The 69,775-nt window shown below is 37.3% G+C and overlaps 2 protein-coding genes across 3 annotated transcripts; both read left to right on the top strand.

Annotated features, from left to right (window-relative positions):
• Window positions 1-2,913: 2,913 nt before the first annotated feature.
• On the top strand, window positions 2,914-5,632 carry nkx3-2 (NK3 homeobox 2). Its single transcript, XM_041048212.1, has 2 exons — window positions 2,914-3,532; window positions 4,283-5,632. Exons 1-2 carry the CDS (start codon window positions 3,160-3,162, stop codon window positions 4,705-4,707), a joined length of 798 nt encoding a protein of 265 aa, XP_040904146.1. The 5' UTR covers window positions 2,914-3,159; the 3' UTR covers window positions 4,708-5,632.
• A 6,589-nt stretch (window positions 5,633-12,221) lies between these two features.
• On the top strand, window positions 12,222-41,631 carry rab28 (RAB28, member RAS oncogene family). 2 transcript variants are annotated; one of them, XM_041048923.1, is made up of 7 exons: window positions 12,222-12,637; window positions 18,131-18,227; window positions 21,123-21,211; window positions 23,187-23,316; window positions 34,754-34,857; window positions 34,969-35,046; window positions 39,895-41,631. In XM_041048923.1, exons 1-7 carry the CDS (start codon window positions 12,563-12,565, stop codon window positions 39,985-39,987), a joined length of 666 nt encoding a protein of 221 aa, XP_040904857.1. In that variant the 5' UTR covers window positions 12,222-12,562; the 3' UTR covers window positions 39,988-41,631. The 2 variants fall into 2 exon arrangements, with proteins under 2 accessions (XP_040904857.1, XP_040904858.1); XM_041048924.1 differs by lacking the exon at window positions 39,895-41,631 and adding an exon at window positions 37,380-37,931.
• The last annotated feature ends 28,144 nt before the right edge of the window (window positions 41,632-69,775 follow it).

The following is a 69,775-nucleotide window of genomic DNA, read 5'->3' as shown; positions in this document are numbered from 1 at the left end:
AGACGGTGTCAGTGGTTTGCGCTTTTCCCTTTTCCAGTTGTGTTTTCATTGCTTGCGGTGACACAGACGTTTATCCCCGCAAGGTCACATCCAGCCCTGAGACAATGCCACATAATTACATTAAGCAGCATTTGATTCGTTTCCACAGAGCAGGACCATGCTGTTAAACCGAGTTAGAGGTTTGATATGATTTACACAAGTTTTGTTTTAAAGAAACATCAGACTTGCAGCGGAAACGAAGCTCTGCAGCTGGAGCACTGAGCGCTGTGCTGTTGACCAAGTTTGATGTTGAATATTTTAAAATGCAGTTTTCTCTGGAGCTGAGTTATTTAGTAGTGAAATGCCCTTGTTTCTTATAAGGTCACGGTGGAGAATAGAAGCTCTTTCATGCAGAGTGCCCAAGTTCAATGTGCTTATTACTGAGCTGACCCTAAAGGTATGAGATGTCAAGAAGTCAAGATGAAGAGGTATTTTCAGTGGCCACTAGATGGTATAATATATGCACGCAACGGGCTTGGACAAGGTGACAGCAGCACTGATAAATTCTCTTCCCAAATCAGCAGGAAGAATATTATGACAGGACGTGTAGCCTGTTTTATTTTCTGTATTATTCACAGGAGTTGGGCGACATGTAGCCTACTGAAGAGCCGAGCGTATATTTAAAGTTTTATAGCTACAACAGCTGTTTTCAGGACGTTTTTTTTTTTTCGAAGGATCGAGTGGCATTTATTTCACGGCTCAATATTTAAAACGCACGGTGACTAAAAATTTTAAATGCTTTTCTTTGAAATAGAATTTACCAATAAATGTCCAGCCGGCGTCTGCGAACACTAGGATAAAGACAAAGCTTGAGAGATTTATTTTGTTAATTTTATATTTCCAAACTTATTTTAAGTTTAAGGTCAGTAAAGACATTTTCATCATGGCTCTAAAAAATAATCTGCTCTGCGCGCAACCGTCTGCAGATGATTCACAAAATAAACCGAGACCCAAAAGGTTCATCTTCATTTCACCGGCGGCCTTCAGGCTTTCTGACAAATCAAAGTAAGGACAGATTATTTGCTGACATCAGATTTTTGGGAATACAAAATTACAGTATAATAATAATAATAATAATAATAATAATAATAATAATAATAATAATAATAATAATAATAATAATAATAAATGCTTGATTATTTTATTCTTTATTTTATTACACAAAAGTTATACGTTTATTGATGCAGCAACAGAGTCGTCAAGCCAACGTCATTAATTTAATTAATGACAGACTAACAGGCTGTTTCATTCCATTTCACACTTGTAATGAACTAATCTTAAGCCTTCAGGCCTGTTTATTAAACCTGGTTAAATTGATGAAGGTAAATAAACCAGATATAACCCCGCCAGAGAAATGTCTAATTTCAAAAAAATTTAAATGAAAACTTGATATTAGCCTGCAGGATATTATACACTGTGAAGATATGCAGGCATCAGTTGTGCCTTCACATTCCCTTTTTAAGCAGAGGAAAATCTAATTGTTTCGCTTACAAAACCATCATTTTGAGACGTATTTTAATGTTGAGTAAGTTGCAGAAAAGATGTGAGATCTGCTTTGTGGGCAGGCGACACATGAAAAACGGCAGAGGTCACGATCCGGATCTGCGGCGACAGATGTTTGTCCACTTAAACCCTGAGACAGAGCAGAGCGCCACTTCATATTTAATAAAACTGTTAATTAATACTCATGGCTTCTGTGAAGAGCTGCATAAACAAATAGGTTCAACATCAGGATAAAGAAAACAAACAAGCTGCAAACAGGCTACAAAAAAAGTCCAGTCAGAATTTATTCTAATATGAAAATTAACTTTTTTTAAAAAGTCAAATATTCCACTGGTGGAAAGATTATTTCAGTTGCTTCCCGTGTCTCTTCTTTTTTAGAAATACGCGTCAGTGTTTATGGGACGTTGCACAAGCTCACTGGTCCTGAAACAGTTCTATAAACAGCCTGCAGCTTATTATCAGATATTTTTCCTCGTTTATTGAAACGCTGTTTTACACTGCATGGACTCAGAAGCAGGTCAACTTACTTGTTTTAACTCATATTTATACAAAACAAGAATGTGGTTTGCGCACACGCTGAGGCCTACCTGGTCATGGCGATTCATGATGCAGGCTGCCAAGGAAAGGACAAGAAGGAGCGCTTCGCTGAGTTTACAGATTTAATATAACACAGATTGAGTGAATCGGTAGCAGTCTGACCCGCGCTGGTCAGCGTCCGGAGTGTTATCAAAGAAAAACAAGTCACATTGCGCGTCAGGCACCGGACTCCCACCGGACCTGTTCGGAGGAGGAAGGGTTAAGTTTTAAATAGATGACACATCTTCCAAATTTATTGTCCTGGTGTTGCATTCAGGGGATACTGGGAAATGGGAAATGCAACTTTGCCTTTTCTTATTTTTGACTGGTGTTGCTGCTGATATCTGCTTTCATGTGATCTCGGACTTTTACGCACGACGCGTTACTTTTTTCTGACAGCAGGAATTTTGAACTGTAAGGGCGTAGAAAATTCTGCACTTCAGCTCAATGAATCCTAAAATGTTTGAAGATTAAGCAAACAAAATCAGCAATCAATTTCTGTTACCACGAGCCACGCAGAGATACCGTCTGTTCTCCTGTTTTGGATGATGTTTCAGCTGAAGTACGTGCGTGTTGCTGAAAACTTCATGTCACTTTTGCCTCCTGTGAAAAACGTCGACCAAACTTTTCTTCAACTTTTTTGAAAGCAGCATGACGTCGTTTACAGTGGCCAATCGTGAAACAGCTTTCCTCTTCTCCGGGCCAATAGGAAGCGACGAGGAGTGCCTGTCAGTCACAGGTGAGGGTGGATGGTAAAAAAAAATTGGGTGAAAAGGGCCTGAGACTGGAGCGAGCCCGGGCTGATGGCAGAGCTATGCGGAGGAGCAGCATCGCGCTTGCGGATGTAGCAGAAACTTTCCACGGCTTCTCCCGCGGGGATGCGACCAGGAACCAACACAGGAGGGAAAAAGTTAAGCGGCAGCAGTGCTCCACGGAGGGAGTAGCTTAAAATGTGGATGAACTGACATTAACTCCACTATTCGGGTCGGTTAATTTCTCAACTTGAAGATCGAGCAAACTTTTTTTTTTGCTTTTGTGAAAATGGCCGTTCGTGGCAACTCGCTCATGCCTTTCTCAATCCAAGCCATCCTGAACAAAAAGGACGACAGCCGACACTTGCCAGATTTGGACATGTGCTTCTCCAAGACGACGTGCTGGAAAATATTTGGGGAGATGAACGGCGGGTCGAGGAGAGATGATGGGGAGGCTTGTGAGCCCACGGACCAGAAAAGCTACGACTCAGACTCGGGACTCAGCGACGACAACGACAGCAAAGCTCCTGCCGTGTGCAAGTCGGAGAAGGACGAAGACCCTGCGTCGGATGTGCCGGAGGAAAGTCTGCAGGAGGAGACGGACCACGAGTCTGCAGCTGCGGAAAACGCGAAGAGTGACAGTGAGCCAAATAATGCCACCGGTGAGTAGAACGGAAAGACTAATATGCAACTGTACACAAAGCAAACCCAACAAAGCTCTGTGATTTGACTCAAACAGTAACAACTCATTAAAAGTCTCAATTAAAAAGCCTCGTATCCTTTTAACACTGATGTTTGAAACTGCTGTTAAACTTGTGTGGAATCATAACGAGTGCTGTGATTGTGTTATTGTAGGATATCAGGCCTGTTTGCAAAACTCCCCCACGTCCTGCTAACTTTTACGCACTAACTGCCCACCTTTTACGCACGATTATTAGTGAATACCCTGGGTCATCGTTACACTGTCACTATACCACTAGTGTTTATGGGAATTTATTGGAGTCGTTGCGGTTGTAAGTTCATTTGTGCTTCACTGGCTCGATTTAGCTTTGAACGTAAGATATAAACTCATAAACACACGTGTGATTGGAGAGAGTTTTACAAAATAATCTATGATCCTTGGGCCTGAATGAAACTCAGGATCTGACATTTTTCACATTTCATTCAAAAACAACATCCAGCGACCTAAGAAAAAGTAAACGCAGTTTATTTATAACAAGGAGCTAAAACAGAAAAGCAAAACACCCCCCACATGTGTACACACTCTTTAAATTTTTATTCTTTTTATTCAAATAATTCACATCCCAAAGCATCCGTCATCTAATCGACAGATGTGATTCCAGCTGTATCAGAATAACAGACAAATACAGGAATTCACTTGCATGGTCCATCTGCGTGTTTCTCTCTCCCAGACTCCAGCACCCTGGACGAGAAGAGCCTGGATCAGCCCAAACAGCGGAAAAAGCGCTCCAGGGCCGCCTTCTCCCACGCGCAGGTCTTCGAGCTGGAGCGCCGCTTCAACCACCAGCGGTACCTCTCCGGGCCGGAGCGGGCAGACCTGGCGGCCTCCCTGAAGCTCACAGAGACTCAGGTCAAGATCTGGTTCCAGAACCGCCGGTACAAGACGAAACGCCGCCAGATGGCTGCCGACTTGATGGCGTCAACCCCGGCAGCCAAGAAAGTGGCAGTGAAAGTTTTGGTGAGGGACGACCAGAGACAGTACAGCCCGGGAGAGATCCTGCGGCCCCCGCTGCTCTCCCTGCAGCCGTCCTACTATTATCCCTACGCCTACTGCCTGCCTGCATGGACACTCTCTGCATGTGCGGGGAATCAGTGAGAGCTCAGTGACTGTATTTATTCATTTTTTGTTTTATTATTTTTGCTCCCAGGAAATCAAACTGACTAAACCTTTTTTTTCTGACAAGAGGAGGAGACCTGAGGGGAATCTGCTCAGCGTCTCTGATTGAACTGCCTCATCGTGTTGTCCAGACCAGACCAAGGGTACCCAAACTTTTTCATGTTTTTTTTTTTCACATCCTCAGATACTTAAAAAACGACTCCTCCTTTTTAGTAAGAGCCTGTCCCGAGGAATCCCGCTAAAGAAGACATTTCCAATGATTTAGGGTAAGATATGATAACTGTCTGAACTGTGGGGGAGCGGGGAGACTGGACCTGCTTATAAAAAATCAGTATATTAACCTCTGAGGAGTTACACAGTAATAACATTAAAGTATTCCTCTCTTTACTCGGGAGCCCCTCAAGGACCTCTGTAGACCCCTCGGACCCCACTTTGGGATCTGGAGGCCTAAATAGACTGAAAATGTCACCTTATGTTGGTTTTTATTTTACATGCGCCTTCCTACCTCTGCAGTGATTGGAAATAGGCATATTCCATTGACTTTTCAAATAACTGTCTCTGTTACAGGTTGTGTGTGTTTTTTTTTCTTGCTGTGTTTGTAAAGGTAAGATATTTCAGCACTTTTGAGCATATACGTTACATTATTTCAGTGTAAAATGCATTATAGTGTGTGGGCATGTACAGTGTCAGACTGAGAAGAGGCGGTTTGTTGTGTAATTGGCCTGAAAGTGATCATGTGGCAGGAGAGCAGGCTAAAACAGACCAACTCCTAAATGAAATATACATGTGTTATTTGTGTTAAACGACTGTTTAGATCGAAGAAGCATTAAAACATATCAGGCATTACTCCCACTTGGATGCAATTTTATTTTAAGGTTTTTTTTTTTTATTACGAAGTGTAATATTGGGCCATAGATAGATATATTTTAATAACACCAATAAACAGTAGTTTTATCAATAATTATAACAAACTGAACACATTCTCATATTTTACACCGATCTGGTTTACAAATGAACTTTTATTTGACCACTTAGTGGCTGATTATTGTAATAACCTTACTTATTCTTGACATTATAGCCTGTACCCTGGGTAGTTACAGGTTCAAATCGATAACAAACCCTGTATGTCGCGTCTGTTTTTTCTGACCAAAATTTCCCTCACTTTAAACAGCTTGAAACTGACCAACAGATATTAGACTCAGGTGGCTTGTAAATACCGTAATTATCATTTTATCGTTGGCAGAATTGATTTATGACAGTTTTTCTGTGTTTCCTGAACACGCAGCTGATAAAACGGGAATAAGGAAACAAGCTATATTGGCTATATTGGCCAAAGCTATATTGGCCGATAAACACAAACGGATAAAATTATTTCTATTCTAATCTTTTCCTGCGCAGTGTCATTAGGAAAACGTATTATTTTGCTGAAATTGTATGAACTTGTAGATGTCATCTGGGCCACCATGACTTCCTTCCAAAACACACCTGTCAAACAATGATGAATAGCTCTGTGATTCCCGTACAGGGCAAACTGACAGCTACCTTTAGGGCTGCATGTCAACACAAGGAGAGGAGTATTCCGGGGTTAAGGAGGCCCGTGTCACTGCGCCTAAATTTAAGTGAAAGAAGGAAAAAAGAGGGACCTCACTTTGGGTTGTTTGCAGATAGCAAACAGGACCTTTATTGAAACATGAAAATACCTTAAGTTTGTCTTTTTAATTTTAACTCTAATACTGGAGGTGAAGTATTACGGGACTAGTATTAGCTGTTACTCTGTCTCCAGTAGCAGGCTGAGTGTTAAGTCGAGGTCAGTAGGGAGCTGCCTCACACCAGCCATCCATCTCCGGCCTTATAAAACACATACATCGCTTGCAGACACTTACGCAGTCTGTGGGATACTGTAAATCAGGAACAGGGGGTGTGTAGTTGAGTGTCTAACAGCTTTAAGACTGACAGATCTGCGCGAAGAGGCCGAAAAAATCTTCGTGATTCGTGATTTCTTAGACACAGTTACAGATTATTTCAGAACAAATGTCATTTTAATGAGCTGATACATTGACCCTGAACGCACCAGTGACCCCGAGTCACATAGGTGTCATTTACTGGGACACAAATGTTGTAATTCAGAGCTGACAGCACTGCGTAAAGCCACTGAGCTTTTACGCACTGACGGTTTTGCGCAGGTATTCGCACCAACACCTGGGTATATGTAGGGTTTTGGCTGATCAGTGTCCCATCTTCTTTAACCGTATATGGTAAAAACAGTCCTCCTACATACGAACGGCGCCTACATGTCCTAAAATCTGATCTCCTTGATGCAGGTACATACGCCACCTGAGGCCATCTCCACCGGCCATGATGCTCCTTATTGGCTGCTCTGGAGCTTAAAGGACACAGAGGGATACCGAGGAGTGGACCGTCCCACATAACTTCCTTTCATACCTGCATGTGAAGATATCTGATATAGAGGGACATATCGCGGCTGTTTTTCCTTTCAACCCGCGATCGTTGAAATGCAAACACCCCCATCGGTGTGCATTAACCCCATTCCAGTGTCTCCCCGTTATTTTTTCTCATAGTTTACGTTTATTGCGTGTGAAACATACTTATCGTATTTCGTAATTAGTCTGTGACCGTATCAAATATGTTAATTGAGTTTCCTCCTGAAAAGAAATGAACATTTAATGGGAGATGTCCCCAGAATAAGTATTTCATTTGCACCCTATTAACACAACCACGCCCACACATACAGGGAGTTTTAACAGAAAAGTTGCGTCTATTTTTTAATCTCTTGGTCTTTCAGTCTCAGGAGCAATTGGGATTTTTCAAAAGCCGGAAAAAGAAAATCTGGAGTTGTAATAGCTGAACTTTGACTTTAACCAACAGAAATCCAAACAAGCCGTATTTGTGGTTCTCTTGTTGTAATTATTGTGTTATTTTCGTAAACGAAATCTGGCCTAAACTGATCTTCGCCACCTCGTGAGTCAGGGACAATTCAGCCGCTCGCTCTTGACTTTTGTTCTGAGCCATAATTATTTTCATTTGCAGAGACTCTCCAGTTGTTGTTTTATATCAAGTTACAGTTTTGATGATAGAAAATTGGCATTTAATAGGCATTATCTGACACGTTACACAGAGCCGAAAATGTGAACTGGGCTTCATTTTGCTCGACTTAAATGAACTAAAGACTGTTTAGAATTATGGTTCAAATCTTGGACTGAACATGAACAGCGACTGCTCAGTGCCGGGCTCCTCTTTTATCACATAACAGGCTGGATTTGCCTACAGTACCGTAGGAATTAAAGCTTTGCCACCAGATTTCACTGAAGAAAAAAACATCCACATAACAAATCTAATCTCTTATGTAGAATACATTTGGGTTTAAGGGGCTACAAATCAACTTGTCCAGCGATTTCTGAATTAGATTTTGTTGAAACTTTTTTATTGCCATGATCCGCCCATGAAACAAGTGAAACTGTAAACAAGTGACACGATCAGCTCACACGGCCTTTTTATTTGTTGGCTTCTAATAAATACCATATTTTAAGAATCAACTACAGCTTCATCTACTTTAAAATCATTTTTTAGTAGCCTAAACCAAGAACAGAATATTTCAGACCATATGATCCGTGTAGGCCTAACGATTGATCGGCCTGACTGTGTGTAACATACAAAACAACAAATCAAATAAGATTTAAAGTTATAAATAGAAATACACAAATAACCAAAGGTTATCTGGCACATGTCGTGTCCATATGTCTATTTACGTTATTTTGCACAACAATTTACAAATAAATATTTACACGTGGAATGATGCTCTAATTTTTTGTCGCCTATTAATGTACATATACCAAACCTGTATGATTTTTATTGTTTAATGTTAATCATCAGTATTTCAAGGACTAAAGTTCTGCAAACTGAAAAACAAAACCTGTATCATAAAAAAAAATCTCAGTTCAACGACCATGCCACGGTCTCAAATATCATTTTTTTTACCATAAAAAAATGATCACAAGCAACACAGATTACATACATTAAACAATCACGGAAATCCCAATGTTTAAAATAATTTTTTTCTCAGTTTCGGCGGATTTTCGTGGAGCAGTTGAGCTTTAATACAGAATACAGTTATGACAAAGTAACACTTTTGTGAATTCATGCATTTGTGTTGAACCCATTTAACTGTACAGCTTTCAGATTCCTTGTTGCTGAAGAGATCAAATAAAATTGATAGTGCTGCAAGATAAATTTACACGGACTGAGCTGATCACAGCCACAGAATAAATCAGTGACAACAATTTCGCCTTCGCCTTCTCCGTCCTAATCGTCCCCACAATAACCTTTTTAAAAACAATTAGACTTCCGGTTGGGAAGCTGTCAATCACACCCTCATAAGCATTTTGCAGTATACCGACCTGACACTCGCTGCCACCTGCTTCAGAGTGGCCCAGGTGCAAATTCCTCTTCGTCCCCCATGTTAAAGCAACATCCTTCCCTTGCAGTGAAAAGCAAGCGTGAAAGACGAGCGCCGTGATTCCACCTCTGATTTGTGAAACACCACAGGTCAGTTTCTGTGGGAATAATGACAAAACATAACCTATAAAATGAAAACTTAGATTAGTGACAAAGACCTAACACCAAACAATCCCACCACACAGTAGACTTAGTTTTCTTTTTCTTTTTTATTTTTGTGTACACAGTAAATAGACCTGGGTCGACATATAAATTGTGTTTATAAACTGTTCAACATCGCACTTCAGTTACACCTCACACAGTTGAAGTTGCATAGTGACATGTTTTTCTTGGAAATACCTTTGTATCCAAATCCAAAGGCATCTTATTATGCAAAGCCCATGTCCTTATCTGATCCTCCTATTTGACAGATAGATGTTTAATGAGACTGTGACCTATTAACAAAGGTTTCAGGGTGATTCCTAATTAATTATTCTATTATTATGGTGATAATTAGCTTTTATTTTTTACTCTTCTGAATAGATTTGGTGTATATTTTTGGTTTGATGTACCTAGTCCGAACTGGAAACTACCTAAAAACATGCACAATCATTTAAGTTTAAGTTTAAGTTAAGCAGGAAGTCCATTTTGTCCCAGTGCTGTTCTATTTTACTTATGTTTATATTAAGCACTGAGTCTTGAACTACTTGGAGATGATTTACAAATACACTGGAGAGACATGTCATAAAAGAATTGGATTAAAATGTTCTATTTTGTCACTTTATCCCAGGCTGGAGTTAAATTAGCCAATAATAGTCATACTTCATTTGGTAAATACATCAGCGTGTCATCTAGAGCAATCACATTACACAGCTGGTAAGGTATTTTTCTAAACTGTGGCAGACTGAGAGACTGTTCAGCTGTGAACTGAGTAGTGAAATGAAACGGGCCTATCTATGAACAGGATGCCTCAGGAATAAAGTTAACACTTGAACAGTTGTCTTTAATGGTTTACAGGGGTTTAAGGACAGAAAAATTCTTAAAAGTGGCTCTAAGTGTTTGTTGGCTCTCTTCAGACTTTAGAGTTTAACAGCGGAGATCTGTGTTTTCATTCAGGTGAACCAAAATAATAGTCATTGTAGTCGGCCCCTCAAGCAGAATAGCCTTTACAGTTTGATATAACCTATAACCTATAGTGACTGTGTGTGTGTACATGCATGCATGTATGTGCATGTGTGTGGGTTGGAAAAAATACAGCACATGAGATGACAACATCATGAAAAATAAGGCATACAGACTCTGTTGGAAGCACATTATAAACTGATAACTATTAAAATCAGCTTCCCAATAGCAAATATTGGGAAGCTATCAATACAAAGTGTAATGATAATTATTATAATTATATGGAATACATTTACATCTACCAGTCAATTTATAGAAAAAATATATGAGTATACTTAGTTAGTGGAATTCTTGATACTGCAAAGAGAACATATATATTCTACATGTATATACACTATAGTTACATATAGGTTTGAATGAAAGGATATCCTGGGCAAATGTGTGTGTGTATGTGTCAGAGAGAGGGAGACAGAAACGAGAATAGCTTCATAGCTTAAATATTGTTCTTTAAAATTTTAAATAGGACCACTGTAGAAGCAGTATTCTGATCCTTTATTTAAGTAAAAGCATTAACATATTTTATAAATACTCTATTACAAGTAAAGGTCCTGCGTTCAATATTTTATTTAAGTTGAAATTACTAAGGACCATCAGCCAGGGCTGGATTACCAACCAGACAAAGTAGGCAACTGTTCAGGGGCCCCAAAATGCATATCATTTCTGTTTACATAATTTGATTTGCCCCACTGAAGTACAATATTACCTATACTCCATCTTCTGTCCTTGCCGTGTAGAGGGACTCTATCAAAATTTAGTTTTAGGATCTTCATTTCGTTTTAGTTTTATATTTTGCTCACTGTGTTTTATCTAATGGCTTCCATTGTTTCTGCGTGTTAAGTAATAAACACACAGAAAACCCTAAACAAGATTATGTTCTGACTTCATGTGAAGACTTTAAGGCCGCAACCAACAATTACTTTTACTATCAACATATTATTATTATTATTTTCTTTAATGATTGTCATTATTCCCAGAAGGCCAAGATAATGTACTCAAACTTCTTTTTTATTTTTCTTTATTTATTTTTAGTCAAAAAACCCATAAATGTTGAATCGATGATCAGAGAATATTTTAGAAGCATGTACTGGTGAATTGTTGCCATTTTTGCTTAAAAAAAATATTTGCCACTTAATTATTAAATGAATTTGTTGCTAGTTTGTTTTCTTTCAGTTGAGTAACTGATTTGTCAACTAATAATTTCTGTTCTAGAGAACTGAATGGGTTCTAAGTGTCTGGTGAAATAATGACACTGTCATGCATAGTGGGGGTCAATGGGGCCCATCAACACATTTTTCCCCTGGGTCCCCTTAGGAGGTTAATCCGGCCATGCCATTAGCAACATACATATTTATCAAGAGTCAGCTCCTTCTGTTGAAAGGCCCCTCATGCAGAATATCATTGTATTGGATTATTATTAGTGATGCATTCAGAAGTAGGCAGCATTGTGATGTTGTAGCTGGTTGAGGTGGACCTACCGGTAATGCATAGCAATGCATAATATTTTATAAGCTGCTAATATGATATGGTTTGTGCGGAAACTCTGAACCTGCAAAGTAACTATAGCTGTCAAATAAAAGTCAAAAGTACAATATTTCCCTCTGGAGTGTAGTGGAGTAGTATCCATAGACTGTATAAGGTAGTATCACGAAGTATAAGATCGTAACTCATTGCTTTAATTACTTTACCCTTACAGGGTGTGTTACTTTCTACGGGCAATTTTGGCTTATTTCTCTATTTTATTTTCAATTTAATTTTTATTTTGTTGCTGTTCTTATACTTTTACACACTCACACTTTGACCCATTGTTACCATAGCAACTGCAACGCGTCACACACGGGACGCAACCACACCGGTGGTGACTGGGTTTCCGGTTCTGCTGTTTTCCTGCGAAAAGGCAAAGGTCTTCGTGGCGATAACGAAAACATTTGCAACCCGAAATGCCAAACCGTGACCCAGGGCTTGTTTTTCAGTAGATTGTTACCCTCTTTTTAACCGAATAAAAATCGGTGTACGTCGCTGTAGCAGCGTGTGAGTGGATCACGCCGAGCGGAGCAGCAGCCTGTGTCAGTAGAGTCAAAATGGCGTCTGTTTGCCCACTGAACGTTCGTTTAATCCATCTGTGATTATCCCGATAGCTAGATTCAGCAACCGGTGACTATTTTTCTAGTGTTTCGGTTTTACACACTGACATTTTAGCGTCATGTCGGACTCGGAGGAGGACAGCCAGGACAGGCAGCTAAAAATTGTAGTGATTGGAGACGGTGCGTGTGGGAAGGTGAGACCATCATACACAACTTACACTAACACAACGCTACTGAGGAAGAACGAATTTCAAGTCTTAACTCTCCTCGTAAAAGAATTTAGTGTGTTATTGTCTGTTTTAGTTGGTATCCTGCTCTTTACGGTGCTCATCTTGACGCTTGCACTGTCTCCTCAGTCACCATGGCGACCGACGCTGATATAGCTAAGTCGGCTATGAGCTAACAACATTCAGGACTATCACAACAAGACAGTGGTGATATTCAGACCATTTACCGCAGTAAAAATACCAATAGGTCTGTTTAAAAATGCTCAATTACAAGTAAAAGTCCTGCATTCAAAACCTCACTACTTCAGTAAAAAGTGAGTAGAAAATACTTTATAAGTATAAAAAGTAAAAGTTAAGCGCACCTAGCTACCTCTAATGCAGACTGATACAACACTCTTGTAATTAATTCTCCCTTCATGAAGACTATAATGTTCAGTTTGTCTTGAAACTGTTTCAGAGAGGTGTCGATCAGTTTGGAGGCTGTAATTTGTGGTGCTGTTGAATTCTTTTGCGTTATACAGACATATGTTTCTTTTATTTTGCCCCCCCCCCCCCCCCCCCCCCCCTCAAATCAGTGAGAGTAGCTAACAGAAACACCTTTATGTAACAGCACTACAAACTGCATATACTTGAATCAGTGTCTCCATAAAAAAGTTTCAATAAAGACAGAATGTTATATATGTCATACATGCATATGCATGAATGAAATACTGTTTCTCTAGGCTTTTCTGGGCCTCAGGCCGTTGAGGTTTAAATAGTTACAGACTCTTCCTTGAAAATCACCTCCAGTTCTGAAATATTCTAGGCTGTGTTGTATATACAGCATATCTAAAATGTACCCACAGATTTACAATGAAGTTCAAGTCAGGGGACTATGAGGGCCATTCCAAACGCTTCAGCTTGTGTTTCTTGAAGTAGTTTGTGGTGGATTTTGAGGTCTGTTTTGGATCACTGTGCTATTGTAGTTGGTGTAGTTTCTCGATTAACTGCAGGACATTTGCAACCAGAACCTGCTGATATTCAGTGGAATCCATTCTTCCCTCTGTCCTTGCATTGTTTCCTGTGCCACTGGCTTCCACACAACCCAAAGAATAATATTTCCTCCCACATGCTTCCACATGCTTAACAGTTGGAAAAAGGAGGGGGGTCTCATCATTGTCTGCAGTTCAACATACTTGAGTTGTGATACTTGCCTAACACAGAATTTATTTTGTTAATTTATTTTTTAACTGAACATTTGTACTTCACCCATTCTGCCTCAGCAGTTTACTCCTGCTTAAAACTACTCATTAGCACCGGAAACCTTATGTGGATTAGTATGACAGTTAATGGCACTAGGGATAGGCAAGGAGAGGTTCTGTTTTATTAAGTACCATAGAGTCGTCAGTATGGATAGTTACTGATCATTACAGTCAGTCAAGCGTTCGAGTTATACATAAAACCTTTCTTTTGCACACACAGATGTAAGGAATTGCTGTAGAGCTTCCTGTGTTGGTGACCTTACTGTAATTCAACAGGTTGGTAGGTTGTTTAAGTTGAAAACTAGAAGAATACGTTCTACAAGAAGCCAGATTCTAGAAATGAGATTGTGAGGAAAAAGTCCATACGATGGATGGAGGTTGATAAGATTTCAAAAGTAATTCTGTTGTATGAACGGCAGCAAAAACATGTGACCTTAAAAACTGTATTTTCTCACTTTCAAGTCAGTCTTGCAAATCCAGTGGCCTGTTTTACAAAGTTGATGGACATCTGTAGTTTTGATTCTGTCTCAAAGATAGCATAATGGATTTAAATCTGGCACAAATCCGTTGTTCTAAACCTATTAAGTCTACCCAGCCCTTAATCCATGTTGCATGTGCTCTTGAACGTAGTTGTAGGCTATGTGCTTGTGGTGCACTGTTTTATAGTAGCTTAATCCATAGGCTCACACTGTTCTGTGTTATTTATTTTTGCCTTTATCTACAATTTGAATTTTGTTTACTCGTCAAAGGGTGTCTGCTTAAATTATTGGTGTGGAGCCCATGTATGCATAGGGCTGATGCTTATCATAACAGGTAGAGGTATTTTCTTTAAATGAAATGCTTCCTTTAATGTTTTGAGTAGGAAGTATAGGCACAGATAGGCATATTTGTATAGGTACATTTGCCTTGCACTGCGGGGCTGCTGCTGCTGCTCACTGAACACAGGGTAAAACACTGTAGTATTCTCAGCATTGCTCAGACAATGACATTTGATTAAGGAAGTTTTTCTTAGCCAGGCTCTTGCAGCTGGTGGTTGTTTTGCGCCTGTGTTCTTCTCTTCTCCTGGCCAAGGACCCCCCTTTTGCTTTTGGCTCCACAGTGAGGTTACATTTAAGATAATTATGTCTGGACAACCCTTGTGAGAGATGTGGCTATTTTCTCATTTGATTGAAAAGAAATAACACTGGGAAGAGAGTTTGGTTGAAGACTTTGTTTTATGGATGTCTGAACTTTGAGCAAACATACCTTTTCTTAGTGGATTGTGCCTGTCTTTGTTAAATCTTCTCAGTGCTTCAGGGTGATCTCATGTACTACTGTTAGTCTCAGTTCCCTTTCAAAACCACTGAACTGAAACTTTCAGTATGTTCATTATAAGAATGTAAAACATGTAGATTAAAAAGGTCTAACTTACATCCACAACAGGGGAATTTTTTTTTTGAGTCACACCAAACAATTATTTGCAGTAAAGCAAGGAGGTTGTCATGACAATTCAGCCACGTTTCTTCTTCACTGCATCTCGAATCCCCGAATGACTGAGTGTGAATGTAAGGGAGGGACGTCAAGTGCTTTTCAGATACACATCCCCTTTCGTAACTAATCTCTCCTTCCTCTGGGAGAAAGAAAATGAATGTAGCAGTAATGTTGAGACCCAATGAGAAAAATGAATGTTCTCATTCTGGAAAGTCGACATTTTCTTTTCGGAGCAGGGGGGTGCAGAGAACACACACAACTCAGTTCCCAGTAGATACGCTACATTAATAACCCTCCTCACACTGCTGCCAGGTGTCAGCTCGTCACTGTCTGAATGACTTACCTGCTTGTCTGTTTTGGGCAAAAAACAGGAGCCCTGCCCCCCCATTTTGAGTAGACACCACTGACTGACATCTTGAATGCCGTTTCCCCCCTTATTAATGTCAATTTGCTCAGCAAATTGCAATTGGATCAGTTTTTCTTGGACAGCATTTTCGGTGGTATTTTTGCTTGTGGTTGGTTGTCCATTCAGAAATATAGGGAGATGTGGGAAGGCTTGTCCACCTGAGCGAGATGTTTTTAAAATATGGTGGCTCACATTTAGCCAGACTCTTAAGGCGCTGGGTCTAACTTATACACAAGTCTATTTTTCAACCTGAGTTATAAGCCACTCAGTTTTTCTGAGTATTTGCTGTTCTCAGACCCATGGGGTAAAAAGGAGCTTCAGGTACTGGTCCTGTACATTAATGGGCACTGAATCCCAGCAATGTTCTTTACAGTCAAACTCTTCATCCAAATAACAACATTTATATCTGTCTTGACTGTTTAAGGCAAATAAAGAACGAGTTTTGATACCATGCTGCAGAAATGCACTGCCTCGCTCATATGAGTTGCATCACATGGACATAGTCAGCTTGCCATATTTTCCCCTCTCTCTCAGTTTCTTGTTTCAGTCGAACTTCCCCCATTTCCCGGCACTGGTATCATTGGTGACCCTGTGCTGTTCTCTGTTGGAGTGTCAGGATTACGCCAGCTTTTACATTTGCTGGTTAGTTCCAGTTGTACTGTGGAAAAAAAGTCTACGTTAAGGGAGCAGAGCCAAGCTACTGGAATGCCAAGACAAATGGCCGACTAGGCCAACGCGAGCATGTGGAATAAATTTTTGCTGTCCGAGCTTGTTATTCCTGTGTTGTCAGTGATTGTTTGGGCTACTTAAATGGCCGATTTTCTCCTTGTTGCGTCAGTCACCTCTAGTAATTTTTCAGTCACTCTTGAGCCTGTGACATGCTCCGCAGGCAGTGATTAAAAAAAGTCTGTAGGTTATCAAACTTTTAAATGACCTAGGTGGATAAAGCTTTATTGTGCACCTCTAACGACATGTTAATCAAGAAAGCGATTGGCAAAGTTCAGGATTATACATTCAATAGGTTTGATTGAAGCATTACATTTAAAAATCCAAGCTGGGATAAACATTGCAATTTTATATTAAATTGACAAATTTATTAATAATTGACAAATCAGTACCTTAAAAAAGCCAAACAGACTTTGGGCAAACCATGATGAGAGGTTTTTTAATTATATTACAGTGTTTCTTCCCTGGAGTAATTGAGAACTTGAGTCTAATTTGAAACTTTATTTGGCTAAACCTACACCTTCTGAGCATGAATGGAGGTAGATAAGGGCACAGGCTCAAGTGAAAGCTTAGTGGACTGAAAGAAAGTATTTAGTTTTAAATCCTCTAACCCTCAGTGATTGTCAAGTACCACATTAAAATGCATTTGCTGCCACATGAACACTCAGAGAATCCCATTGCTTCACTTCTCTGTTGTGTTTATGTAAGCACAGTGCTCTAAAGATAGCTAATAGACATTCAGCACTTCATTTTTTTTCCTATCCTCATCCATCAAAATGAATTAAACTTGGCATGTCAAGCCTGTGCTATGAATTCCCATGGATTTCAGGAGAGCCCCTAACATGCCGGGTTTTTTTTCCTCCTCAAACACAACAGTGACAGTGATGGAAGTTTTATAATTTGTGGCAATTATTAGGTCTGCAGTCTGGAGACATGACACATACTCCAGCACCTGTTTTTGTAATTCGCGTTGATTTTCACTGTCACAACTGTGGCTGAGCAGTGTGACAGCAGAGGAGGCAGACAATTACATCAGCGTCCCCTTCAAGTCAGTCACCAAGGTTTTGAAAGTGCTTCAAATGGATTAGTAATGATGAAATGGATGTCCTACAGAGCATATTTCAAGACTACATCTCCTAAGAATTATGGCTGTACACTTGGGGGAAAAAATCACACAGAAGTGTTGTGATATGATTAATTATACCTTTGTATTTTTTAGAAATATTAGAAAATAAAATGCTTTCTAAAGGCTTAGTTTGGCCCTTGGTGAGTATGAATGAAATCAAAGTTTTTCTCCTTCTGCTCACCCCTGAAATAATACTTTTTCAGGAAGTTCTTTAATATACTGTATATTTTCTCTGGAAGGATTTCGCAGCATCTTGCATTTTGCCCTGTGCATTGCTATGACTTTCATTTGTTTTTCATATTATGCATATATGTGTGAATATAGTTTATTAGACAAACACTATTCAAAGAATCAAGACTTCTCCTTTGTCCTGAAAGCATTTTCTTTTCAAAACACTTCACTTTAAATGACATATTTTCAGTCTTGTATATTGCAGCAGAGGTGTTCTGGCACTCATTCTCTGTGTCTCTCCCTTTGTCTCTCTGTTTCAGACATCACTCGCCACCAGGTTTGCACAGGAGGCCTTTGGGAAGCAGTACAAACAAACCATCGGCCTGGATTTCTTTCTGAAGAGAATAAGCCTTCCAGGTGAGACACCTTCATAATCTTTAGGGAGTGTTTGCTTGTTCGGAGACTCAGCACGGACACGCGTGTTGCATAAGCATGTAGCGGCAGACTGCAGACTTGTTAATTCAGTAAAATACTGAGGATATGTTTTTGGCATTTTTGTATTTAGACAGACTGGTTTGACTGTTAGAGGTTGTTTGTAATACTGTAATGTCAACCTTAAGGTTTTGGGTGTTGGTGTGTACTTAACATTATCAGTGTTAAAAAAGACCCAGAATATTAATTGAAAGTCCAACAAAGAGGCCCTGTTGTTCCATCATTTTCTGTCATATTTTGATTTCTCATATTTTCTTGTCCTACTATTTCCAGGCAGAGTTTATTCTTCAGGTTAACTCAGGAGCTGAATGTGTCTTTTCTGGTAGCTCCTCATTGTAGAGTGTCTGCCACTTCTCAGGGTTATTCACTCTGAAAGCTCTTCTCTCCAGAGCAAACAGAACACTTTTTTTTTTGACTCCACAAGGCCAATGGACAGCTTATGTCTAAACGGGTGAGCCTTGCTCATAATTCTGTGGGCACAGTACAGAGTAAATACATTAACATTTTATATCCATATCGCTGATCCCCAAGTTCAACTGATCTTTGTCCTGCCCCACATAAAACATTCATGTTCTTATTTGTTTATGTTGAACCCGTGGAAATAAAGCCACACTCTGTATCCCCTTTAGATCTGTAAAATAAATGTTTATTGACTAATGCTATATTTAGACTCCATTTTACTTCCTACCATGTGAAATGGAGATTTTCAACATTTTAAATGGCATTTCTCAATCTCTGCCAAGGCCTAAGCTCCAGAAATCTGCAAAGTGGCTCCATTCTTTCATTACTAATAAAACAACATTAAGCAAGGGCAAATTAAGTGCTAAAAGTAAAAGTTATGCTGATTTGTGAGTTGGCTGAAGGATTCTATTTTGATTTTGTGTCAGTTTCAGCTTATGAGACTTAGGAGAACTAAACCCCCAAAAATGTTGTGGTGGAGTCAGAATGAAAGAGCCAACTAAAAGCACAGGCTGGGCTCAGCTCCTTAAAACGAACGTGAACAAATGCTGTTAATCGTTTGACTTCTCTTTCCAGTAAGTTTCTTTCCTGAAATAATCACTGATCTCTTAAGTGTTAAACTGTAAGCTTTGTTTAAATGTAGTGTATGTTCATCTGTATCACTGGGGCAGCAACAACACAACGTCCAGCACTGGAGTTGTTAAATGGCCCATTTTCTGGGGAATTGGGTGTTGATGATCTGATGAAGAGGAGGGTGGCTCTGCGAGCTGGGTGGTCCCAAACTTTGTTAGGACCCCCACCCTGCCTTGTATTGGAGAGGTTGTGTGGCTCTCCGGGTCTCTATGGGGCTGTAAGGGTCTTTTGCAGCAGGGGGGAGAGTAGCCTATAGCCAGCATTGGCCCCTCACTCCATGAAGGCCCAGCTTGTCAAACTTAATGTACATTTTCCAACGCAGGGAGAGGTGAGGCGAGGCCGACTGGCACACAACAGCCTGCTCTGTGTGTGCTTTTTATAACAATACCTCTTCCAGATGTCCCTGCCAAACCAATGAGGTAGAGGCGGTGAAGGGAACTGACTAGAGGTGAAATTAACTTGATAAACTCTGTCAAACTCAAACTTTTGGAAGCTGCGTTGTCTGCATCAATTTTACATCACACCAAAAAGACAATTATCTTATTAACACGCTCCTTTTTCTGACCTTATGATCAGTATTATGGTTGGTCTATTGGGCACACAAGTGCAGTTCCTTCTTCTTGCAAAGTGTAAGCAGAAAAATGTCAGTGCTGTTGAGTCAGTGTGAATCTCTGAAATATAAATAAAGCTAGTGTCTGAGGATGGGTGGAGATGGCTCTTTAACCGTTATTCATTGCACTCTTCAGCGCAGCTTTACATTGACACTGTATAGTCTAGATGTAGTGACTGTGAACCTCAGCATTTCCTTCCCTTGCTTTAAAAAGGGGACTTATGAAGGGGTTGAGCTGTCCAGCCGTGTCCACAGTGTATGCTCTGCTCCCCATCGCCGCTCCAGCCCAGCGCAGGGCCCTCATCACACCAACATAAACTCCTCGCTGTCTGGTCCTCCCTCCTCCTCTTTTTTTTTTTTGACTTTTTTTTTTCAACCACCCCTTTCATTTTCCAGAGGAAGAAAATATTTATTTGGATTTGGTTTTTGTGCCCGTCTTTCTCTCTCCCCCTCTCATTCACTCGTTCGTTCTCTTTCCACAGGCATTAGGACAAGAGTCTTCTTTTCCTCTTATTTTGTGTTTAATTATTGCTATTTTCCTTAACAGCACATAATTCTCCTCACTTTCCTAACTTGGCAGGAAATGGCACAATGCAAACAGCTCTTCCCAGGCTAATAAGAAGCCTTTTTTTTACTGCCAGAGTATTGAGAATGTTTAAATTAGAGGGTAAGCGTACCTATTCATCCCCCTCAATCTCTGGGCTGGATATTCTTGGATGTGAGGTGTGGGTGATCCGCCAGGCAAGAGCGCTTAGCATGAAAGATTAATCGTTGATTTATTGTTTCCATTATGTATATCAACAACATGGACTTTTATTATAGAAATCGCTCACCCAAAATACAGGGTCCAGTTACAGCTGACTAGTTATTTCCTCGGGATTATGAGCTTTGTCAAAACAAACAAGTTAATGATTAAAAAGGACAAAAGTATCCAGAATGGAAACCCACAAAATGCAGTATTATCAGTCTTTTTTTTACTCATTTTAAATTAGCTTTAAATTTAATTTATTAGCAGACAAAATCATTTTTTTATAGAGCTGATTTGTACTTTTTTTTATAATTTAAATGTTGGTTCTTTTTGATATTGAAGATATTTCTGTCTCTTTTCTCCACTGTAGGCAATTTGAACGTGACCCTGCAGGTGTGGGACATTGGAGGCCAAACGTTAGGAGGGAAAATGCTGGATAAATATGTATACGGAGCTCATGTAAGTTAACACAAATTCACACCTAATCCTCTGTTGCTACTATTTACTCTGCTTAATAAACATATATTCATCTCTTTATTCTTTTATTTCTCTAACATAAAGCAAAAAAAAAAAAAACAAACAAAAAAAACAAAACAAAAGTGTTTGACTCCATCATCCTCAGGAGTAATGGGAAATTTGTAAATGTACAAACCAAACATTACAGATGCTTGTCACTATGGTGAAAAAGTCATAGGACTCAGGTCAGACTTATTATTACAGCTTTGGCAGCTTCATTCAGAGCCTGCCACTCCCTACCTGTGGAGCCAAAATCATAATAAACTGTCATTTGGATTCACAGTGGGTGTAGCAGGTCAACCGAACTTTAAAAATCAGCGAATTTCTGCTTTTTAGAGTTGTTACTGTTTGATGTTCTCCATAGGACCAAACAAATGTTGATAATACTGCACACCACAATTCAGTACTGTGAGCAATAGAAGTATTCAAAAACTACATTCCTAAACGTACACTTATTTATGTACGTACACATTATTTCTATGGAGTATTTATTACTCCTACAGAGTAATAAAACGGAACAATGTGCTGATTAAAATGACACAGCTTTGCGCAAATGCTGTAATGTGTGTCAGTACTCATACGAGTTTGTTCATGTGCCAGCAGCATCGGCGTCCACAGGTAGCCAAGTTACTATAGATGAGTGCTGTCACCTCCAGAATGTCTCTTGTTTGAAGAGGCCTATTTAAAGGCTGTGGTTTGTTTAGTTCGCGACCCATACTGCAGCACAAGTCAGGCAGGACACTTATATCAGCTATATGTAAGTACACTTTCGTCCTGTTTCTGTATAGAAGCCAGACAGACATTAATTGGAGGTTCTTTCCATCCTATAAATCTAGGTGCTTTTAAAAATAGTTAAAGTGACATGTTTCTTTGGCATTTTCAGTGCCCTGCTCTGAACTGTGCCCTGTACCCAATTCCTTTACTGTCTCTCTCCTTCACAAGCAAAATGTCGTACATCACTGCCACATTAAGACATTTTGCTTAGTGGGTTTCTCGTCAACGCTGTATGGAACCTTCACACCTATTGTTCACAACTGTGCGTCCTGTAATCAATCATGGCTGTTCCAGAGAGACTCACAGTAATTGTCAGAGGCGTAAGCTGTCGTCACCAACCTCGCGTGTTGTGACAGTGCGTGTCTGCCGAACAAAAAGCAACAGACACCCTTTCAGTCGTGTTGTATCACGCAAGTAAAAGTGGAGACATTTACCTTGGCTCACGTTCATTTCCAGCCCTTTAGAAATAGCAGAATTTTGAAGTAGTGATAGCAGATAACGGAGCTGTGAGATAATTTGTCTTGAATCATGCCAGCGGTTCTTGTATCTGTGTTTACTCTTTGATTAATTTATGTGTTCATGTAAACAGCTCCTTCTGGTCTGAGTGTTTGCTCAAACATGGCTCTGGTTGTTGTTGCATGACTGTTTCTGTAGTGCATACGGTGTTGAGGATTACTTAGGGAGGAGAAAATGTCTCTCGGCAGACAGCCTTCATTCATTAGCTCAGACAGTAGATAACCAAACCTGACCTCTATTCTGCACTGAATTTGGAGTGTGCCTACAAAACTGTGAATTGTTTATGTGCAAACCACCTTTTTTCATGTTAAAACAGATCCATGTGAGTTCACACAGTCCTACTTAGATCATGATAGCACAAAACCAACCCCAGATTATGTGTGAGTAAATGAGTGTGTCCCCTTCTATGAGTCTGTCCCCTACTCTAAAAAGAGGAGCAGTGCCACCTACTGTTCCTATGCTCACTCAATACTACTCATGTAATATGAATGAATATGAGGTGTATGAATATGAAATTAAGCTGTGTACTCATCCATAATTTACCCGTAGATGACTGTAAATGTGATATATTCAAATGAGAGCGAGATGGCATTGTTCAGCATTGTTCCTCTGCCTTTTTCCAATGCAGGGTGTTCTGCTGGTGTACGACATTACCAACTACCAGAGCTTTGAGAATCTGGAGGATTGGTTCAGCATGGTGAAAAAGGCCAACGAGGAATCTGATATCCAGCCTGTTATCTCATTGGTTGGGAACAAAAGTGAGTTCTGCACAAACATAGATAACACAAACATAAAGTCCTTGTTTTTCAGCAGAAATACAGTACTTGAAAAATGTAAAAAAAAGTAGGTGTAGTCTATCAAGTTTGGAAAGCACTTCATTTTCATTTCTACTGAGTAGCAGCAAATGAAGAAAGTTTTTCTCTATTCATGTCAGCTTGACACATTTTTCATTTTGTGTGTCTGTGTTTGTGTGTGGAGGAGTGAGTGTTTGATGGTAGCAGACGTGTTTGTTAGAGCACCAGATAACTGATTGGTGTGATAAGCCAGTTGATAAGAGCGTGAGGTTTTGGAGCGATGGGAGAGCTGATGTTTGTGAACTCTTGGGAGTGACGGACGATGATTTAAGATCCCTGGGCCAATGGACCTAGGGCACCGCTTATCTGTGCCCCCCCCCTTCCTCCCAGTCAGTACCCGTCTGGCCCCCCCCAGTAAGAGCCTGCGTTCCTGTGCAGAGTCGTTGGTTAAGGAGAGGAACTCGACGTTAACCAGACGGCTCTCCTCCTATCAGCCTGCACCCATCCACCCATCTCCAAAATAAAGAGTAATAATGATGACTCTTTTTAAACATCCCCTTGACAGATGTGGAGTCATGGCTGCCGCCGTGTTATTGTAAAGTGAGGCATAAGAGTGTGTGTGTGTGTAATGGTGACTGTCCACCTTCCTGGGCGATGATGAACGGTCAACAGAGTGGTGCCTGCACACAGGAAGCTCTCGCTAATGTTACTCAACGGGGACCATAGGTCACGGTTTAATTCGCCTGTCTAGAGCAGATTCTCTTGTCTTCGCATCCGTTGCATCTCCTAATGCCCCGGCTTTAACGGTGGGCGCCTCTGTATTTAGGCTAGGTTTTGGGTGTGTGGGTGAGTGTGTGTACTGTAATATTTAAGTAGTGTACATCCCGCTGTCAGGTTCCTCACTCGCATACTCGCACAGTCACTCTCCCCCTAATGGCTCTATTGCTGAGAAAGACCCATGTGTGTTTTTTCTGTTCTTATAGGCTGAAAAAAAAGAAAAACAAAATCCCACACAGATTGCCCCGCTAGGAGCAATCAATTACCTCGTGAGACTTTATGAATCCCAGGGCCCTCCCATTGACTCCTTTTTTTTTCTTTCTAAAAAGGCTTGAAGAAAGTTAGTCTAGCTATCTAGTTAGAAATGCCCACACCTACATATTTGTTTTACTTTTTCGTTTCCACACACTATCTGAATTTTCTTTTTTGCTCAAGCGCTTCTAACCTTTTTAAATATCATAGCTTTTTTCTTTTTTTCTAACTTAAATACTTGGCACGCATTAACAATAAGCTCAACATATGAATACACAACATTCTTTTGTGGGCAGAGTTTTGATTTCTTTTAAATGGTTCCCATGATGGTGGACTGAGTGAGGCAACATGTTTGTGACAACCGAAATAGAAGTACAGACATAACAAGGAGCTTATAAAAACACAACAGATTTATGTCTCTGTGAGGGCTTGTCTTGGGGAGATTGTGGTGTTTCACAACTCTGAATTTTTAGTGTTTCCACTTAGATAAGCTTAAGGTGAACAATGGCTATACACGCCAAGTGCATTTAGCTGCTGGTTAGAACAGACAGTGTTGTACATATACAGCTGAAAAGTTTTTCCCACTTATCAAAAGACCTGATGTGGCACTTTAAAAATGTAGAATCAACATGTAGGCTATAATCAAATGCGTTTTTCTTATTAACGGTGCATGTGCTGTCGTATGCATTGAGCTTTAATTTCCTGAATTGCCCTGTGCTTGCCTTCCAGTTTAATTTGAACACTGTCTTCTTTACACTGTGAACTTGTAATTGAGCCTATGGACCAGACTGGTTCATTAATGATGCTGTCCCCTCCTTTCCTTACCCTGCCCTGACTGCCCTCCTGTGCCATGTCACTGCTGGGGAACAACCTTTCCTTTCTTTGGCTTAGCATGGCCGGCTGGGGTTAAGTGTGCTTGTTAAGCACCAGTGTGCCGCACCCCCATGCCCTCTACATGCTGCCCAGAGCCTTGTTTTAAATAATGGCACCACTTGTAACAATTCAGAGAGGAAGCCAATGAAATGTTTTATTGAGGGCACACATATGTGCACACAATTATTTATGCAACGGCATGGACACGCACGCACAGACACTAGCAGCTGTGCACAGACACATGCACTTAGGTAAAGTGACACACTTGTGGAGTTTCTGGGAACACAAGGGTAATGGAAGAATGCTAAGCTCTTGGTCTGTTTAAACATACTATAACTGTTTATTATAGTGCAGCCCAGTGTAACACCGTACGGTACACAGGAACCTCTCAAGAGAGATGTTGGATTGCTGCACAGTCATCTCCTCCACCACTCGTGTGCTTCATTATTAGTAGACTAATAAGTTCTGTGTGTTTTGAAAGGCATCCAAACGATAAATTCTGTTGATCTTTGATTAACAGCAGCTGCATGTGGCCTGTTAGTGACTGTTTGCCTTGAAGATCCAAGATGGTCTTAAGATACTGATGTACAAAATTTGGCAAACTGTTAGCAGTCTTTTCGTGTGTCGTAACATACTCATATTATCACAGAATGGGACCGTGACCATTTAAAAATGACTTGCTTTTCTGTACGAAATTAGTGCACATATTTCTTTGTAGACATTAAGCCTGTGTCGTTTATCAAACCAATTTGTTTTTATTAAGTGGGGATCGCAGGACCCCTGCTCGCTCCCCACCCATCACCATTCCCATTTCTAGCGCTCTCTCCCTCAGGAACTCCAGAGCATCCATCATAGGCTTGTACAGCCCTTATTTGGGTGACTTAAATGGGTTCAGTTCTCTTAACCCCTCCTCATCACTCATGGCTTTTTACTCAGAGGTTCTAACACCGTTCACTGCCGATCCACTCAGGCCTGCCATGGGAAACGGTTCCTCCTGCAGGGAGATAAGGTCCCCGCATCAAGACAATTTGTACACTCAGTTGTGTATTACCTGCCTTATTCTCCTGTTGAGTTTCTTTTCCCCCCTTTCTTTCTTCTCCAAGTCCCTATCTTGCACCATCTCTCAAACATACTTGCACATTTATTTTCATCCCTGTGCAAACACTGACTCTTTCAATCACACACTTAGACCGACTCTTAACTCTTATCTCTCACATGTGTAGACTAACACTTCTGCTGTAGCTGCCTTTACTTACAGTAATGTCTTTTCATTGGCTCAGTGTCCCTGTTGTGTTAAACAACATGCGTGTGTTTGCTTTCTGCACGCTACAGCAGATCTCACCGCATACCGTTACCCGTCGCACTTCTCTCTCCCCAGTTTTCCATCCATCCATGTGAAAGCTAAAGCGAAACATGGATCTCCCCTAACTTTTGATTCTCGTGAAGCATGTCTTTACCACCAACATTGTTGGTCTTGAGTTGTTTGCCCTCTTGGCAAGGCCTCGGGTGGAGTTGAAGCCTTCCCCCCTCCTCAGCTCTCTCACCCCCGTCACCTCCCTGCCCCTGTAAAGCTGCCACAGTTCCTGTCTGTTCAGTGTAGGCCTGCACATTTCTTAATAGAGAGATGCTCAGAAGTCCAGGAGCGCAGAGGAGCTCAATGTGCTTCTGTTTTTGGTTTAGCTCAAAAATGTTTTTCCTGGCTCAACCCACTCCTACTTAGGTCCTCTTACAACAAACTAAAAGGTCCTAATTGCCCCCAAGGGAAAGGTTTAGCCACAATAGACATGTGGTGGGACAAAAGCCCAGTACTTTCACCCCAGCACCCTCACCCCTCCCCAGATAGAAGAGATGAACACGTCAGCAGTGTCTGTGTTGCATAGTGGGTAGCGCGACCACAGGTTCGACACTGTAAAACATTATATATACAGTATATAGACCTAGTAAGGCATGGTGTATGGTTGGGTAAAGATGTGGAATGTTTACAGTTTACAGCAAATCCAGTGTTTCCTGTTTCTCTTCACATTTTATTTTAAAGTAAAGGGTCAGCCTAGACGTGTGTATCAAATTGTCTCAGTAACCACAGTGACTGCTGTCTTTCTGTAAGTCTGGAAAAGATGGGAAATAGAGATTCAGATTACAACAAGGATATGTAGGGATGAATGAAGAATTACAGCTGTATTACACTGTGCCTGATAAGTCAATGTAAAATCACAGCTGCAGATGTTGAGACCTGTGTCCAACAGTGATTAAGAAATACTTTCAAGGGTTTATTTAAGCCTACTCAGGTGGCTGATAGGTGGTCTTTCCCACACAGCGCAATGCAGCAAGTTCAAATCTGGTGCTCCTTGCTAAATGAACGAAATGCTAAGATTTAATTGTAACAACTGTTTGACCCAGCGCTGGTCCCTGCACTCATCTCTCTTGACTCTCATGCCTGTCGAAACATGGAAAGTCCTCATTCATTTTAGTCATCCATAAAGCAAATATTGTTGCACATGCAGTAGATGATCAGTCTTCGAATACCTTCTTGTGTGGTAAGTCATGGGCCATTTGAGTTGCACAGCACAGCTTAGCCACCTGACCTGAATGCAGCCTGGAACCCTCATCACGCTCAGGCTGTACTTTATTTCTCTGCTGCTCCACAACATTGATATGGAGGAATTCCTGGAAGGGTGCCTTGCTGACACAGGGTTGGGTAAATAACCGATTGATCGGGATCCACAGGCATATATTATAAATGTATGCGAAATATCAACATAGTTCCTCCTTTTACTTTTTTGTGGTGTGAAATATTACATCACTGTCTTTGCACCCTGTTCCTATTTCAGGTTTTTAACTTGGTCGATGTTTGCTCAGGCAGTCATGAGCAGAACACTCTTTCCATGTTACAGTTCACTGCTGCTGTTTAATATGTAGGCCAGTTCAATGCATCATTGGTCATAGGAAGACTTTATAATTATTAGTAGACTTATAGTGATGCGACGCATACAATTACGAAGGCTCCCCTGTGCTCCCTATAATTATTATAGCTCATAGTTACGCTGCCGGCTCACAGAGGCATGTATTACTGCTCGCCCATAAAAGTCCACTTAGTTTAACAGCGACAGGAGAGGTTGGAGGACATGGCCAGTGAAAGCCCGGGCACCGTCTTGTGCGGTCGGCTCAGAACTGGGTCTTTTGTTCACTTTTCACGAGTCCTGGGAGTCCGTTAACCTAACCTGCAAGGCCCTCGCCCCCATGTTTTACTGTAGCAGTGACAGCCCGGCACTCCAGCTCACTCTCTGCCTGTAGAGCTACTGCTGGACACTGTCTGTTTTACATTCCCTGACCGGGGAGGAAGACCACATTGTTTTACTAGCCGCTGTGGAGTATCTGATTATGTTTTAAAGTGTGAATGCATGTGCATGTATTTGCACAAGTGTGTGTCTGCACATCGTTTCATGAAGAACGATCAAATGACAAGATGAGCTGTGATCAATGAGCTGTCGACAGAACACTTCTGACCTAGTGGAAAGTGAGTCCCCTGATGGTCCCAGCCTGTTTCAGGCCACCGGGGCAGGGGCGCCCCAGCACAAAGAACGCTCTGTCTCTGTCAGGATTCCCCCGAGGACTCTTGCACGGGCCCTGCTCACCTCGACAACACCCGGCTACTAACAGCACTTCATCTGTCTGTACTCACTCAGAAAAGTCATGATAATATTATTAACTTAACTTCAAACTTTAATATCCTGATTATTTTTTCTAATGATTCCAGCAATTTTAGATCAAGTTATACAAAGTCATTAATAGCAGTATACAATTGGCTGCAGATTGTTTCAGTATTTTGCAACTAGACTGATGCTGGCATTATGTTCTGTTAAAGCCAAAGCTTTTAAAATAATTGTAAGTTTCACATACTTTTGCATTAAATATAGATGTCACAGTCCTCAGAAAATAAATATTGCCTACTGTAAACAATATCTACACTGTTAAGGTCTAATGAAATGTGCAAGAGTACCGTTTGCATAGTTACTTGACTTCTGAATGACTGCATAGTGTCTAAAGAGCAAAGAAAACACAACTTTTTATATGGTATTTCTGTATGATACTGTATTCCTGAACCGAGAACTATCCAGTACTTTTTTGAAGGGGAAAAGTAAGTATTGTTTGGATTTTCATTATGCTGTCCATATTTTACTACAGGTAGAGATTTATCATGCCCTTCATATTTCAAAACCCTCAGTGTTTATGAGCTCTCTCCAAGTCATGTAAACCAGTTGGACTCAGTTATTTAAATGCTTCACATAAATTCCACTAGTCATTTTGTTTTATTAGCCACTTGTGCTGTGAAAGTTAAATCAATGTCTAATTCAATCAGACATCACACAGAATGATTCATTATAGTTTTACTGACTTTTTAAGCTAGTAAAGGTTTCCCTATGTCTTGTACCAGAAAATTTAAGGGTAAATCAAATGTCACTCACAATTAATCTTACCTGTCCCCTATCAGACTTTTAGAGGAAATAATTCTGCTGCTTTTCCAGAATCCTGCAGTTTAATATTAACTTAATATTAAGTGTCCTTCGATTTGCTGTTATTTATTTATTTATTTATTTTTGTAACCAACAAAGACCAATGTAATATTAGCAAGCTTCTCATTTATGGCCAACACTGACCGTTTGCTTTCTCTGGCTAAAATAAACAACTTCATTGGCAGTAGATCAATCATTATTCTACATATATATATATAATAATTTATTTTGTTATTTCATAACTGAAACTAATGTCAAGGGAATGTGTATACAATTCAGCATTCAAATAAATCCAAATGTACAAGTTGGACAAAAGGCTAGTTTTCCTTAGCAGTTTGCCTTTCCTTAGCAGTTTGCCTTATGTTGTTCGCCATCCAAAAAAAATAAGAATAATACAATATGTACAGTAGTTAAAAACTGCTCTTTTGAAACCAAACTTTGAATCTAAATGTATTCCTAAACATTTGTATTCTGACACAACTTGCAGTCTCTCTGCTGAAATTAGAATGTCTTGCTCTACATCTGTGTCGTCGTCTTTGGAGAAAAATATACAAACTCTTTTTGACACATTCAATGGCAAACAGCACTGGCTAAACCAAACTGAATGCAAACAAAACCATTTGTGTTAACATTGTATAACAGTCTTGATTTTGGTCAGATCCTCAATTTAAATTCCTTTTGCAGTTGATTCCAAAATGGCTGGGGTTGAGAACACCAAGGCCTTCTTTCCTCTCTGTACAATAGGGATTGAGAGCAGATATACACTATGTCTTGTGACATGTGATAATAATTGCAAGATGAACTTTGAAATGAGTGTGGCAGACATTTTCCCAGAATGAGTTTAATTTGGTAACACACCCCAATGCATGATGAGTCCAGCTTGATGAGGACACTCTATTGATGCTTTCATGTGAAAGGTTGCTGTGAGTAACCAGGATCCGTCAAGACACATGAGAATGTTTTCTGCTTCAGAACTGGTGACACTGTTCTTGTGTTACTTGAATGTTAAAGCAGAGTGTAGCAGCAGAGACTCACAAAGCCCTATTGAATGTCAGAGCTGCAGAATAGTTCTGGGATGTTTTTAAACTGTGGTGCATAGTGAACAATTTTCTCAGGCAGTTGTAAGTCATTTCATTAGGACTTGGACTTGGTTTGATAATTCTTGCCTTCACTATACAGTCTGAATTGGCTCATGGTCGTCATCAAGGGGAAACTAAGGCAAACCCTCTTAACAGGGTCTTAAAGGCATAGTGTGAGGTAATGTTGGAAGTGATAGGTTCTCCCTTGGGGTTGATTAGGCTCAACCCTGTAACTTTCTCTTAATGGGATATGACCCCTCAGAGCCCCAAGTCTCTGACAACACACACACGCCCGACCATTACTACCACACACGGACACATAGTCTCACACACACAGTTCACACATTCCTCCCTCAGCCCTCAAACTCCCCACTGCACCAACTGCTGTTTAGTTTAAAGTGAGGCTGCCGGCAATTAACTGTGTTATGTCAAGCTTATTCTTTGGCTGTAACTCGCTGGGTAAACTGTTCCAATTGGTCCCCAGCAGCCGACTCGGTAGAACAGTTAGTAGGTGTCTCTGTTATCACAGCATGGTTTTAAAAAGCCCACTGAGGATCACACAGTACAGTGTAGGATTTCAGGCTGCTTAGCCAATGTAGAGCTATTAGCTTATTGTTTTGCCTTGGCAACATGTGTGGGTGAAGTCTAAAGGAAAAATACATCCTTGAATTTGCACATTGTCAACATTTGTCCAATTAAATCAAACAGCGTATGTGTAACTTGTTTAAAAAAAACTCAAAGCTAGACTCACAGTTGGAGCATTTCTATGGCTTGAATTGGCACAAAACTCTCCTGATTCAATCATCAGTCCAAATGGCTAACAACTGCATTACAAGAATATTTGGTTCTTTGATGAAAAGTCAAAGGTACAAGTATGCCTAATAATGATAATGTTCATTTATTGTTAATGGTTTTTCAGTTATTTAATTTCAGTCACTGGCAGTTGGTGCATTATCAAAAGATGAAATAGCAAGGGTTTTGGTTTAAAAGCATGCACTAGGCAGATCAGTCCTACCAAAATCCAACCTCCTTACTAATTTCAAGTTTTTTTAGTGACATAAAAACCTCTCCAAGTCTGTCTGGTTTCAGGATAATCAGGTCTGCCAGTGAGAGGATTCTTTCCATGAAGGATCTAAGCTGACTTCCCCACAGACACAAACTTGTGGAGAGGAACATCCATATTTTCTTCTCATTTGATTGCGTTCCCACTTATGTAATAGGCCGCCACAATAACAAACGGGTTATTTACGGTAAAAGCCTAATTTATTCGCCAGATATTAATCTCTAACTGTTGTCTTGCAAATCACTGCAATGACAGGCAGACCTTTTAAATAAACACTGATGGTGACCAGAACGAGGGCAAGCCATCGCTCTTGACGAGTGATGATCCCCTCCACTATCTCTATGCACTCGGAGGCCTAAACAGTTTATTTCGTGTTTGCAGTCACTTCCTAGGGGTTGTTAAGCTGATGTACAGTTTGACAGAAACGGAGGGAAACCAGATCATCGGAGGAAGATTGTTTTGACCTGATAAGTAGAAATGGGTACATTAGGGAGAAAAATGGAGCAAAACACTGAAACTGTGGGATTAGTCTTGTATTCAGTTTACACAGACAGATGCCACATGCTGCTAAATTCTTTTGTGAGAATGTGGGTCCAACTACAGTATTGCTTTGTGACTAAAAGGGGCTGCGTACTTATTCACAAACCATGAACCGTAACAAGAACATGCACAAAATCAAGGTCGTGTATAGAGATGCATTTTCCATCAGAATACATATCAACAAAATACTGCGACCACAAGGTCAAGGATAGTAGCTTTTCAGTTTGCTCCCAGTTATACCACATGGTCAGCAGATCAAGAAAAGCTCCACAATAACTACTAAATGGATCTTTTCTTGAGAATATATTGCAAATTGCTTTTTACAAAGTCAACAGTAAACTTTGAAACTTAACTTTGGAAACAGGGCTGCAACTAACAATTATTTTTACTATTAATTATTCTGCTGATTGTTTTCTCAATTTATTGGTAATTGTTTTGCCTATGAAATATAAAGAAAACCCAAATATATTAAATCTAGAATGATATATACAAGAAGAAAAATAGCTTCACATTTAAGAAACTGAAGCAAGTGAATGTTTGGGCATTTTTGTTTGAAAATTTACTCAAATGATAAATCGATGATCAAAATAGTTGCCAATTTTTTTGGCAATTGACAGTTCGATTCATTGACTGTTTCAGCTCTGATTAGAATATTTAAGTTTCTGCTCTGTAGCATAGAATTTGAAGGTGATGGTCTGACAGACTTAAGTTTTTTTCAAATTTCCCTGCTGCCTAGCTCTGATTTTCTGCTCTGCCTGAGGTTCATTCTGTACCCACATGCAGAACACCTTTTATACTTACTGTAACGTGCCTTCCCAAGCCACTATGTTAATGTTGGCTAATCTGACTGTGACACATGATTGATAACCTTTCCCAAGTGTGCAGGATCCAAAGGATTAGTTGTGTTTACTTCTAGTAGCATGCTGGGTACCTCCGCTGTTAATGACTGGAATTAATAACCTGCTGACGCCTATGAGACAGCTATGTTTATGTACAGGCAGAGACATGACAGTCTGCCCTGGACATTGAGTAGCTGTAAAAGAGTCTGCCCTTGCCCAGAAAGGTTTGTGTTTATGTCACTTACGATGATGGTAATATTCCTTTTAGTCTAAAATGATTCTTTTAAAATGTATTATTTCTGTCTCTGTGGATTGGCCTTTAACATTTTTGGGTCATATGACTTACTTAGATATTAATAATACTGGATTAGTGCAGTGTTTACATTTCTTCCTCACTATGTATCTGTCTCTCTCTTTTTGTGCTCCTGGCTTTATCTTCCCTCCCTCACACACACACACACACACACACACACACACACACACACACACACACACACACACACTAAGGGGCATGAGAACAGGGTAAGTCCTTGACAACTTCAATGAAACCTCACACAAAGAGTAAAACTCGGGGGGACGAGAGAAATGCAACACCGTACAGTAGCCTGACCTCCTCCAGCTAACATAGTCATGTATGCACCAGATAGCGGGTGTGGTTGCCTTTTTGCACAAAGCCAGAAATAAAGAACGAAGCTATTGCTTTCAGCAGCAAGACCCCCAGGTGACCTTCCTCATCGACCCCAGCGTGACCCCATAGTAAGGAAGGAGAGAAGCAAAGCGCCTGGTATCAGTGCACAGGAGTCGAATACACAGAGACGCGATCACAATAGGTAAAAAGGAAGGCGCTGTCATTGTGTGCTCACAGTAAATCAGCGTGAAGGTGACAGTCCCAGTTCTTGGGCCAGTGCGCCCACCTTAAAGGCCGGCGCACTCATAAGTCAAACTGTTTTCTCCATCTACACTCTCACTGTGAGTGTAGCCTGAAGACTCCGGTCATTCACGTATTGTTTCTTAAGTATTTCTCCGCAGCTGGGCTGGTTTGTCTGTTTCAGGTCAAAGAGAGGTTCATGGCTTCGGGGTGCAACTGTACCAGGCTTACACTGAGGAATGTGTCACATCAAACTTTAATACCAGCTGGGAAGGGAAGCTTGGGGCTACTGAATTGATCATTTCCACTCTCAGACCCCCAAAGTAACTCCCTCATAAATTAGACCATACAATCAGTGGACTCTGCAGCTGGGTTTGAAAGCAACATAACAACTGAATTATGCTTTGTTTTCACGTCTTTATGTGAACCATCCCTTTACACTAGGCAGACCCCCTCCATCTTAACTCAAGTGTAAACAGTTATCTTTTTTGTTTATGTTCTGATATGTGACAGTTAACCCTGCAAGAGTGCTGTATAACCACCGTATAAATCTATCTTTTTTACGTTTTCTGACATGTCACACTGTGTTTCATCTACAGTCGACCTGGAGCACATGAGGACAGTGAAGGCTGACAAGCACCAGCGCTTCTGCCAAGAGAACAGCCTCATCAGCCAGTTTGTATCAGCCAAGACAGGGGACTCGGTCAGTACTAGCTGATTCTAAGTCAGCTGATTGATAAGTTGATAAAAATGTGCACTAGAGCCTGACTTTCATAATGCTTACCTTGTTTTTTCTTGTTATCTCTTTCTCCAGGTATACCTTTGTTTCCAGAGGGTAGCTGCTGAAATTCTTGGTGTAAAGCTAAACAAAGCAGAAATAGAGCAGTCCCAGGTGAGCCATAATGGTGTCAAGGTCTTCCTCTTAAATTCCACCAAAATTTTTCTGCAGCTGCCTTTTAAGCTACATTTTGAATTACTCATTTGCTCCTAACTAGGGTTTTGCTCTGCTCTGCACTTATCCAGGCACTGTTTTTAAATGTATAATCTATTGGTAAAAGAGTTAAAGTAGCTGGTGATGTTTTTTGGGTTCATCTATCCTGGTATTATGTGTAATGTTATGCCTGAACTTAGGGGAGGTCACAGGGAGTGTGTTAGGTCAATGGAGGTCACCACACACTGTAAAGGACCTCTTGTTGTGTAAACATGAGTTTGTTACGTCTGCCTCCTGTGATGGTCTACCTGCCACTGACGCTGCCCATCTGTAAATACACCCACATTGACCACATTAACGCGTGAAGTCAGAGGTTAAAGGTAGACAGTCATAGGGGTGAGGAGGTTAGAATTGGCTGTCTGATTTATTTGGTTTATCTCCCACCGTTTTGGGGCCAAAACAGGGTCTCAGCTTGCCAGTCAGACCAAGGTGCCCAATGGTGGCAGCTGTAGAATTTACAAGGTCACCTCCCCCAGAAGCATTAATCCTGTGTGTGATATGACCAGTTGGAGCCACTCTGGCTGGCTAGTGGTTGATGAGCCTGGGGGCTACAGAGAGGTCAGGACCTCTATGGAAGGGAGAGCCTGTAGGGGAAGGGCTGGCCCAATTCTCAAGCCCCTCTCTCCTCACCAACACTGCTGCTAACTTAAAATGACCATCGACTAATGGAGCTGTCCATCTACTCTCTTCTTCCATCAAGGAGGCGATCCTTGATGGCTGTGTCAATAAAGCAAAGTGCTTTAATCCAGGCTAATCAAGCAGGGCAAGTGGCTGGATACAGTTCGTTCTTCATGGAAAAAGAACTGAAACACACAAACCATGACAGTGTGAAGTGTTTTTTTAAGATATATATATATATATGGAAAAAGTTACAACTGCAACAGGCAATGACCTCATTATGGTGACCATACTCATTGTGGAATATGGAGGAAAAATAACTTTTGTGCAACAGCCAATGTGTGTAATAGACTAAAATTCATAAGACATCAAGTGTGTGTGTGTAACCAACCAAGTCTTATTTCCATTACTGATTAATCCAACAATGATTTTGTCAATCAATCACTCGTTTTGGTCTATTAAAATATAAGATTCCAAGGTGCATCTTCAGATGTTTTGTTTTGTCCAACCAACAATACAGAACCCGAAGATATTCCATTTAAAATGGTACAAAAGCAGAAAATCCTCACCTTTAGAACCTGGAACTCAGGATTATTAGGTATTATAATTACAGACTAAAATTCTGTTTATTGATTAGATTAATTGACTGATTGTTTTAGTTCCAGTTTGGTCTACAGAAAGGTATTTTATTTGGTCAGTTTCCATATAGAAAAATAAAACTAACACTGCATACAGAGACAATATACAGTAGTTCAATACTGAAGCAATGATATACTGAGTTTGTGTCATTGATACAAAGATAAGGCTTTGAGCACTTCATGGCTTTAGGTCTAGTCGTGGGGCCAGTGAAACCTCATTATCGGTTGTCAGGTTTAGAGAGCTGAACATGAGGGTCATAACCCCTAACAGTATTATATCTGCCTGGCTGCCCTCTCCATCATGGTTCTCTGTCTGCTAGATCAGATACAGAGGCCACGGATCACTCACTGACTCCGACACCAGGCTTCGGCAGCTCGTTAATCAGACAGCCAACCAGGGCCTGGTATTCAGCCATGTGGTCGCCTCCTCTGTCGTTATTTAGCAAAGGGTCCAGCAGTCTGTTGAACCATTAAGTCAGATGTACACTAATATGGACTTGAATTCTCACTAAGTCCAAGATTAAACATTCCTAATATTTTATAGTTGCCCCAACAGAAACTTATCATGGAAAATAAAGTTTTCCATAAAATAGTTGTAGACATCACATATTGATCACAAAAAGAGATGAAGTGTCATGTTTCATATCCTACTAAACTGATTATTAGAAAATTTTGCAGTGCTGGTAGGACAAAACCATCAATTTAAAGATACCATGTGTTATCTTTAAATTCTGTTTGAGTTCAGTGCTATAGTTTTTTTTCCCCACTTTTTTGTCTGTTTCTTACATATCTGGTTAATTTCTCTCACTCCATGACCCTGTCCTCATCCTTTCTTGTTGCTTGCCCTCACCCTATCTGGCTTTGATCTTTATTCTTGTCACCCTCATCTTCCTCTCCCATGCCTCGGCCCTTTTTCTTTTTTTTCTCTCTTTGCTTACCTCCGTCACTCCACTGCTCTGACATGTTGAACCTGCTCAGAGGATCGTGAAGGCTGAGCTGGTGGACTACCCACAGGATGAAGGCCCAATTAGACAAGAGAACAACCAGCAAAGCAAAATATGTTCGGTTCAATAGCTGGAAGTATGTCTGCGCAGCTACAGATATATATTTCAGTCAGTCTGACATGTATCTGTTAGAATGCAGAAACAGTAGTTTTGTAGTCCCAGCAAATAGTGGAATCATGGTAGTGGATATATTTAATACCTGTAGTTCAGATTAAAGCTCTAGAAAAAGTGGAGAAACCTATCAGACTAATAGAACATAATCACACCACCTCTGTTGTTATATATTTTTATCATAGAGTTTATAGTATTTTGCTAAACTGTCACATTAAAAGCTTTCCACAAGCAAACAGGTGGGATGCTTTTATTGTGAATAAGTTATAGAAAATGCTTGTTGTTTTTTGTCATCAAATTAGCTGAACTTCATTAGTGGTGCTTTTTTCATTAAACACAAGTCTAATCCATCAGATACAGACATATTCTTTGCTATTTGGCCAGTGTTTGAATACTCTTTGGTTTGTGACTAGTATACCTCAAGCACATATCATCAAGGTAAACAGGCTTGGTGTGACTAACTAGAAATGCACCAATCCACATTTTTTCACTTCCGATCTGATCCCAAAACCTGAATTTGGATATCTGTCTTTACGGATACTATTCCGATACCAGAGCTATGTTTGCTTTAATAATATTATTATAATTATTGTTGATTTTATCTGATGCTGTAATAAATCGTCTCTACAGGGAAATATAATGTGTACGAATATATGCATGTATGTCCAAAAAGGCAACTTGAGGTAAGTATAAGGTCAGAAAAGAAAGTCAGAAAAACAGGAAATCCTGTTAACAGTCAGTATTTATTAAATTCAAGAGATACCCATAAAGGGTAACCTTCTTTTAGACTACCCCTATCCAAATAAAATAGAAATAAAAGGGGCTGCTTGATCTGATCAGCACAAATTAAGTATACTGGCTCTTGTGGCAGAAATAAATAAGGTTTTTCAAATCTCAAATATCCCGGGGCGGAAGGCTGCGCCTAGAAGGGACATAAGTCTTTGAGTAATATATTGTTGGTGTGTGAATTACATGTATGGTGTCCCGCTTTGGTTTATGTTTGAGTGTAAAAGTTAACAGTGGGACTGATGCTAATGCGCTAGCCCGTCAATGGGATTCTCCATATTATGTTTGCATCGAGCTAATCGGTACTTATTACCACTTTAGGTCGCAACGGATACTGGATCAGATCTTAGTAAAACGAGGGATGGAGCCGATCTGATCCAGTATCGGTATCGGATTCCGATATCAACATATTTCACGGATCAGAAATTTCCGATCCATGGACCATGTCTGTGCATTAATGTTGTCTGCTGAAATTACTCCACAAGTGATTCCCTGCCGGCTGCTCTGATAACTGGCTGCAAAATGTGGAATGGATTTCCCGAACAGAGGCGTGTCTCAATGAGACACGGAGTAATGACACACGCCGCTGTTCAGAAAGTTCATTCCACAGTTTGCAGCCAGCTAGCAGGCGAGCATGGCTAACCAACTTTTCAGCACGTCTGCTGTGTGGAAATATTTTGCAGACTAGAAACACCCCAAAGCAAGACAGCAACGTGCAACGTTTGCAAAGCCGTTGTACCGAGGGGCGGAAGCTCCGTCGCGACCTACAAGTGGTAATAAGTACCGATTAGCTCGATGCAAACATAATATGGAGAATCCCATTGACGGGCTAGCGCATTAGCATCGGTCGCGCTATTAACTTTTACACTCAAACGATAAACCAAAGCGGGACACCATAACAGGTAAGTCATACAGGTAATTCACACACCAACAATATATTACTCACAGACTTATGTCCCTTCAAGGTACAGCTGGAGAAAAATGAACTGTGAGTGAGCTTCCGCCCCTCTGGATATTTGAGATTTGAAAAACCTTTATTTGCTTCCGCTACAAGAGCCAGTATACTTAATTTGTGCTGATCAGATCAAGCAGCCCTTTTTATTTCTATTTTATTTGGATAGGGGTAGTCTAAAAGAAGGTTACCCTTTATGGGTAGCTCTTGAATTTAATAAATATTGACAGGATTTCCTGTTTTTCTGACTTTCTTTTCTGACCTTATACTTACCTCAAGTTGCCTTTCGAGACATACATGCATATATTCGTACACATCATACTTGCCTGTAGAGAAGATTTATTACATCATCAGATAAAATCAATAATAATGATAATAATAAAAATAATATTAAAGCAAACATAGCTGTGGTATCGGAATAGTATCGGCAGATATCCAAATTCAGGTATCGGGATCGGATCGGAAGTGAAAAAATGTGGATAGGTGCATCCCTAAGTAAAACTGTAAAATGTGGTGGACTCAGTTTTAGCTGTAGCCTGGGTGGAGGTTACTAGAACCTCCTTTAAGCTCTTATGCATTTAACTCTGATGATTTTGACTCTTAGTCCATATTTTAATTCTGTGTGTTTGCATCTTTTCAGCGTGTGGTGAAGGCAGACATTGTGAACTACAGTCAGGACACCGTGGCCAGGACAGTCAACCCCCCTCGCAGCTCCATGTGTGTGGTGCAGTGACCCCCTCCAACACACACACACACACACACACACACACACACATATATATACACGCACACACACATCCACACACATCATACTTAAAGATGTAAAATTGTCTTCAGTCAGTATTTCTTATTTCTGGGTTTAGGGCTGACTGGATGAGATGTGTTCAGAATGTGTTCTCTGTATTCCTGTGTGCCAGTTGTACGGGTGAGATGAAGAACAGACTGTGGTTTCGAGGCCTTGGCCTGTTGTTCTGATATTTAGCAGGAATGATTTCTAGGGTGGTTCACCAAAAAGGAAACAGGACCTCAGTTTTTTCAAGTTTACACGCAGCTATCATTTTATTTCTATGATTCATTTTTAATATATATATAAAAATAGACTCTTTAATCATATTTACTTGATTTATGTGTTAGTATGAAGCTGATTGCTTAAAGGAGGAAGACAGCTACTATAATCCGTCACTCTGGTAATTGAAAATATTTTTATATGTATATCATCCTCTGCCATTGCTATTAGGGACATTTGTTTCAATGATCAGTCACCCTGCAGTATATTTCTAAAGATAACACCATCAGCACCGATTGAATTGGTCTCTGTCCCTACGACTGCAAAGTGAATTTATGGTAAGAATTAATGGGACACAGAAAGGGAGGTGAGACCAAAGTCTCTCTCATGAATTTCTGACAAATTCTTTTATGTCTGTGGTCCTCAGTTGAACAGAAGGGGAAATATATGTTAAAATGCTGTAGTGGAATGAAATGAATTTGTATTTTCATTTTGCCAATTAGAGGCTTGCACTAGTAGTGCTGTGACGTGACCTGTGGACTGTTATTTTACATAGAAATATTTCAGTTTTACAAACTTAAATCAATATTTATGTTTTATATTCTTTATTCTTCAGATTAAATCCAAATCCTTTGCTCTCCTCAAAGAGTATTTCCGTTCTGTTGATGTATCTGGTAGAATTTATTAGTTGAATTAGATTAGTTGAATCTAATCTAATCTAATCTATTTACATTGCATTTTGATAATTTAACGTCACATTTTCACACCACGCGACATTGCCGGGTTCGTCCTCATAGAGGACAGTTCAGATGCTGTGTTGATAAAGCTGGATGAATATTACTCAGGAGGTACCTGAGTGTCAAGCTGAGCATGAGCTGAGCTGAAATGTACAACATTTTACTAGGTCTCTACATAGCCTTATTCAACTGTCCGTTATAGAACAGAGGTTTGCATTGAAGAATGGCTATGACGCATCAAATGTTTCATAGGATCTTCATTTTGACCACATTTTGTTAGCTCGTTTTTCAGTTTGTGTGTTGTTAGAGATGACTGAAATATTGTTTGTGTAACCAGTTTTGTCAAAAAAGTTTCCACGATAGATAGTATATGTTGGCATGATGGGATTCAATGTGGTGTCCACCAACTGATTTTCTGCCATATGTGTAAAATATGTGTTTGCACAATAAGCAACCACCAAAAGCTTCTTTCACTGATTAGGAATCACAACAACGCATCCTGTAAATTCTGATCATGTAAGCATAATGTACGCTTTAAAAAAATTATGAATGTACAGTTTAAAGTGAACGTTTAGTTGACATTATACAGCAACACAGTTTTTTGTTTCTAAATAAAAATAGTACATGAAAACAAGTAAAGATTTGTGCAGTACATCTGTGAATACATACTGTGTTTGTGATATTGTTTGTGGAGTAATTGCTCTCTATATCAGCAGATGTAGAAAACTCTTTAAAAGGCCTTAGAAGATATTAAAGAATTTAAAATTTAACTTTAACTTCTTTGTCACACGCTAGCAAACTTTGGACTGTTGGTCCAAACAAATGAAGATGTCACCTTGGCCTGTAGGAAATTGTAATGTCTTTTGATGTGGTTTTAAAATTTAATTTGGCGAGCCTTGCGGATATCCTGAATTGGCAAATGAAGTTAGTGTGAGTAGTATAGTTTTACCAAAATACGAGCTCAATGAATGTGTGCAGAGTTTCTCATTACTCAGCCTTTGTTAGCTTGTTACCACATTTGGGCCTTGGTGTCATTGCAATTTTTCACCTCATGATGATAACGTAAACCAACAGGAACAGGCCCTGGAGGAGCTCATATGAGCAGCAGATGATGGGAACTGGACTGTAGCTGATGAGGGCATTACAGATTAAGCATCCATGTGTTGAAATTTAAGCATAAGGACTGAAACTTGACCACCCCAGAGATCCCCCTCTATACAGACTAACCTAAGTCTCTGGTAGCTAATGAGCCACCTGGTCTTTGTTCAGTAAATCTTCACTGAAACAGCCCCTAAATCCACTCTGGACAGATGATACAAACGGCTTTATAAATGGTTGTAAGCTGTATTAATTAATCACTTAAATAGCCCAGCCTTTTGTTGCTGTCACACAACTGTAAGAGCGTTCTGGTTTTGGGTTTAGCCTTTTTTTTTTCTTTTTTTTTTTTTTTTGCTGAGTCAATGTCACTGAAACCACCGATGTGTTTAGAAGGATTAGGTGCATTCAAAACCACAGAGACTAACAAAACAAGGCTGTATCTTTACACTAACATCTTACATTTTTATCTTTAACCGGGTGTTGTTCAAAGTCCCTGTCTGTCTGTTGCAGAGCTGCTACAAACAACGCTTAGACTTGATGGCGAGTGAGGCAGCCCAGCTGGGGTCATTCCAGCACACGTGCATTGTTTCGCTTGAGTGAACGTCTTAGAAACTGTCTCTGCTGAATTTTTGTCAAGAGCTGTCACCAACGCTGACAGGCGAGACTTGCCCTTGGCTTTGCTGCTGTTTAGACAGGTGTTTTTGCAAAGAAAACAACTGCAGCCTGTTTCCAGCTTAGACACTCACAACAGCAAAGTTCCCCTAAAGACGGAAGGAAAGAATATCACAGCGCGGATAATGCCTGAGAAGGGTGAGGCTTTTGACAGATTAGTAAAAGTCAAGGTCGATTTCCATCAAAATGAATTTGTCTGCCTCTTTCTTTGGTAGCTCCAAGTGAATCATTGTGTGTGTTAGTTGGTTTTGGTGTTTGCTCTCTCTTCATTTGGGTACACATACCAGGAGTAAACAGACAAACTGTACGATGTATTTGTTGATATTTAGTTAACCACTGTGACACATTAAATTTGCTCACTACTTTGTAGTCTCAGAATAAGTTTAGCTCCATCGTCAAACCAAAACACTTCTTGCCCCTGAAGGTCTTTGCCTGAGCCCAAAGCTCAGAGGAGAGTATTTACTTGTGCTCAGTGGGCACAGTTTCTTTTTTACTTTTTTGTATTTCTCTCTCCTCTTCCTCCCCGTCTGTGTTTCTCATTGCTGAAACTCTGCGATGACAGTCTCAAAAAACCACACATGACAAGCTGGTAAGAGGGCCATAGTTGTGGGCTGTGCTTTTTTTTGTGTGGGCAGAACGGAGCCAACACCCTCGTGATTACCCACTCACCCTCTTCCGTTTTCCACCTGTGCAGAGTGCCAGACCCACAGCGTTGAGGGAGTAGGCAGGACTGAGTCAACCCCTCTGATGAGCTCCAGTCCCCCTGGTCCCCACACTGGCTCCTATTCTCTCTTAGAGTGCACAGGGCCAGCCAGCAGCAGGAGGAGTGACAGGCAAGGCAAGGCAGGGCCAAAGCTGACATCCAGTTATTCAGAGCCCCAAAGCAAGCCTGCTGTGCTTAGTTCCCAGGGTACTTCTCCTCTGGTGTCTGTGGGTGTCCCTAAGTGTGTGCGTGATGGTGGACTGATCTGGGAACTCTGCGTGTCTTGCGTACACACTGCAGCTTGAGTAGACAGACAGGACTGTCCTGGTAGGTGCCGTGTGTCTGCTCCGGCTGAAAGGCACATGATTTATTTTAGGGGCAAGGATGTGGGCATTCAGAGGGGTCATATTTATAGTCCGTTGGTCTGGTTGAGAAGACCTGCCAGTAAAAGCACAGATTCTGAAAAAGAGGCATGGGGACAGAAAACCTAAAGTCTCTCTCTTTTAGCGGCCATGGATGATTGGTATTTCCAGTGGGCTGTAATGAATAGCACTTAAAACTGAATAGCCCTTGTGTCAAATTTTAGATGCGGAGGGGAAAAGAGCAATGAGAGCAATAACAAAGCAAGAGCCTCTTTGCAGGATATATGATGTTCTTTCAATATAAAAACACACAACAGGTGGTGTTAAAGCTTTTGATAAGGCCTCACACTCCTCCATTTAAAAAACTGTCTTGCGATTGATACTTGCTACCTGCTATCACTGTTTAAATGAATAGTCCTCTGAAAATCTGTCTTTTGAGCCTCAACACTACACAACACTTTTAAACTTCTAATGTGGCTTTGAAAAGTTTGTAGCTTTCTGGATTCATAAACAGTTGCATTGGATTCCAATGGTGACCCTGACTCACAGGGAAAAAAAGTGTCAAAACATCTACAGAGACTTCTCAAACCACTGCTGCAGCATAATCTGTATGCTCAGTATTTTCCAAAAAGTCTTTACTTTGCTAATAAATAGCTAAATATTCTATTTCTGGTGAAGCTTTGGAGCTAAGAGGAGGCAAAAGTGTAATGCGGAAGTATATGATTTAATGATTAGTTGATTAATCAGTTACATTTGCTGATCAACAAAAAGTTATTCAGCACTTATTTAGATATTAATTGAAACTTTTTAAATTAATACAATACAAATATTTTTGCATTTTTCGAACAATAATACAAAATATTCTGTTTACACCTGATTTTCTGGTTTTTCTATCTTCTATCATAAGCTGTTAGAAGGTTAGCAGCAAGCCATGCAAGCTTAGCTCAATCTGTTTGACTTTTTGTTGTTTTTTCCATTGTATTGAACTTGTACCAAACTGAGATGTCCAAACCGTGGTGTGAACTGAATCAGGACTTTTGTGTACTGTTACACTTGTAATAGATACCAAAACAGTGCTTCTGTGGATAAATTACTCTGAGATATGTGAACGTTTTCCTGCAAAACTTGGGATTAATATCCAATCTGAGCTCTGTCTTTTCAGCCTTTCAGAGCTGATAATTTCTTCTGACTTGCAGGCCTGTATAGATCATATGTTTGATAAAGGACCTGTTTTGTTAAAAGGAAACACAATAATGATATCATCACTTAAAATGACGGCAATGATCCAACACCTAAGCACTTGCCCTTTTTTCAGCACCTGAGTCCAGCCTGGGCCGTCCTTCAACAAAGAGACGGTTACTGGGTGGGGCCAAAATCTGGCATCACTACTTACTGCATCTGTTAGAAGATACATATACATAAAAGAGTTAATAAGCAGAGTGAAAATAAAAGGAGGGAGGCAGATTACAAGGTCATTACTCAATTCTGCTTCACTGTCTCTTTTGCTTTGTGAATCCTGCCTCATTGTTCCCCAAAATACTTTGGATACAAAACCTGATACGAGAGCCATTCAGTTTTTTAAGTGCTATTCATTACAGCCCACTGAAAAGCATTTATCCAAAGATGACACTTTGAGGCTTTTCAAAAGACTACTTAGGAGATGCTGCAGCGCTTTGAGACACTGAAAAGTGTGACTATAGATGTAGACATTCCACTGTGGCATTTTCTGAGGTGGGAAAGTATGGCTCTGGGATTAAGTAAGTGCCTCTGTGGAGAAAAAATGGTCATAGCCAAAATGAATTGAGCGTTATTGCTAATTACAGAGGGCATATCCCTTCTGGATTTGTGGAAGTATGCTAATTCCATGTTGATCTGTACCTCAAATTATGTCCCATTTAACGTGCGACAGAGTGGAACTTTCACTCCACATTCGACTGGAAAATTCATTCAGTGTGGAGCCTCGAGAAGGAGTCTCTTGTTCAGGCCTCTGTGGAGAAACAATAGTGTGTGAGGATGGCATGTTGCACAGTACAAGTTCAAGTTTATTGACATTCATGAGTGACTGCTTCAGGTGTTCGTTTCTCTACAGGGACGATCGCTCAAACTGGGAAAATCTGTTGAAATATATGTGTGGTCTGTCTGTCCTTTCTCTTTCCAAAGAACAAAAGGCTCAGGAATATGAATTTTTCCACCAGGTGTCTTCGGAAAGAAGCACGCTTCATGATGTGTACAGAGGGTACATATCATCAGTGAACCTCCACAATGTCAACTTTTCAGGAATCAGGAAAAACGACTTTTATTTTTAGGCTGATGGCAGAGCATTTCTCATGTTATCCAAAGGGATTTAAAAGGGTTTCATATGGTCAGATAGTATTCTCGGCCCAAAGAAGAACAATAAATAGAACGCTACATTTATCTGAAGTGAACATGGAAACCACCAAAAACTTGAAGGTGGTGAGATTTTTGCACAAAATTTGATAAATGAAGCAAATATTTAAAGCAATAACAAAGAATTCTCCCTCATGAAGGTTGTTCCATGTAGACACATTTGTCCAAATGATTAATGCCAAGTTAAGAATAAAAGATATTTTCATCCTTTGAGATCATCACTGTCATATCAGGTTATCATAAAGTACTAACTTCTTTCCATGAGTTGGCCCAGAAACAGGGCAGACTAACATCAGAGCCTGACCAATCACAGCTTACGTCATATAACTTGTCAAAGTCTGTATCTAGGGGATCGACTTTACTGTGCCACAGCACCAAGTATGTTTGTGTGTATTCACAGTTTTGTTTATTTATTAAAGAGAAACTGGAAGCGTTCATTGGCCCCCAGCAGCGAAGGTGGGACCTGGCTTTTTCAAATTGAAATAAAACATCAACTGGCAACGTCATTGCAACCGGCCTACAGCCATTTCCTGTAGTAAGCAAGGGTTGTTCACTGTGCTGGAGCTGAAATGTTCCATCAAGTTCCATCAAGAAAACACTTCTCTAGTGTAGTCATCTCTAAATCTCAACAGAGAAATGAGACAAGATGTTATGGAAACTAATTGCATTTGGCTAACAACAGACGGGTGGACCTCCTGTGCTAGTCAGAGCTGTATCATACATCATGAGAAGGAAACTGGTAGAAGACTGTAAGTCCTTAAACTGGCTGTAGTGGGATGGGAGATGGACAGGCCAAATCCCAACATTGCTGTTGTAACAGACAACACAAGAATTATGGACATTGCTAGGTGGACATGAAGAGTTTTTTGAAGTGAGCTGATTGTTCAGATTGCTCAGCCCAGTTGTTTTGTTGACCCAGTTTGCACATATAGAGGTGACTTGCAGCAATATTTGAAAGTGGATTTTAGACCATTTGCTTATTTATATACTGTTCTAAATGAACTTTTAATTGTATCGTCTTTTAAATCTAATTGTTAACCCCATATCATGTATGGAATCATATCAAGAATTGTCCCATCCCTACAAAACACTGCAGAGATTTCTAAACCTCAAAGACAGAATTGCCAACTCTGGATTTTATTTTTCGTCACATCATTCGCAAAATATTTGATTGGCTAAAGTAGCACCTCGCTATTTGAGGACAACCCTGAGTTTCTTGCTGGAGTTTTCTACATTGGCACCCCCACTACCTCAGCCGAGTGGCTCCACTGAAATGAATGAGAGTGCTGCGTTTTTTTTTCACGTGGGGCTAATGTCAATCTGAACTGCATCTCCTCAGCTGGTAGGAATTCCATATCTTGCTGAAGGGCACCTCAGCAGGGTGGATTTTGGCTGTCAAAGGGAATTGAGCCTGGGCCCTCTGGCTGAAGCACCGTGACACCAATCACAACACCACCCTGCTGGTCCAGCCAACAACAATATATAGTCAAATGTGGGACTGGCACGATACAGAGCAGCACCTAAATGTGTAAATCGAGGGCTTTTTTCTTGAAATGTTTGAAAGAAATGTAATGAGACAGTGCTTGGGTCATTTCTTGGTGGTAACAGACAATGTTCTCTCACTGGATTGCCAGAAACAAAAATTGTATGTTGGAAAAAAGTAGCTGCCTCATATTGAGAAGCACGAAAACACTGATATAATGCGAGGTGACGTTAGAATTCCTTTCTCTGTCCAACACAATGTGGGCAGTGTGGAAAACCTGGATGGTGTGATTTTTTTCAGAGTATCCATCACAGCATCAGAAACCCTGCAGGTCTCACTTATAGTACACTGCACTGTTAATCAAAACCAGCCTGTTCTGGGGGCTCGAAGGTCATCGGCCAAGGAGAGGAAATTATTGATGGAAATAAAGGTGCTGGACTGCCCCAAAGGTTCAACCTACAAACATGCTAGATGTGGAGTTTCTAGACAGGCTGCGTTATGAACAAGGCAGACTTGTTCACATCTGATTTAAGGGCTGCTTTTGTCATGACTTGAGCCAAAGAAGGGCTCATGCTTTTATTGGCTGTTTAGTCTATTTCCATTTCTTGACCTGCATTGAAAGTCCACTAAAAGTTAATAAGTCTTTAATGTTTTCTTACTTTGAAAATTGCCTATGGACAGAGTGGAGCCTGTGATTTATGGACTTCAGCCGCTTCAGCTGCACATCAAGAGCATTTTTTTTCTGTCCCGCATTATAACATATGAAATCACTTATAAGTAGCCACTAATTCACAGTGATCTGTCAAACCGTTTTAATCGAGACATGGACTCATTACAGACTGTGATGACATTGCGTGTGTGCGAGGTATGGCAGGCCGCCACAATTTGGAGAGAGAAGTGCTGCAGAGAAAAAGTGTCACAAAAGAAGAAAGGGACCCATGAGGGTCAAGTTCCCGTGTGCAAGCTGTTGTGTGAAGTGTCTGGTGATTGCCAGGCTGTTCTGAGGACGCTGCTGGACAGGGAGGTGAGAGGCAGGTTAATTACTATACTGAGAGGGAAGGGTGAGATGCTTTACATAGCCCTTTGTGGCCTGCAGTCTTGGGTTTCCAGCACAGAGAGGTTTCAGCAAAAGGTGCTGTGAAGATGGCAAAGCCGCACAAGCCAAGTCCATCCGAAAGTCGCCAGGAGCTGCGAGCTCTGTGTGAAAAATATGACATCATGTTATCTGTCATACTGTTACAGCCTGAATGTGCAAACCAGGAATAGTGCACTGCAGACAGACTGATAATATGTCTGAAGGGCCACTTCTGTTTGAGGATGGTCTCAGTCAATAACCGTGACTGATACAGTATGTGTCTCATCTATGTCATTTTCAGTCAGTAGGGGGCTGCAGTAGTGCCTGCATTTGAGCAGTTAACATTCATCTTGTCAGATTGAGACTGTCAGTTTCGTCCTCTCTTGTCACCATATTCATGCCAATTTTTTTGTCAAAAATGTTCTTGCTTGGGCACAAGAAGATGGCCGCCTTCAAAGCCATGATTGGCTCGATTGTTTTTCAAACCGGGGAAACATCAGTCAGCGATCACCTATTTGAATCTCTTAAGAAAAAAATTGAGATGTGATTTAGAGACCTGTGGGGGTCAGGTTACAGGGAAATATCTGTCTCTGTAGCAGTAAATGCTCCACATAGTTCACCAGCTAGTTGCTAACTGTGTACGGAGCTTTTTTGCCCAAAACAATACTAAAGTACTATAGTAGTAAAGGTGTGGGTAAAAAAAAAATCAATGCACCAAAACTCGCTAAGAAGCCATGTAGAACTGATGGGAAGTGCAGTTAGGTGTTATATCTCTACAAGTGACTTTTCACATGGAAGTATTCCTGCAATCAACTGCTAGTATAAAAATAATGATTATACTGTTTTATCTTGAATGTGCAGAGGCTACACGTGCATTAGTCTACTCTGAGTATGGAGCACCTGCCCATTCTGCACTAAAGACCCCTGGCAGCACTCCTTCCCTTTCAATTTTTCAGTTTTTGCACCACTTGCACAAATTGTCATTTTCCTCACCAGCTCTGTGTCTCACTCACTCGAGCACACACACGGAAATATCATTAATACAATCCAAATGGTTTCTTTTTGGATATTTACTTTATTCCTTATTTTTGCCCCCGGCTTCATGAATCCCTTCATTATTTTTCCAGTGGAAGGCCAAAGGGAGGAAACACTTGATTTACAGTCCCAGAAAGCAGCTCCAGCCTGTCTCTACAGGTAGATTAACAAAAGCATAAATGCTGATATTTACTTTTTACTGTTGGAGTTCCATTAAAGCTTTGTATGTCTTGAGACCACTATGTTATGTCTCAGTTTATTTTCTTGCCCCTGAACACAGTGCAGTGTTTTTTGGAGTTCATTAAGTAAATGAACAGGTGTTTCCCCCCTTAAGTCTTCATACACAGCTAATGAGCCAACTTAAATGTGTTTAAATTATTAGGCAATTAGGGACAGGAAATGTAGAAAACGCTGAACACAGGAAGACATTAGGTGTGTGTACACGCTCTGCTAACTCGTACAATGTGGAGTTTTCATCTGTGACTCAGAAGAAAATCAGCAAGCTCTTTTTGTGTGTTTTCAATGCTAACTGTATCATTAGTGATTATGCACTTATGAAAAATGGCAAAGTTGAAAATGATGTCGATTCGGCTCAAAACTGACCGCAGCCTCATTTATGTTAATTAACCCCTTTATTAATGTAGAGCTAATGAATAAAAATAAGCTGGTGAGTGTTCCCTGTGAAAGCTTAGGTAATTTATAGGGCAAAAGCTGAGTAAAAATAGATAAATTTATGTTTTTTATGACATTTTGAGGTCATACTAAAGTATGACTTTTTTTTGGCCGATTTTGAAGCCTTACTGTACTATGACGTTTTTTATGATATTTTGAGGTCATACTAAAGTATGACTTTTTTCGGCTGATTTTGACGCCTTACTATACTATGACGTTTTTTATGACATTTTGAGGTCAAAAAAATTTTTGACTTTTTTTGGCCGATTTTGACGCCTTACTATACTATGACGTTTTTTATGACATTTTGAGGTGAAAAATTTTTTTGACTTTTTTTGGCTGATTTTGACGCCTTACTATAGTATGACATTTTGAGGTGAAAAAAATTTTTGACTTTTTTTGGCCGATTTTGACACCTTACTATACTATGACGTTTTTTATGACATTTTGAGGTGAAAAAAATTTTTGACTTTTTTTCACTGATTTTGACGCCTTACTATACTATGACGTTTTTTATGACATTTTGAGGTCAAAAAAAATTTTGACTTTTATTGGCCGAAAAAACACCTTACTATACTATGACGTTTTTTATGACATTTTGAGGTCAAAAAATTTTTTGACTTTTTTTGGCCGAAAAAAACGCCTTACTATACTATGACGTTTTTTTTGACATTTTGAGGTAAAAAAAACGTTGACTTTTTTTGGCCGATTTTGACGCCTTACTATACTATGACGTTTTTTATGACATTTTGAGGTCAAAAAAATTTTTGACTTTTTTTGGCCGAAAAAAACACCTTACTATATTATGACGTTTTTTTTGACATTTTGAGGTAAAAAAAAATTTTGACTTTTTTTCACCGATTTTGACACCTTACTATACTATGACGTTTTTTATGACTTTTTGAGGTGAAAATTTTTTTTGACTTTTTTTCGCCGATTTTGACGCCTTACTATACTATGACGTTTTTTATGACATTTTGAGGTCAAAAAAATTTTTGACTTTTTTTGGCCAAAAAAAACGTCTTACTATACTATGACGTTTTTTATGACATTTTGAGGTCAAAAAATTTTTTGACTTTTTTTGGCCGAAAAAAACGTCTTACTATACTATGACGTTTTTTATGACATTTTGAGGTCAAAAAAAATTTGGACTTTTTTTGGCTGAAAAAAACGCCTTACTATACTATGACGTTTTTTATGACTTTTTGAGGTGAAAAATTTTTTTGACTTTTTTTCACCGATTTTGACGCCTTACTATACTATGACGTTTTTTATGACATTTTGAGGTCAAAAAAAATTGGGACTTTTTTTGGCCGAAAAAAACGCCTTACTATACTATGACGTTTTTTATGACATTTTGAGGTCAAAAAAATGTTTGACTTTTTTTGGCTGAAAAAAACGCCTTACTATACAATGACGTTTTTTATGACTTTTTGAGGTGAAAAATTTTTTTGACTTTTTTTGGCCGAAAAAAACGCCTTACTATACTATGACGTTTTTTATGACTTTTTGAGGTCAAAAAAATTTGGACTTTTTCTGGCCGAAAAAAACGCCTTACTATACTATGACGTTTTTTATGACATTTTGAGGTCAAAAAAAAATTTGACTTTTTTTGGCTGAAAAAAACGCCTTACTATACTATGACGTTTTTTATGACTTTTTGAGGTGAAAAATTTTTTTGACTTGTTTTGGCCGAAAAAAAACGCCTTACTATAGTATGACGTTTTTTATGACTTTTTGAGGTGAAAATTTTTTTTGACTTTTTTTCACTGATTTTGACGCCTTACTATACTATGACTTTTTTTTATGACATTTTGAGGTGAAAAAAAATTTGGACTTTTTTTGGCCGAAAAAAACGCCCTACTATACTATGACGTTTTTTATGACATTTTGAGGTCAAAAAAATTTTTGACTTTTTTTGGCCGAAAAAAATGCCTTACTATACTATGACGTTTTTTATGACTTTTTGAGTTGAAAATGTTTTTTGACTTTTTTTCACCGATTTTGACGCCTTACTATACTATGACGTTTTTTATGACATTTTGAGGTCAAAAAAATTTTTGACTTTTTTTGGCCGAAAAAAACGCCTTACTATACTATGACGTTTTTTATGACATTTTGAGGTGAAAAATTTTTTTGACTTTTTGTGGCCGAAAAAAACGCCTTACTATACTATGACGTTTTTTATGACTTTTTGAGGTGAAAAATTTTTTTGACTTTTTTTGGCCGAAAAAAACGCCTTACTATACTATGACGTTTTTTATGACTTTTTGAGGTGAAAAATTTTTTTGACTTTTTTTCACCGATTTTGACGCCTTACTATACTATGACGTTTTATATGACATTTTGAGGTGAAAAATTTTTTTTTGACTTTTTTTGGCTGAAAAAAACGCCTTACTATACTATGACGTTTTTTATGACTTTTTGAGGTGAAAAATTTTTTTGACTTTTTTTTCACCGATTTTGACGCCTTACTATACTATGACGTTTTTTATGACTTTTTGAGGTGAAAATTTTTTTTGACTTTTTTAGGCTGAAAAAAACGCCTTACTATACTATGACGTTTTTTATGACTTTTTGAGGTGAAAATTTTTTTTGACTTTTTTTCGCGGATTTTGACGCCTTACTATACTATGACGTTTTTTATGACATTTTGAGGTGAAAAAATTTTTTTGACTTTTTTTGGCCGAAAAAAACGCCTTACTATACTATGATGTTTTTTATGACTTTTTGAGATGAAAAATTTTTTTGACTTTTTTAGGCCGAAAAAAACGCCTTACTATACTATGACGTTTTTTATGACTTTTTGAGGTGAAAAATTTTTTTGACTTTTTTTCACCGATTTTGACGCCTTACTATACTATGACGTTTTTTATGACTTTTTGAGGTGAAAAATTTTTTTGACTTTTTTTGGCCGAAAAAAACGCCTTACTATACTATGACGTTTTTTATGACTTTTTGAGGTGAAAATTTTTTTTGACTTTTTTTCACCGATTTTGACGCCTTACTATACTATGACGTTTTTTATGACTTTTTGAGGTGAAAAATTTTTTTGACTTTTTTTCACCGATTTTGACGCCTTACTATACTATGACGTTTTTTATGACATTTTGAGGTGAAAAAATTTTTTGACTTTTTTTGGCCGAAAAAAAACGCCTTACTATACTATGACGTTTTTTATGACTTTTTGAGGTGAAAAATTTTTTTGACTTTTTTTGGCCGAAAAAAACGCCTTACTATACTATGACGTTTTTTATGACTTTTTGAGGTGAAAAATTTTTTTGACTTTTTTTGGCCGAAAAAAACGCCTTACTATACTATGAGGTTTTTTATGACTTTTTGAGGTGAAAAATTTTTTTGACTTTTTTTCACCGATTTTGACGCCTTACTATACTATGACGTTTTTTATGACATTTTGAGGTGAAAAAAATTTTTGACTTTTTTTGGCCGAAAAAAACGCCTTACTATACTATGACGTTTTTTATGACTTTTTGAGGTGAAAAATTTTTTTGACTTTTTTTGGCCGAAAAAAACGCCTTACTATACTATGACGTTTTTTATGACTTTTTGAGGTGAAAAATTTTTTTGACTTTTTTAGGCCGAAAAAAACGCCTTACTATACTATGACGTTTTTTATGACTTTTTGAGGTGAAAAATTTTTTTGACTTTTTTTGGCCGATTTTGACGCCTTACTATACTATGACGTTTTTTATGACTTTTTGAGGTGAAAAAATTTTTTGACTTTTTTTGGCCGAAAAAAACGCCTTACTATACTATGACGTTTTTTATGACTTTTTGAGGTGAAAAATTTTTTTGACTTTTTTAGGCCGAAAAAAACGCCTTACTATACTATGACGTTTTTTATGACTTTTTGAGGTGAAAAATTTTTTTGACTTTTTTTGGCCGATTTTGACGCCTTACTATACTATGACGTTTTTTATGACTTTTTGAGGTGAAAAAATTTTTTGACTTTTTTTGGCCGAAAAAAACGCCTTACTATACTATGACGTTTTTTATGACTTTTTGAGGTGAAAATTTTTTTTGACTTTTTTTGGCCGAAAAAAACGCCTTACTATACTATGACGTTTTTTATGACTTTTTGAGGTGAAAATTTTTTTTGACTTTTTTAGGCCGAAAAAAACGCCTTACTATACTATGACGTTTTTTATGACTTTTTGAGGTGAAAAATTTTTTTGACTTTTTTTCACCGATTTTGACGCCTTACTATACTATGACGTTTTTTATGACATTTTGAGGTGAAAAATTTTTTTTGACTTTTTATGGCCGAAAAAAACGCCTTACTATACTATGACGTTTTTTATGACTTTTTGAGGTGAAAAAATTTTTTGACTTTTTTTGGCCGATTTTGACGCCTTACTATACTATGACGTTTTTTATGACTTTTTGAGGTGAAAAAATTTTTTGACTTTTTTTGGCCGAAAAAAACGCCTTACTATACTATGACGTTTTTTATGACTTTTTGAGGTGAAAAATTTTTTTGACTTTTTTTCACCGATTTTGACGCCTTACTATACTATGACGTTTTTTATGACATTTTGAGGTGAAAAAATTTTTTGACTTTTTTTGGCCGAAAAAAAACGCCTTACTATACTATGACGTTTTTTATGACTTTTTGAGGTGAAAAATTTTTTTGACTTTTTTTGGCCGAAAAAAACGCCTTACTATACTATGATGTTTTTTATGACTTTTTGAGGTGAAAAATTTTTTTGACTTTTTTTGGCCGAAAAAAACGCCTTACTATACTATGAGGTTTTTTATGACTTTTTGAGGTGAAAAATTTTTTTGACTTTTTTTCACCGATTTTGACGCCTTACTATACTATGACGTTTTTTATGACATTTTGAGGTGAAAAAAATTTTTGACTTTTTTTGGCCGAAAAAAACGCCTTACTATACTATGACGTTTTTTATGACTTTTTGAGGTGAAAAATTTTTTTGACTTTTTTTGGCCGAAAAAAACGCCTTACTATACTATGACGTTTTTTATGACTTTTTGAGGTGAAAAATTTTTTTGACTTTTTTTGGCCGAAAAAAACGCCTTACTATACTATGACGTTTTTATGACTTTTTGAGGTGAAAAATTTTTTTGACTTTTTTTCACCGATTTTGACGCCTTACTATACTATGATGTTTTTTATGATATTTTGAGGTGAAAATTTTTTTTGACTTTTTTTGGCCGAAAAAAACGCCTTACTATACTATGACGTTTTTTATGACTTTTTGAGGTGAAAAATTTTTTTGACTTTTTTTCACCGATTTTGACGCCTTACTATACTATGACATTTTTTATGACTTTTTGAGGTGAAAAATTTTTTTGACTTTTTTTGGCCGAAAAAAACGCCTTACTATACTGTGACGTTTTTTTATGACTTTTTGAGGTGAAATTTTTTTTTGACTTTTTTTCACCGATTTTGACGCCTTACTATACTATGACGTTTTTTATGACATTTTGAGGTGAAAAAAAATTTTGACTTTTTTTGGCCGAAAAAAACGCCTTACTATACTATGACGTTTTTTATGACATTTTGAGGTGAAAAATTTTTTTTGACTTTTTATGGCCGAAAAAAACGCCTTACTATACTATGACGTTTTTTATGACTTTTTGAGGTGAAAAAATTTTTTGACTTTTTTTGGCCGATTTTGACGCCTTACTATACTATGACGTTTTTTATGACTTTTTGAGGTGAAAAAATTTTTTGACTTTTTTTGGCCGAAAAAAACGCCTTACTATACTATGACGTTTTTTATGACTTTTTGAGGTGAAAATTTTTTTTGACTTTTTTGGGCCGAAAAAAACGCCTTACTATACTGTGACGTTTTTTTATGACTTTTTGAGGTGAAATTTTTTTTTGACTTTTTTTCACCGATTTTGACGCCTTACTATACTATGACGTTTTTTATGACATTTTGAGGTGAAAAAAAATTTTGACTTTTTTTGGCCGAAAAAAACGCCTTACTATACTATGACGTTTTTTATGACATTTTGAGGTGAAAATTTTTTTTTGACTTTTTATGGCCGAAAAAAACGCCTTACTATACTATGACGTTTTTTATGACTTTTTGAGGTGAAATTTTTTTTTGACTTTTTTTCACCGATTTTGACGCCTTACTATACTATGATGTTTTTTATGATATTTTGAGGTGAAAAAAAAATTTGACTTTTTTGGGCCGAAAAAAACGCCTTACTATACTATGACGTTTTTTATGACTTTTTGAGGTGAAAAATTTTTTTGACTTTTTTTCACCGATTTTGACGCCTTACTATACTATGACGTTTTTTATGACATTTTGAGGTGAAAAAAATTTTTGACTTTTTTTGGCCGACAAAAACGCCTTACTATACTATGACGTTTTTTATGACTTTTTGAGGTGAAAATTTTTTTTGACTTTTTTAGGCCGAAAAAAACGCCTTACTATACTATGACGTTTTTTATGACATTTTGAGGTGAAAAAAAATTTTGACTTTTTTTGGCCGAAAAAAACGCCTTACTATACTATGAGGTTTTTTATGACATTTTGAGGTGAAAAAATTTTTTTGACTTTTTATGGCCGAAAAAAACGCCTTACTATACTATGACGTTTTTTATGACTTTTTGAGGTGAAAAATTTTTTTGACTTTTTTTGGCCGATTTTGACGCCTTACTATACTATGAGGTTTTTTATGACTTTTTGAGGTGAAAAATTTTTTTGACTTTTTTTGGCCGAAAAAAACGCCTTACTATACTATGACGTTTTTTATGAATTTTTGAGGTGAAAATTTTTTTTGACTTTTTTTGGCCGAAAAAAACGCCTTACTATACTATGACGTTTTTTATGACTTTTTGAGGTGAAAAATTTTTTTGACTTTTTTAGGCCGAAAAAAACGCCTTACTATACTATGACGTTTTTTATGACTTTTTGAGGTGAAAAATTTTTTTGACTTTTTTTCACCGATTTTGACGCCTTACTATACTATGACGTTTTTTATGACTTTTTGAGGTGAAAAATTTTTTTGACTTTTTTTGGCCGAAAAAAACGCCTTACTATACTGTGACGTTTTTTTATGACTTTTTGAGGTGAAATTTTTTTTTGACTTTTTTTCACCGATTTTGACGCCTTACTATACTATGACGTTTTTTATGACATTTTGAGGTGAAAAAAAATTTTGACTTTTTTTGGCCGAAAAAACGCCTTACTATACTATGACGTTTTTATGACATTTTGAGGTGAAAATTTTTTTTTGACTTTTTATGGCCGAAAAAAACGCCTTACTATACTATGACGTTTTTTATGACTTTTTGAGGTGAAAAAATTTTTTGACTTTTTTTGGCCGATTTTGACGCCTTACTATACTATGACGTTTTTTATGACTTTTTGAGGTGAAAAAATTTTTTGACTTTTTTTGGCCGAAAAAAACGCCTTACTATACTATGACGTTTTTTATGACTTTTTGAGGTGAAAATTTTTTTTGACTTTTTTGGGCCGAAAAAAACGCCTTACTATACTATGACGTTTTTTATGACTTTTTGAGGTGAAAAATTTTTTTGACTTTTTTTCACCCATTTTGACGCCTTACTATACTATGACGTTTTTTATGACATTTTGAGGTGAAAAAATTTTTTGACTTTTTTTGGCCGAAAAAAACGCCTTACTATACTATGACGTTTTTTATGACTTTTTGAGGTGAAAAATTTTTTTGACTTTTTTTGGCCGAAAAAAACGCCTTACTATACTATGACGTTTTTTATGACTTTTTGAGGTGAAAATTTTTTTTGACTTTTTTTGGCCGAAAAAAACGCCTTACTATACTATGAGGTTTTTTATGACTTTTTGAGGTGAAAAATTTTTTTGACTTTTTTTCACCGATTTTGACGCCTTACTATACTATGACGTTTTTTATGACTTTTTGAGGTGAAAAATTTTTTTGACTTTTTTTGGCCGAAAAAAACGCCTTACTATACTATGAGGTTTTTTATGACTTTTTGAGGTGAAAATTTTTTTGACTTTTTTTCACCGATTTTGACGCCTTACTATACTATGACGTTTTTTATGACTTTTTGAGGTGAAAATTTTTTTTGACTTTTTTTGGCCGAAAAAAACGCCTTACTATACTATGACGTTTTTTATGACTTTTTGAGGTGAAAAATTTTTTTGACTTTTTTAGGCCGAAAAAAACGCCTTACTATACTATGAGGTTTTTTATGACTTTTTGAGGTGAAAAATTTTTTTGACTTTTTTTCACCGATTTTGACGCCTTACTATACTATGACGTTTTTTATGACATTTTGAGGTCAAAAAAATTTTTGACTTTTTTTCACCGATTTTGACGCCTTACTATACTATGACGTTTTTTATGACATTTTGAGGTGCAAAAAATTTTTGACTTTTTATGGCCGAAAAAAACACCTTACTATACTATGAGGTTTTTTATGACTTTTTGAGGTGAAAAATTTTTTTGACTTTTTTTCACCGATTTTGACGCCTTACTATACTATGACGTTTTTTATGACATTTTGAGGTGAAAAAAATTTTTGACTTTTTTTGGCCGAAAAAAACGCCTTACTATACTATGACGTTTTTTATGACTTTTTGAGGTGAAAAATTTTTTTGACTTTTTTTGGCCGAAAAAAACGCCTTACTATACTATGAGGTTTTTTATGACTTTTTGAGGTGAAAATTTTTTTGACTTTTTTTCACCGATTTTGACGCCTTACTATACTATGACGTTTTTTATGACTTTTTGAGGTGAAAATTTTTTTTGACTTTTTTAGGCCGAAAAAAACGCCTTACTATACTATGACGTTTTTTATGACTTTTTGAGGTGAAAAATTTTTTTGACTTTTTTTGGCCGAAAAAAACGCCTTACTATACTATGAGGTTTTTTATGACTTTTTGAGGTGAAAATTTTTTTTGACTTTTTTAGGCCGAAAAAAAGGCCTTACTATACTATGACGTTTTTTATGACTTTTTGAGGTGAAAAATTTTTTTGACTTTTTTTCACCGATTTTGACGCCTTACTATACTATGACGTTTTTTATGACTTTTTGAGGTGAAAAATTTTTTTGACTTTTTTTGGCCGAAAAAAACGCCTTACTATACTGTGACGTTTTTTTATGACTTTTTGAGGTGAAATTTTTTTTTGACTTTTTTTCACCGATTTTGACGCCTTACTATACTATGACGTTTTTTATGACATTTTGAGGTGAAAAAAAATTTTGACTTTTTTTGGCCGAAAAAAACGCCTTACTATACTATGACGTTTTTATGACATTTTGAGGTGAAAATTTTTTTTTGACTTTTTATGGCCGAAAAAAACGCCTTACTATACTATGACGTTTTTTATGACTTTTTGAGGTGAAAAAATTTTTTGACTTTTTTTGGCCGATTTTGACGCCTTACTATACTATGACGTTTTTTATGACTTTTTGAGGTGAAAAAATTTTTTGACTTTTTTTGGCCGAAAAAAACGCCTTACTATACTATGACGTTTTTTATGACTTTTTGAGGTGAAAATTTTTTTTGACTTTTTTGGGCCGAAAAAAACGCCTTACTATACTATGACGTTTTTTATGACTTTTTGAGGTGAAAAATTTTTTTGACTTTTTTTCACCCATTTTGACGCCTTACTATACTATGACGTTTTTTATGACATTTTGAGGTGAAAAAATTTTTTGACTTTTTTTGGCCGAAAAAAACGCCTTACTATACTATGACGTTTTTTATGACTTTTTGAGGTGAAAAATTTTTTTGACTTTTTTTGGCCGAAAAAAACGCCTTACTATACTATGACGTTTTTTATGACTTTTTGAGGTGAAAATTTTTTTTGACTTTTTTTGGCCGAAAAAAACGCCTTACTATACTATGAGGTTTTTTATGACTTTTTGAGGTGAAAAATTTTTTTGACTTTTTTTCACCGATTTTGACGCCTTACTATACTATGACGTTTTTTATGACTTTTTGAGGTGAAAAATTTTTTTGACTTTTTTTGGCCGAAAAAAACGCCTTACTATACTATGAGGTTTTTTATGACTTTTTGAGGTGAAAATTTTTTTGACTTTTTTTCACCGATTTTGACGCCTTACTATACTATGACGTTTTTTATGACTTTTTGAGGTGAAAATTTTTTTTGACTTTTTTTGGCCGAAAAAAACGCCTTACTATACTATGACGTTTTTTATGACTTTTTGAGGTGAAAAATTTTTTTGACTTTTTTAGGCCGAAAAAAACGCCTTACTATACTATGAGGTTTTTTATGACTTTTTGAGGTGAAAAATTTTTTTGACTTTTTTTCACCGATTTTGACGCCTTACTATACTATGACGTTTTTTATGACATTTTGAGGTCAAAAAAAATTTTGACTTTTTTTCACCGATTTTGACGCCTTACTATACTATGACGTTTTTTATGACATTTTGAGGTGCAAAAAATTTTTGACTTTTTATGGCCGAAAAAAACACCTTACTATACTATGAGGTTTTTTATGACTTTTTGAGGTGAAAAATTTTTTTGACTTTTTTTCACCGATTTTGACGCCTTACTATACTATGACGTTTTTTATGACATTTTGAGGTGAAAAAAATTTTTGACTTTTTTTGGCCGAAAAAAACGCCTTACTATACTATGACGTTTTTTATGACTTTTTGAGGTGAAAAATTTTTTTGACTTTTTTTGGCCGAAAAAAACGCCTTACTATACTATGAGGTTTTTTATGACTTTTTGAGGTGAAAATTTTTTTGACTTTTTTTCACCGATTTTGACGCCTTACTATACTATGACGTTTTTTATGACTTTTTGAGGTGAAAATTTTTTTTGACTTTTTTAGGCCGAAAAAAACGCCTTACTATACTATGAGGTTTTTTATGACTTTTTGAGGTGAAAAATTTTTTTGACTTTTTTTGGCCGAAAAAAACGCCTTACTATACTATGAGGTTTTTTATGACTTTTTGAGGTGAAAATTTTTTTTGACTTTTTTAGGCCGAAAAAAAGGCCTTACTATACTATGACGTTTTTTATGACTTTTTGAGGTGAAAAATTTTTTTGACTTTTTTTCACAGATTTTGACGCCTTACTATACTATGACGTTTTTTATGACTTTTTGAGGTGAAAATTTTTTTTGACTTTTTTTGGCCGAAAAAAACGCCTTACTATACTATGACGTTTTTTATGACTTTTTGAGGTGAAAAATTTTTTTGACTTTTTTTCACCGATTTTGACGCCTTACTATACTATGACGTTTTTTATGACATTTTGAGGTCAAAAAAAATTTTGACTTTTTTTGGCCGAAAAAAACGCCTTACTATACTATGACGTTTTTTATGACTTTTTGAGGTGAAAAAATTTTTTGAATTTTTTAGGCCGAAAAAAACGCCTTACTATACTATGACGTTTTTTATGACTTTTTGAGGTGAAAAATTTTTTTGACTTTTTTTCACCGATTTTGACGCCTTACTATACTATGACGTTTTTTATGACTTTTTGAGGTGAAAAATTTTTTTGACTTTTTTTGGCCGAAAAAAACGCCTTACTATTATACTATGACGTTTTTATGACTTTTTGAGGTGAAATTTTTTTTTTACTTTTTTTCACCGATTTTGACGCCTTACTATACTATGATGTTTTTTATGACATTTTGAGGTGAAAAAAAAATTTGACTTTTTTGGGCCGAAAAAAACGCCTTACTATACTATGACGTTTTTTATGACATTTTGAGGTGAAAAAAAATTTTGACTTTTTTGGGCCGAAAAAAACGCCTTACTATACTATGACGTTTTTTATGACTTTTTGAGGTGAAAAATTTTTTTGACTTTTTTTCACCGATTTTGACGCCTTACTATACTATGACGTTTTTTATGACATTTTGAGGTCAAAAAAATTTTTGACTTTTTTTGGCCGAAAAAAACGCCTTACTATACTATGACGTTTTTTTATGACATTTTGAGGTGAAAATTTTTTTTGACTTTTTTTCACCGATTTTGACGCCTTACTATACTATGACGTTTTTTATGACATTTTGAGGTCAAAAAAAATTTGGACTTTTTTTGGCCGAAAAAAAACGCCTTACTATACTATGACGTTTTTTATGACTTTTTGAGGTGAAAAATTTTTTTGACTTTTTTTCACCGATTTTGACGCCTTACTATACTATGACGTTTTTTATGACATTTTGAGGTGAAAAAAATTTTTGACTTTTTTTGGCCGACAAAAACGCCTTACTATACTATGACGTTTTTTATGACTTTTTGAGGTGAAAATTTTTTTTGACTTTTTTAGGCCGAAAAAAACGCCTTACTATACTATGACGTTTTTTATGACATTTTGAGGTGAAAAAAAATTTTGACTTTTTTTGGCCGAAAAAAACGCCTTACTATACTATGAGGTTTTTTATGACATTTTGAGGTGAAAAAATTTTTTTGACTTTTTATGGCCGAAAAAAACGCCTTACTATACTATGACGTTTTTTATGACTTTTTGAGGTGAAAAATTTTTTTGACTTTTTTTGGCCGATTTTGACGCCTTACTATACTATGAGGTTTTTTATGACTTTTTGAGGTGAAAAATTTTTTGACTTTTTTTGGCCGAAAAAAACGCCTTACTATACTATGACGTTTTTTATGAATTTTTGAGGTGAAAATTTTTTTTGACTTTTTTTGGCCGAAAAAAACGCCTTACTATACTATGACGTTTTTTATGACTTTTTGAGGTGAAAATTTTTTTTGACTTTTTTAGGCCGAAAAAAACGCCTTACTATACTATGACGTTTTTTATGACTTTTTGAGGTGAAAAATTTTTTTGACTTTTTTTCACCGATTTTGACGCCTTACTATACTATGACGTTTTTTATGACTTTTTGAGGTGAAAAATTTTTTTGACTTTTTTTGGCCGAAAAAAACACCTTACTATACTGTGACGTTTTTTTATGACTTTTTGAGGTGAAATTTTTTTTTGACTTTTTTTCACCGATTTTGACGCCTTACTATACTATGACGTTTTTTATGACATTTTGAGGTGAAAAAAAATTTTGACTTTTTTTGGCCGAAAAAAACGCCTTACTATACTATGACGTTTTTTATGACATTTTGAGGTGAAAATTTTTTTTTGACTTTTTATGGCCGAAAAAAACGCCTTACTATGCTATGAGGTTTTTTATGACTTTTTGAGGTGAAAAAATTTTTTGACTTTTTTTGGCCGATTTTGACGCCTTACTATACTATGACGTTTTTTATGACTTTTTGAGGTGAAAAAATTTTTTGACTTTTTTTGGCCGAAAAAAACGCCTTACTATACTATGACGTTTTTTATGACTTTTTGAGGTGAAAATTTTTTTTGACTTTTTTGGGCCGAAAAAAACGCCTTACTATACTATGACGTTTTTTATGACTTTTTGAGGTGAAAAATTTTTTTGACTTTTTTTCACCGATTTTGACGCCTTACTATACTATGACGTTTTTTATGACATTTTGAGGTGAAAAAATTTTTTGACTTTTTTTGGCCGAAAAAAACGCCTTACTATACTATGACGTTTTTTATGACTTTTTGAGGTGAAAAATTTTTTTGACTTTTTTTGGCCGAAAAAAACGCCTTACTATACTATGACGTTTTTTATGACTTTTTGAGGTGAAAATTTTTTTTGACTTTTTTTGGCCGAAAAAAACGCCTTACTATACTATGAGGTTTTTTATGACTTTTTGAGGTGAAAAATTTTTTTGACTTTTTTTCACCGATTTTGACGCCTTACTATACTATGACGTTTTTTATGACATTTTGAGGTGAAAAAATTTTTTGACTTTTTTTGGCCGAAAAAAACGCCTTACTATACTATGACGTTTTTTATGACTTTTTGAGGTGAAAAATTTTTTTGACTTTTTTTGGCCGAAAAAAACGCCTTACTATACTATGAGGTTTTTTATGACTTTTTGAGGTGAAAATTTTTTTGACTTTTTTTCACCGATTTTGACGCCTTACTATACTATGACGTTTTTTATGACTTTTTGAGGTGAAAATTTTTTTTGACTTTTTTTGGCCGAAAAAAACGCCTTACTATACTATGACGTTTTTTATGACTTTTTGAGGTGAAAAATTTTTTTGACTTTTTTAGGCCGAAAAAAACGCCTTACTATACTATGAGGTTTTTTATGACTTTTTGAGGTGAAAAATTTTTTTGCCTTTTTTTCACCGATTTTGACGCCTTACTATACTATGACGTTTTTTATGACATTTTGAGGTCAAAAAAAATTTTGACTTTTTTTCACCGATTTTGACGCCTTACTATACTATGACGTTTTTTATGACATTTTGAGGTGCAAAAAATTTTTGACTTTTTATGGCCGAAAAAAACGCCTTACTATACTATGACGTTTCTTATGACTTTTTGAGGTGAAAAATTTTTTTGACTTTTTTTCACCGATTTTGACGCCTTACTATACTATGACGTTTTTTATGACATTTTGAGGTGAAAAAAATTTTTGACTTTTTTTGGCCGAAAAAAACGCCTTACTATACTATGAGGTTTTTTATGACTTTTTGAGGTGAAAATTTTTTTGACTTTTTTTCACCGATTTTGACGCCTTACTATACTATGTCGTTTTTTATGACTTTTTGAGGTGAAAATTTTTTTTGACTTTTTTTGGCCGAAAAAAACGCCTTACTATACTATGACGTTTTTTTATGACTTTTTGAGGTGAAAAATTTTTTTGACTTTTTTTCACCGATTTTGACGCCTTACTATACTATGACGTTTTTTATGACATTTTGAGGTCAAAAAAAATTTGGACTTTTTTTGGCCGAAAAAAACGCCTTACTATACTATGACGTTTTTTATGACTTTTTGAGGTGAAAAAATTTTTTGAATTTTTTAGGCTGAAAAAAACGCCTTACTATACTATGACGTTTTTTATGACTTTTTGAGGTGAAAAATTTTTTTGACTTTTTTTCACCGATTTTGACGCCTTACTATACTATGACGTTTTTTATGACTTTTTGAGGTGAAAAATTTTTTTGACTTTTTTTGGCCGAAAAAAACGCCTTACTATTATACTATGACGTTTTTTATGACTTTTTGAGGTGAAATTTTTTTTTGACTTTTTTTCACCGATTTTGACGCCTTACTATACTATGATGTTTTTTATGATATTTTGAGGTGAAAAAAAAAATTGACTTTTTTGGGCCGAAAAAAACGCCTTACTATACTATGACGTTTTTTATGACATTTTGAGGTGAAAAAAAATTTTGACTTTTTTGGGCCGAAAAAAACGCCTTACTATACTATGACGTTTTTTATGACTTTTTGAGGTGAAAAATTTTTTTGACTTTTTTTCACCGATTTTGACGCCTTACTATACTATGACGTTTTTTATGACTTTTTGAGGTGAAAAATTTTTTTGACTTTTTTTGGCCGAAAAAAACGCCTTACTATACTATGACGTTTTTATGACTTTTTGAGGTGAAAAATTTTTTTGACTTTTTTTCACCGATTTTGACGCCTTACTATACTATGATGTTTTTTATGATATTTTGAGGTGAAAAAAAAATTTGACTTTTTTGGGCCGAAAAAAACGCCTTACTATACTATGACGTTTTTTATGACTTTTTGAGGTGAAAAATTTTTTTGACTTTCTTTGGCAGACAAAAACGCCTTACTATACTATGAGGTTTTTTATGACTTTTTGAGGTGAAAATTTTTTTTGACTTTTTTAGGCCGAAAAAAACGCCTTACTATACTATGACGTTTTTTATGACTTTTTGAGGTGAAAATTTTTTTTGACTTTTTTTGGCCGAAAAAAACGCCTTACTATACTGTGACGTTTTTCTATGACTTTTTGAGGTGAAATTTTTTTTTGACTTTTTTTCACCGATTTTGACGCCTTACTATACTATGACGTTTTTTATGACTTTTTGAGGTGAAAAAATTTTTGACTTTTTTTGGCCGAAAAAAACGCCTTACTATACTATGACGTTTTTTATGACTTTTTGAGGTGAAAAAATTTTTTGACTTTTTTTGGCCGAAAAAAACGCCTTACTATACTATGACGTTTTTTATGACTTTTTGAGGTGAAAAAATTTTTTGACTTTTTTTTGCCGAAAAAAACGCCTTACTATACTATGGCGTTTTTTATGACTTTTTGAGGTGAAAAATTTTTTTGACTTTTTTTGGCCGAAAAAAACGCCTTACTATACTATGACGTTTTTTATGACTTTTTGAGGTGAAATTTTTTTTTGACTTTTTTTCACCGATTTAGACGCCTTACTATACTATGATGTTTTTTATGACATTTTGAGGTGAAAAAAAATTTTGACTTTTTTGGGCCGAAAAAAACGCCTTACTATACTATGACGTTTTTTATGACATTTTGAGGTGAAAAAAAATTTTTGACTTTTTTTGGCCGAAAAAAACGCCTTACTATACTATGACGTTTTTTATGACTTTTTGAGGTGAAAAAATTTTTTGACTTTTTTTTGCCGAAAAAAACGCCTTACTATACTATGACGTTTTTTATGACTTTTTGAGGTGAAAATTTTTTTTGACTTTTTTTGGCAGACAAAAACGCCTTACTATACTATGACGTTTTTTATGACTTTTTGAGGTGAAAATTATTTTTGACTTTTTTAGGCCGAAAAAAACGCCTTACTATACTATGACGTTTTTTATGACTTTTTGAGGTGAAAAATTTTTTTGACTTTTTTTCACCGATTTTGACGCCTTACTATACTATGACGTTTTTTATGACTTTTTGAGGTGAAAAAAATTTTTGACTTTTTTTGGCCGAAAAAAACGCCTTACTATACTATGACGTTTTTTATGACATTTTGAGGTGAAAAAAATTTTTTGACTTTTTTTGGCCGAAAAAAACGCCTTACTATACTATGAGGTTTTTTATGACATTTTGAGGTGAAAAAAAATTTGGACTTTTTTTGGCCGAAAAAAACGCCTTACTATACTATGACGTTTTTTATGACATTTTGAGGTGAAAAATTTTTTTTGACTTTTTTTGGCCGAAAAAAACGCCTTACTATACTATGACGTTTTTTATGACTTTTTGAGGTGAAAAAATTTTTTGACTTTTTTTTGCCGAAAAAAACGCCTTACTATACTATGACGTTTTTTATGACTTTTTGAGGTGAAAAATTTTTTTGACTTTTTTTCACCGATTTTGACGCCTTACTATACTATGACGTTTTTTATGACTTTTTGAGGTGAAAAATTTTTTTGACTTTTTTTGGCCGAAAAAAACGCCTTACTATACTATGAGGTTTTTTATGACTTTTTGAGGTGAAAATTTTTTTTGACTTTTTTTCACCGATTTTGACGCCTTACTATACTATGACGTTTTTTATGACATTTTGAGGTGAAAAAAATGTTTGACTTTTTTTGGCCGAAAAAAACGCCTTACTATACTATGAGGTTTTTTAAGACATTTTGAGGTGAAAAATTTTTTTTGACTTTTTTTGGCTGAAAAAAACGCCTTACTATACTATGAGGTTTTTTATGACTTTTTGAGGTGAAAATTTTTTTTGACTTTTTTTGGCCGAAAAAAACGCCTTACTATACTATGAGGTTTTTTATGACTTTTTGAGGTGAAAAATTTTTTTGACTTTTTTTGGCCGAAAAAAACGCCTTACTATACTATGACGTTTTTTATGACTTTTTGAGGTGAAAATTTTTTTTGACTTTTTTTGGCCGAAAAAAACGCCTTACTATACTATGACGTTTTTTATGACTTTTTGAGGTGAAAAAATTTTTTGACTTTTTTTGGCCGAAAAAAACGCCTTACTATACTATGACGTTTTTTATGACTTTTTGAGGTGAAAAAATTTTTTGACTTTTTTTGGCCGAAAAAAACGCCTTACTATACTATGACGTTTTTTATGACTTTTTGAGGTGAAAAATTTTTTTGACTTTTTTTCACCGATTTTGACGCCTTACTATACTATGACGTTTTTTATGACATTTTGAGGTGAAAAAAATTTTTTGACTTTTTTTGGCCGAAAAAAACGCCTTACTATACTATGACGTTTTTTATGACTTTTTGAGGTGAAAAATTTTTTTGACTTTTTTTCACCGATTTTGACGCCTTACTATACTATGACGTTTTTTATGACTTTTTGAGGTGAAAAAAAATTTTGACTTTTTTTTGCCGACAAAAACGCCTTACTATACTATGACGTTTTTTATGACTTTTTGAGGTGAAAATTTTTTTTGACTTTTTTAGGCCGAAAAAAACGCCTTACTATACTATGACGTTTTTTATGACTTTTTGAGGTGAAAAATTTTTTTGACTTTTTTTCACCGATTTTGACGCCTTACTATACTATGACGTTTTTTATGACTTTTTGAGGTGAAAAATTTTTTTGACTTTTTTTGGCCGAAAAAAACGCCTTACCATACTATGACGTTTTTTTATGACTTTTTGAGGTGAAATTTTTTTTTGACTTTTTTTCACCGATTTTGACGCCTTACTATACTATGACGTTTTTTATGACATTTTGAGGTGAAAAAAATTTTTGACTTTTTTTGGCCGAAAAAAACGCCTTACTATACTATGACGTTTTTTATGACTTTTTGAGGTGAAAAAAAATTTTTGACTTTTTTTGGCCGAAAAAAACGCCTTACTATACTATGACGTTTTTTATGACTTTTTGAGGTGAAAAATTTTTTTGACTTTTTTAGGCCGAAAAAAACGCCTTACTATACTATGACGTTTTTTATGACTTTTTGAGGTGAAAAATTTTTTTGACTTTTTTTCACCGATTTTGACGCCTTACTATACTATGACGTTTTTTATGACTTTTTGAGGTGAAAAATTTTTTTGACTTTTTTTGGCCGAAAAAAACGCCTTACTATACTATGATGTTTTTTTATGACTTTTTGAGGTGAAATTTTTTTTTGACTTTTTTTAACCGATTTTGACGCCTTACTATACTATGACGTTTTTTATGACATTTTGAGGTGAAAAAAAATGTTTGACTTTTTTTGGCCGAAAAAAACGCCTTACTATACTATGACGTTTTTTATGACTTTTTGAGGTGAAATTTTTTTTTGACTTTTTTTGGCCGAAAAAAACCCCTTAATATACTATGACGTTTTTTTATGACTTTTTGAGGTGAATTTTTTTTTTGACTTTTTTTCACCGATTTTGACGCCTTACTATACTATGAGGTTTTTTATGACATTTTGAGGTGAAAAAAAATGTTTGACTTTTTTTGGCCGAAAAAAACGCCTTACTATACTATGACGTTTTTTATGACTTTTTGAGGTGAAAAAATTTTTTGACTTTTTTTGGCCGAAAAAAACGCC

Source organism: Toxotes jaculatrix, chromosome 10, assembly GCF_017976425.1.
Source record: "Toxotes jaculatrix isolate fToxJac2 chromosome 10, fToxJac2.pri, whole genome shotgun sequence".
Lineage (NCBI taxonomy): Eukaryota > Metazoa > Chordata > Actinopteri > Toxotidae > Toxotes > Toxotes jaculatrix.
This window is presented reverse-complemented; position numbering and strand designations above follow the sequence as displayed.

Coding starts and splice junctions, on each gene's coding strand:
- nkx3-2 (XM_041048212.1), top strand. CDS start 3,160: ATGGCCGTTCGTGGCAACTCGCTCATGCCTTTCTCAATCCAAGCCATC. Junction 3,533..4,282: donor TGAGCCAAATAATGCCACCG/GTGAGTAGAACG, acceptor TCTCTCTCCCAG/ACTCCAGCACCCTGGACGAG.
- rab28 (XM_041048924.1), top strand. CDS start 12,563: ATGTCGGACTCGGAGGAGGACAGCCAGGACAGGCAGCTAAAAATTGTA. Junction 18,228..21,122: donor GAAGAGAATAAGCCTTCCAG/GTGAGACACCTT, acceptor TCTCCACTGTAG/GCAATTTGAACGTGACCCTG. Junction 35,047..37,379: donor CAGAAATAGAGCAGTCCCAG/GTGAGCCATAAT, acceptor GAACCTGCTCAG/AGGATCGTGAAGGCTGAGCT.